General features: G+C 38.9%; 3 protein-coding genes and 1 pseudogene across 3 annotated transcripts; all 4 read left to right on the top strand.

Moving 5' to 3' along the window:
* Positions 1-429: 429 nt before the first annotated feature.
* On the top strand, positions 430-1,359 carry OR4B1 (olfactory receptor family 4 subfamily B member 1). The gene has a single exon (XM_521909.5). It carries the CDS (start codon positions 430-432, stop codon positions 1,357-1,359), a length of 930 nt encoding a protein of 309 aa, XP_521909.4.
* A 9,657-nt stretch (positions 1,360-11,016) lies between these two features.
* Positions 11,017-11,922, top strand: LOC466511 (olfactory receptor 4B1-like; annotated as a pseudogene).
* Positions 11,923-28,641: 16,719 nt separating this feature from the next.
* Positions 28,642-29,553, top strand: OR4X2 (olfactory receptor family 4 subfamily X member 2). Its single transcript, XM_521911.6, has one exon. It carries the CDS (start codon positions 28,642-28,644, stop codon positions 29,551-29,553), a length of 912 nt encoding a protein of 303 aa, XP_521911.3.
* Positions 29,554-47,496: 17,943 nt separating this feature from the next.
* Positions 47,497-48,414, top strand: LOC466513 (olfactory receptor 4X1). The gene is given in 1 exon segment (XM_009460377.1): positions 47,497-48,414. A coding segment is annotated over 1 exon segment (918 nt).
* The last annotated feature ends 23,675 nt before the right edge of the window (positions 48,415-72,089 follow it).

The raw sequence follows: 72,089 nt of genomic DNA on the forward strand, positions 1-72,089 counted from the left end.
CAATCTCTAACACAAAGACATGACCAGAGAAAATGGAGAATAGGAGAAATGTTAGTAATTAATATAAATGGTTTTCATGCTGAAAGCGGTAATTTTTTTTACTTAAAGTAATGTATGAGTTGGAATAATATGACCTGGGAGGCTTGGCTAATTCACAAATTCTCTGAGCCTCAGTTTTCTTACTTGTTATATGGGGATCATAGAGTTTTTGTGGGGCTGCTTGACCAGTGTCTTGCATAGGGTAGGCTATTGAGCACTAAATGAATAAACATTGACTATATAAATAAATAAACAAATGAGTCAGAAAATATGCATAAAAGGGTTTTATTAACAAGCAAGTGCTAAATAAACATGAAGGATTAGTGTTATGATTGCATGTGCTTTGTCACAGGGCTCTTCTCTGAGATCTGTCTTCTCTGAGTGGAATCCATGGCCAGTACAAGTAATGTGACTGAGTTGATTTTCACTGGCCTTTTCCAGGATCCAGTGGTGCAGAGTGTATGCTTTGTGGTGTTTCTCTCCGTGTACCTTGCCACGGTGGTGGGCAATGGCCTCATCGTTCTGATGGTCAGTATCAGCAAGAGTCTGGATTCCCCCATGTACTTCTTCCTTAGCTACCTGTCCTTGGTGGAGATCAGTTATTCCTCCACTGTCGCCCCTAAATTCATCATAGACTTACTTGCCAAGATTAAAACCATCTCTCTGGAAGGCTGTCTGACTCAGATATTCTTCTTCCACTTCTTTGGGGTTGCTGAGATCCTTTTGATTGTGGTTATGGCCTATGATTGCTACGTGGCCATTTGCAAGCCTCTTCATTATATGAACATTATCAGTCGTCAACTGTGTCACCTTCTGGTGGCTGGTTCCTGGCTGGGGGGCTTTTGTCACTCCATAATTCAGATTCTCGTTATCATCCAATTGCCCTTCTGTGGTCCCAATGTAATTGACCACTATTTCTGTGACCTCCAGCCTTTATTCAAGCTTGCCTGCACTGACACCTTCATGGAGGGGGTTATTGTGTTGGCCAACAGTGGATTATTCTCTGTCTTCTCCTTCCTCATCTTGGTGTCCTCTTATATTGTCATTCTGGTCAACTTGAGGAACCATTCTGCAGAGGGGAGGCACAAAGCCCTCTCCACCTGTGCTTCTCACATCACAGTGGTCATCTTGTTTTTTGGACCTGCTATCTTCCTCTACATGCGACCTTCTTCCACTTTCACTGAAGATAAACTTGTGGCTGTATTCTACACGGTCATCACCCCCATGCTGAACCCCGTCATTTACACACTCAGGAATGCAGAGGTGAAAATCACCATAAGAAGATTGTGGAGCAAAAAGGAGAATCCAGGGAGGGAGTGAAAAAAGAGCTTAGGGATGAAAAAGTGATACAAAATGTATGTCTGATTACTCTCTGTTCTTGAAATGGATTTTGATTTTAGTGGGATATTCAAGAATGACAGAAACAAATACAAAGGCTTAATGATACTGCTGCTGTGATTCTGCTTAGTAGCCAAAGACACTTGGTATGCTGGTGTAATGTTTGAAGGACAGAGGTCAGATAGTCTCGCTGAATCTTAGAGAACTTGATTGGCTTCATGATATCCAACAATATCATGGGCTTGGGTAATATGAAGCCTCAAACCAAGTGCAAATGCAAAGGAGAACATGTTGATAAATGTTTTTTAGATTAAGTCACTTCTTCCTGTTACCTCCTCCCTTCCTCACTTCTTTTCTTTCTCCCTTTTGCTCTTCCTCCTTCCTCCCTCCCTTCCTTCTTTTCTTCCTTCATTCTTTCTCCCCTCTTTGTTCAAACTCCCTCATGATAACAAACTCTATTTCATTAAAAAAGGAAACCAACCAGAGGAATTATCAGGGAATATTTAGGAAGGAGGGCACCAATCTGATCTACAATGTTGACAAGTATGTCTTTGAAAATTACATCCAGGGACTTTTCTATTCTTCTGGTTGGCTCCTGGTATCTTGTACCATGGACCATCTGACCATAAGCCCCAGAAAAGTCCCTGAAGCATTTTTAGTTCTTGTGATATGTTTTCACAAGAGATGGTCCTTAAATCTGTCTGGTCTTTCTCACAATGTCCAACATTTGTAAAAAAATAATATCAAAATGACATAGATTCTACTTATCACTATGGAAAGATCAAGTCAAATATTTTCACAAATACAGTGTTTCACAAAAACATTGTTAGTCTTATCCAGATGTGAAAAATACAAAATGTTAGAAAATGCTTGTTAGGCCTAACTTAAAGAATGAAGGGGAGAGTGATACTGTCCAAGCATACTTCTACTCCAGACCCTGTCTCTTGTTCTAAGTGACCATGCAAGGCCATTTCTTTTAATGCCTATTAGTATTTCTTGGTGAAGGGAGATGAGATCGTCTGTGTCTGCACTTTTGGTTAACTTCTCAGCATCTCTGCCTTACCCCATTGTTTCATATAATTGTACATAATTTATAGAATATCATAAAGTTGTTCCCTGTTGGCTTTAAAGTTGCACATATTGGCATTGAATTTGCACAACATCCTCTGCTTTTTCTTGAGAATCAGGTGAAATAATTCATGCAGCTTCCCTAGCAGAGGGATGGAGTATCATGGGTGTGCTATAGATCTTAGGGCTTTTTCCTTTCTATTATAGGTGCTGGTTGAACACGTAGGTAAATAGTGGTTTTAAAGGCACCAGCAAACTTCTCACTTCCCTTAGTGTTCCCATTAACCCTGTCCATAGACGACCATCATTAATCCCTGAGAAAATGTTGCTGCTTCTGCTTGGAATGACTTTACTTCCCTTTTCTGTATGGCAAAATCCTATACATTCTTCAAGACCTAGGTTCAAGTCATCTTCCTTATAAGACCTTCTCTGACTTCCCTCCTCTTTGGGTTGAATTTATGTCTCCTTTCTGCAGTCATTTTTACATATTATTGCCCTATCACTTCAATTCTGATTATTTGATGTGTTTGTCTCTCAATAGACTGTAAGCTCTCAAGGGCAGGACTGTCCACTGTCCCTTCTTCTTTGCAGCTCTAAATATCATGCACATAGTTGACACTTCTTAAGTGCATGTGGAATAACCAACCCTTTAGGCTCATGCACAATCCTTGCTATATTAATTCTTATAGGTTCCTTTTGAACACTTTCATGGTGAGGAGCACATCTTCCTGTTGAAATTTTAAGAGCTCAGGCTCTGACATTTGTTAGGCTGTTCCAATTGCCTGTGAGCCACAACCCAGGATCCAAAGTACTTAACTTCCCTGAACAACTGTTTATGCATGAGTATAATGACTAACAATACTATGAAGTTTATAAGATTATTCTGGCTGGGTGTGGTGGCTCACGCCTGTAATCACAGTGCTTTGGGAGGCTGAGGCAGGTGGATCACTTGAGGTCAGGAGTTTGAGACCAGCCTGGACAACATGGAGAAACGCTGTCTGTACTAAAAATTAGCCAGGTATGGTGGCACGTACCTGTAATCCCAGCTACTCGGGAGGCTACGGCAAGAGAATCACTTGAACCTGGGAAGCGGAGGTTGCAGTGAGCCAACATAGCACCACTGCACTCCAGCTTGGGTGACAGAGTGAGACTCAGTCTCAAAAAAAAAAAAAAAAAAAGAAAGAAAAAAAAGGGATTATTCTGAATATTAAATCAGATAATATACCTGCAAAGCTTTTAGAACAGAACATGGTCATCAATAAATATTAGCCATCATCATCTTCATCATTAGAACTGATTATTAATTTTATTTTGTGTGATGACTGCATCTCACAATGATCATTCTGTCCTGTAGAGCTACTCAGAATAGGCCTTGATTCCACCCCAAAAGTGTTCAAGCATTCTAAGGCAGTTCAATAGACCTTCTCTGTCGCATGCCACGTTGCTTCTCTGAACGTAAACATTCTCTGTTAGGCCATCTACCTGGTGCATCATAGGTACTCACTTAGTATTTGTTAAATAGATGTTGACTGTAAAATAGCTTCCCTATAATCTTTTATGCTAAATGCTTTTATATCTTGTTAATGTATATTTTAAAGCATTTGCTCCAGAATGAAACACAGTGAAGGCACCCTTCCTTTCTCTTGATATCTTGCTTGTATTAAAGCAGGCTAGGACTTTAGGTTGCAGGTTGTGGTAGGAGTCCCTTACTCATGGGCAGGTTTGGTTTCCTCTCTGAGAACTATGGATAGAACACCATCAGTGAACTCTGAGTGGTTGGATACTGCACAGGCAGATAATATCTACTCTAAGTGAATGGTCAAAATTCTTAAGGATCATGTCACCTACTCTCAACCCTCAAGAGAGTTGAGACTTAGGTCTGTTGAGAGCTGATTACTCACTTTGTTCTGGCCTTGCTGCAAGAAGCACATAAGTTAAAGGAAAACATTTTTTCATTGTTTTAAGAGACAGAGAATGTCATAAAATTTTAAAAATATCTTCTCAATGAACAGAAGTAGTAATAATCTAATTATACCACTTAGCACTAGAGAGCATGTAGTTAGCTCTTGGTTGTTGATTTTATCACAACATTAAAAATGTATTTTTAAGAGAATCAATATAACATGCTTTCTTTAAAGAAAAACTAGTAGAGTGCTGTAAACTACTCAGATATATAATTTTGTATCCTTTGTCCATTAATTATTTGTATTCATTTAGGTATAGGTTTGACTGCATATAACAGGAAAAAAAGCAACTTTTAATGAGATAGAATTAAAAAAGTTCAGAGGTTGAAAGTCCAGCTCTGATGGAGATATTCTATATCTGTGCAGTTCAATATGGCAATGCTTCTGAGCATTATGGTATAGGGAAAAAATATGGTAGTGTCTGTTGAGCACTTGAAATATGGCTAGTGAGACCCAGGAAGTGAATTTTAAATGTATTTACTTTAAATAAGTTAAGCCTCAATAGCCACATGTGGATGACATATTGGACAACACAACTCTAGCTTTGCATTTCTATTCCAGGGGACAGAAGCAGAGAAAGGAGGCAGAAAAACTGATCACTTTCCCTTTAGATTTTCCAAAAGTGCCATATAGCACTTTTGCTTTCATCTTGATAACGATTAGTAGCGTGGTGAAACCTAATTTCAAAGGGGGCAGGGAACTATAATTTTTGTTTTGTTTGTTTTTTTTTTGAGACAAAGTTTCACTCTGTCACCCAGGTGGAGTACAGTGGTGCCATCTTGGCTCACTGCAACCTCTCCCTCCTGGGTTCAAGCGATTCTCGTGCCTTAGCCTCCTGAGTAGCTAGGACGACAAATGTGTGCCACCACGTCTGGCTAATTTTTGTATTTTTAGTAGAGACAGGGTTTCACTATGTTGGCCAGGCTCGTCTCAAACTCCTGGCCTCAAGTGATCCATCCCCGTCAGCCTCCCAAAATGTTAGAATTACAGGCTTGAGCCACCACACCTTGCCAACTATAATCTCTTATAGTGTGTGGAGTTGTGTGCAGTGAAAACTCAGGGTTCTGTTCTGTTCCTAAAGAGGAAGAGAATAGGTGTAAGGATTGGCGTATAGTCTCAGGCACTTTACACAATTTCCATGTAATTAAAAATTTTTCATAAATGTGGTTTGCAATATCACAGAGTCTCATTGTTGCCTAATTCACTTAATTATTCACTCATTTCAGGGCTTTAAAGGTCATTTAATAATTTACTCAACAAGACTCACTGAGCATATATTACATGCCAGGTGTTGTTCTAGGGATGTGGTGGTACGTAAGACAGAGACCGTTCCTGCCTTCATGGAGATTGCATTCTAGATAGACATTCTGTTTTCTGAAGCTGCTGTGGTCTGGATCAGCATTGCCAATAGAACTTTCCATGATAATGGAAGTGTTCTTATCGTGTGAATACACGCTAGTCCCTAGCCATGTGGCTACTGAGCCCTTGAAATATTTCTAATACGACTAAAAAATGAAATTTTAAATTTTAGTTAATTTAATTTTAATTAACTAAAATGTAGATTTAAATAGTCACACATGACCAGTGGCTACCAAACTGGGCAGCAAAAGTCTAGAGCCTTCAGTGTTTACTTCTGCTTCAAACTTGTACCTCTTAATCAGGGTCAGCAGCAAGACTGCCCTCGTCCCTGGCACAGTGATGGCTCTGTGGCTTTAATTTCAGGCTTTCACTAGCCAGCTCTTCTAACTCATCCTCACATGGTCATCGGCTCACTACCCTTCACCCCATTGAGGTGCCAAGGTGGCTGGAGAGAAGGGGCACAGTGCCAGCCTGTGCCATTCCCAGTCCACCTTGCCCCGTTGTCTCTCCACCTGCACTTCAGGAATGAACTTCAGGCCTGTGTGACTTCGTGCCTCATGATTAGTAACTTCTTACAAGGACCTTTTGCAGCATTTGACACAGCTGACTAGTCTCTCCTGGAAACTATACATCTTTGTTTCCATGATCCCATTCCCTCTTGGTTCCTCTCCCAGCACACTGGCCACTCTTCTCAATTCCCTTTGCTGATGCCTTCTTATTTTTCCAATTTCTAAGCATCTGCCTGACCCAGGGCTTCATTTTCAAACCCCTGCCCTACCTACTCGAGGAGTTCCCACTGAGTCTCCCAGCTTTAAATAACATTCATGAGTTTATGACTCTCAAATTTATAGCTTCAGCCTGAACGTCCTCCCTGAACTGTGATGTATATACTTAACTGTCTACTGAACACCTCTGCTGGGGATTTTGAAAGGTAACTTCACTTAATGTGTCTAAAAACGGAACCATCTTCCCCACTTCCCTGCTTTTCCCACAGTCATTCCCAGCTCAGTAAATGCAACTCTGGTCCAATTGCTGAAACCTTGGAGGTGTCCTTGATTTCTCTCTTTTTCTCACTCCTTGCAATAAAAGACCAGCAAATCTTGTTAGTTCTACCTTCAAAATATGTCCAGAATCTGACTACCTCCTAAAATCTTCATTGCTACCATGATGGCTCAAGTCATAGTCATCTCTTGACTGGCTTATTGTAATGGTCTCATGACTGGTTTCATTGTATTTCCCACTTGACTTCATTATTCTCAAGACAGCAGCCAGAGATCCTAGTAAGAGATGACCTTTCCTTACGACCTTATGTAAATAATATCCACCAGCATTCCCCATCATCCTCAATCTGTTTTATTTTTCTCTATAGGACTTAATATTATCTGATTTGTCTATCAAGTTTTATTTATTTTCTATCTCCATTTCCATTATGTGCTGGTGGGGATATGAAGGGTGCAACCTCCACAAGTCTAGGCACTTTGTTTCTTCACTGCCAAATCTCCAACACCTAGAACAGTGCTTGGCACATAATAGGACTCAATATTATTTGTTGAATGAATGAATGAACGGGCAAATCACATCTCTTTCAGAAGACATTCTCATCATATTACATGATTATGACCCACTTTCATCATTGATGGGGAGACTGAGGCACAGGGAGACTAAGCGATTTCTGTTTTTATTTTTTTAAAGACAAGGTCTCATTCTGTGGCCCAGGCTGGAGTGCAGTGGTGTATTCATAGCTCACCGCATCCTTGAACTCTGGGGCTCAAGGGATCCTCCCACCTCAACCTCCTGAGTAGCTAGGATTGCAGGCACATGCCATCATGCCCAGCTAATTTTTTAAACTTTTTAAAAATTTTTTTTGTAGAGATGGGGTCTCACTATGTTTCCCAGTCTGGTCTTGAACTCCTGGGCTCAAGTGATCCTCCTGCCTCAGCCTCCCAAAGTGTTGAGATTACAGTTGTGAGCCACTGCACCTGGCCCCAGACTAAGTGACTTTATATGTGAATACATGAATGTTAGAATTGGAAGGCACAATGAAGATAATCTAGACGAATGCTGTCATCTTATATAGAAGTGGAAATAGGGGAGGATGAAAAGGAGAAATGGCATGGTCATAGTTAACCACTGGACCCAAGCTAGCACCCAGGTAGCCTGACTTCCTGTCCAGTCCTCTTTTTCTTCTCTATTTACTCTTGTATATATTCTCAGTAGTCAAATCTGGGCAAAAAGTCCTCTTCATGTCTTACTTACAACTTTCTTCTCCTACTACCTTGTTATTGGTTGCAGAAACTTTATGGAAATCTCATTAAACTAATTGAAACCGATTTTGTACTTTTCCTCAAGTTATTTGACAAAGTTTTACTCTAGAGAAGAGAAATTCCATGGGGAAGTCAGTCTCTTGATGATAGTATGTGGCTTACTTTGTTTTAAATAGTTCAAGGATCTTGACATCTAATCATAGCCCTTGGACTTTGAGTGGGGGGATAGGTTTTCTACATCAAAACAGGATTGGAGAATCTCTGGGTTAGCTGCTTCCTATGGTGTTTGCTTATTTCTTAGATGTTCTAAATTCAAATATTAACCATGATGCTGATCCCCTGAATTTTCCTTATTTGTGTGACTTATCTTAGACAGCATCTACTTTGTTTTCTAAAAGCTCCCAGGACCGTTGGTGATTTTTCCTTGGGGACAAGTTCTGATCATTGAATTGCAGTAGCAACCACCATCCAGTACCATTAGAAGACAGCCTAATGTTGAAAGAGCACAGGTTCTGAGTTAGTAATCTGGCAAATAACTAGTGTGTGGCTTTGAGAAGCAGGTTAATTCTGCCCTGCCTCTGTTGCCTCATTTATAAACAGAGGAAGTTGGAGTAAAATCTCTCTACCTATTGTAGATTGTAATATTTTTCAATTGTGCTTTCTAACTGGTAATTCCATTTGAATTTTCTTATTGTAATAGTGGCTTTCGTTTGACTTATGTCTTTCTCCCCTAGGTTTACATATAGAAATTTTGCTTGCAAGAAACAGAGGCCTGTTCAAAGTAGCTTAGACAAAAAGAAGAATTTATTTGAGGAATAAGGGGCTGTTCCTGGTATCCAAGTACACATGGGCTGAATTAGGGATTAAAAAGTCAAGGATCGGGGATACTCTCTGCATCTCTGAGATGCCATGGTCTCTTTCTGTACTACTTTTCTTGCTCTAGAATACTCATTTCTCAATGTTTAAAGGTTCAAGGACTTTAGTTAAACTTCAGCATGTGCCCTTACATGAGGAATTCTGACACACACTGATTTGTTTCCTTCTGTCCACATCACTGACTTTTTTTTTTTTTTTGAGATGGAGTCTCGCTCTGTCGCCCAGGCTGGAGTGCAGTGGCGCTGTCTCGGCTTACTGCAGGCTCCACCCCCCGGGTTCAGGCCCTTCTCCTGCCTCAGCCTCCCGAGTAGCTGGGACTACAGGCTCCCGCCATCACGCCCGGCTACTATTTTCTATTTTTAGTACAGACGGAGTTTCACGGTGTTAGCCAGGATGGTCTCGATCTCCCGTGATCCGCCCACCTCGGCCTCCCAAAGTGCTGGGATTACAGGCGTGAGCCACCGCGTCCGGCCGACTTTTGTTTTGTTGATTCTGTTCTTTACTATTCAAGGTATATTTTTAGTTCTTTAAAATTATATTTTAAAAACATTTCACATATGAAATTGGAGATAATGGGAAAAAATGGGGATACATTTTATAGCAGAGAATCAAAGTGTATCAAATCATATATATATGAACTATATATGAACTTACACACACATACACACACACACACACACACACACACACACATATATATATATATATATATATATATATATTTTGAGATGGAGTCTCGCTCTGTTGCCCAGGCTGGAGTGCAGTGAATCTCAGCTCACTGCAACCTCCGCCTCCTGGGTTCAAGCGATTTTTGTGCCTCATCCTCTTGCCTAGCTGGGACTACAGGCATGCACCACCATGCTTGGCTAATTTTTGTATTTTTAGTAGAGACGGGGTTTCACCCTATTGGCCAGTCTGGTCTCAAACTCCTGACCTCAGGTGATCTGCCCGCCTTGGCCTCCCAAAGAGCTGCTATTAGAGACATGAGCCACTGGACCTGGCCCATGTATATATATTAATCTTACTTCTGAGGGATCAGATGTGGTGAAAAATTCCCAGTGGGCACCTTCATCTAGAGAATATTGTTTTGAATCACATGATATTGTTAGCTTAAGGTATGTATTGTGATCTATATTCTTCTGTGTAATCTGATGAGTGTTTAAATGTATAAGAGGTTCTCTCAGTAGGTGTTTGTTCCAGCGAAGTAGCTTAGAGAGAAACCTCCCCTTTTTTAAAAAAAAATGTTAAATTTAATTTGTTTTTATTTCTTCTAAAAAAACCTGGGATACATGTGCAGAATGTGCAGGTTTGTCACATAGGTATATGTGTGACATGGTGGTTTGCTGCACCTATTGACCTGTCCTCTAAGTTCCCTCCCCTCACCCCCAGCCTGCAACAGGCCCTGGTGTGTGTTATTCCCCTCTCTGTGTCCATGTGTGAGAGAAACTCTTACTCTTGCTGCCATATGCTTTGCTGCTGACTGCCAATCCAGGACCCTGGATCGAGAGTCAGAAAGATTGGTCCTGGGTCCCAGAATTCACTACTTTCTGTGTGACCTTGGGCAAATAACCATTTCTCTTCAACTTCACTTTCTAATAATAAAATTAAATACGTTAAAATTGGCTGGGTGCAGTGGTTCATGCCTGTAATCCCAGCACTTTGGGGAGCTGAGGTGGGAGGATGGCCCAGGAGTTTGAGACCAGCCTGGACAATGGGGTGAAACCACATTTCTACAAACAGTATAAAAAATTATCCAGGCATGGTGGTGCACACCTATAGTCTCAGCTATCTGGGAGGCTGAAGTGGATCATCTGAGCCACGGAGGTTGAGGCTGCAGTGAGCTGTGATCACACCACTACACTCCAGCCTGGGTGACACTGTGTCTCTCTGTAGACACACACACACACACACACACACACACACGTGTTAGATTGCTAATATTTAATGCTGAATGAATACACAGTGGCTTAAAAATGAGTGAGTAATAAGTGTATTATAGAGTGGCTTACACTCTCTAAAGTGCTAGAAATGAGGTGAATTAGTGTTGTGATCATTGTTTTATTGCAGGGCACTCACTGCCTGGCATCCAGCACACCTGCATTGAATCCATGGCCAGTACAAATAATGTGACTGAGTCAATGATCACCAGCCTTTTCCAGGATCCAGCAGTGCAGAGAGTGTGCTTTGTGGTGTTTCTCCCCGTGTACTGGCCATGGAGGTGGGCAATGGCCTCATCGTTCTGACGGTCAGTGTCAGCAAGAGTCTGCATTCCCCTGTGTACTTCTTCCTGAGCTACCTGTCATTGGTGGAGATCAGTTACTTCACTGTTGTCCCTAAATTCATCACAGACTTACTTGCCAAGATTAAAGCCATCTCTCTGGAGGGCTATCTGGCTCAGATATTCTTGCACTTCTTTGGCGTCCCCTGGATCTTTCTGCTCCCACTGATGACCAATGACCAATATATGGCCAACTGCAAACTTTATTACTACACAACCATCATGAGCTGCCTGTCTGTCACCTTCTGGTGGCTGGTTTCTGGCTGAGGGGCATAATTCACTCAATGGTTCAGATCCTTGTCTCTGTCCAATTGTCCTTCTGTGGTCCCAACATGACTGACCACTCATTCTGTGACCTCCAGGTCTTATTCAAGCTTGCCTGCACTGACACCTTTGTGGAGGGGGTTATTGTGTTGGCCAACAGTGAATTAGTATCTGTCTTCTTCCTTATCTTGGTGTCCTCTTAATATCATCATCCTAGTCAACTTGAGGAACCATTCTGCAGAGGGGAGGTTTAAAGCCCTCTCCACCTGTGCCTCTTATCTTGTATTTTGAACTTGCCATTTTCCTCTATGTGTGACTCTCCTCCACCTTTACTAAAGATAAACTCGTGGCTGTATTTTACGTGGTCATCACCCCCATGCTGAACCCCTTCATCTACACGCTTGGGAATGCAGAAATGAAAATCACCGTGAGGAGATTGTTGGGCAGGACAGTGAACTCAGGAATGGAATAAAATGACAACATGAAAAAAAAATAGCACAAAGAGAGAGACCATATATGCAATCTGATTTTAGTCAACTATGAGGGAATAGAGCAAAAGTTAGCTTATTTATATTTTTTGTTGTATTTCAGATGAGCTGCTTATACTCCATGGTATCAATCAGAGACAGCTAATAGTTGTTAGTATTTTGGAGAATGTTGAAAACTTTCTTCTCTTCTTCAGTAGTCCATAGTGCAAAGTGCATAGACTTTTAAGGAGGAATTATCTAGATTGGAAACCCCTACCCTGTCATCTGTTAGCTGTGTGACCTTAGATTTATTTCAGTTCACCTCTTGGTGATAGCCCACTGTGGGATGTGGAAAGATTATGGCCCTTGGAGACAAAAGTTCATGTTTTGCTTCATCCCTTCTTACTGAGAGGTGACAGCATGCTGGCAGCCTTCGATTGCTCTCAGTGCCTCCTGGGCCTCGGTTCCCACTCTGGCCACGCTTGAGGAGCTCTTCAGCCCACCGCTGCACTGTGGGAGCCCCTCTCTGTGCTGGCCGAGGCCGGAGCCGGCTCCCTCTGCTTGCGCGGAGGTGTGGAGGGAGAGGAGTGGGTGGGAACGGGGGACTGCGCGTGGTGCTCACGGGCCAGCACGAGTTCTGGGTGGGAGTGGGCTTGGCGGCCCCGCACTCGGAGCAGGCTGCCGGTGCTGCAGGCCCAGGGCAGTGAGGGGCTTAGCACCCAGGCCAGCAGCTGCAGAGGGGCAGCCAGGTCCCCCAGCACTGCCTGCCGGCCCACACTCGCTCGAATTCTTGAGGGGCCTCAGCCGCCTCCCAGCGGGGCAGGTCTCAGGACTGCAGCCAGTCATGCCCGAGCCTCCTCCCACTGGCTGTGGGCTCCTGCGTGGCCAGAGCCTCCCCTACGAGCACTACTCCCTGCTCCTTTGCACCATGGTCCCATCGACCGCCCAAGGGCTGAGGAGTGCATGTGCACTGCACCGGGCTGGCAGGAAGCTCTGCCTGTGGACCTGGTGCGGGATCCACTAGGGGAAGCCAGCTATGCTCCTGAGTCTGGTGGGGACTTGGAGAACTTTTATGTCTAGCCAGAGGATTGTATATGCACCAATCAGCACTCTGTGTCTAGCTAATCTGGTGGGGACTTCGAGAACTTTTAACTCTAGCTAAAGGATTGTAAATGCACCAATCAGAACTCTGTGTCTAGCTCAAGGTTTGTAAACACACCAATCAGCTCCCTGTGTCTAGCTCAAGGTTTGTAAATGCACCAATCAGTGCTCTGTGTCTAGTTAATCTAGTGGGGACTTGGAGAATTTTATGTCTAGCTAAAGGATTGTGGATACACCAATCAGCACTCTGTGTCTAGCTCAAGGTTTGTAAACACACCAGTCAGCACTCTGTGTATAGCTCAAGGTTTGTAAATGCACCAATCAGTGCTTTGTGTCTAGTTAATCTAGTGGGGACCTGAAAACTTTTACGTCTAGCTAGAGGATTGTAAATACACCAATCAGCACTCTGTGTCTAGCTCAGGGATTGTAAATACACCAATCAGCACCCTGTCAAAACGGACCAATCAGCTCTCTGTAAGCTGGACCAATCAGCTCTCTGTAAAATGGGCCAATCAGCAGGATGTGGGTGGGGTCAGATAAGGGAATAAAAGCAGGCTGCGGGAGCCAGCAGGGGCAACCCACTGGGTCCCCTTCCACACTGTGGAAGCTTTGTTCTTTTGCTTTTTGCAATAAATCTTGCTGCTGCTCACTCTATGGGTCTGCACTGCCTTTATGAGCTGTAACACTCACTGCAAAGGTCTGCAGCTTCACTCCTGAGGCCAGCGAGAGCATGAACCCACCAGGAGGAATGAACAACTCCAGACGGGAGGAACGAACAACTCCAGATGCGCTGCCTTAAGAGCTGTAACTCTCAACACGAAGGTCGGCAGCTTCACTCCTGAAACCAGCGAGACCACAAACCCACCAGAAGGAACAAACTCTGAACACATCTGAACATCAGAAGGAACAAACTCCGGACATGCCACTTTTAAGAACTGTAACACTCACCGCGAGGGGCTGCGGCGTCATTCTTGAAGTCAGTGAGACCAAGAACCCACTAATTCTGGACACATTACCAGTGTGATCTTGGGGGAGCTCCAGGAAAACTTCTGTACTTTATTTGGTGTCCCTCACCCCGTTAACCTGATTCTAATGCCTGAAATGCCATGGTAGGAGTTTTAGTTCATGAGAAAGAGTGGCACTTTTAGAGTGCACATGTCTCTGGGAGGTGAAATATAAGCTATGATTAACCCTTAATATCTTAATCTGAATGACTTTATAAGACACTTCTCTTTTTATTATTTATTTATTTATTATACTTTAAGTTCTAGGGTACATGTGCACAACGTGCAGGTTTGTTACATATGTACACATGTGCCATGTTGGTGTGCTGCACCCATTAACTCGTCATTTACATTACGTATATCTCCGAATACTGTCCCTCCTCCCTACCCCTACCCCACTACAGGCCCCTGTGTGTGATGTTCCCCTTCCTGTGTCCATGTGTTCTCATTGTTCAATTCCCACCTATGAGTGAGAATATGCGGTGTTTGGTTTTTTGTCCTTGTGATAGTTTGCTGAGAATGATGGTTTCCAGCTTCATCCATGTCCCTACAAAGGACATGAACTCATCCCTTTTTATGGCTGCATAGTATTCCTTGGTGTATATGTGCCACATTATCTTAATCCAGTCTATCATCGATGGACATTTGGGTTGGTTCCAAGTCTTTGCTATTGTGAATAGTGCCACAATAAATATACGTGTGCATGTGTCTTTATAGCAGCATGATTTATAATCCTTTGGGTACATACCCAGTAATGGGATGGCTGGGTCAAATGGTATTTCTAGTTCTAGATCCATGAGGAATGGCCACACTGTCTTCCACAATGGTTGAACTAGTTTACAGTCCCACCAACAGTGTAAAAGTGTTCCTCTTTTTCCACATCCTCTCCAGCACCTATTGTTTCCTGACTTTTTAATGATCGCCATTCTAAATGGTGTGAGATGGTATCTCATTGTGGTTTTGATTTGCATTTCTCTGATGGCCAGTGATGATGAGCATTTTTTCATGTGTCTTTTGGCTGCAAAAACGTCTTCTTTTGAGAAGTGTCTGTTCATATCCTTCGCCCACTTTTTGATGGGGTTGTTTGTTTTTTTCTTGTAAATTTGTTTGAGTTCTTTGTAGATTCTTGATATTAGTCCTTTGTCAGATGAGTAGGTTGCAAAAATTTTTCTCCCATTCTGTAGGTTGCCTGTTCACTCTGATGCTAGTTTCTTTTGCTGTGCAGAAGCTCTCTAGTTTAATTAGATCCCATTTGTCAATGTTGACTTTTGTTGCCATTGCTTTTGGTGTTTTCAACATGAAGTCCTTGCCCATGCCTATGTCCTGAATGGTATTGCCTAGGATTTCTTCTAGGGTTTTTATGGTTTTAAGTCTAACATGTAAGTCTTTAATCCATCTTGAATTAATTTTTGTATAAGATGTGAGGAAGGAGTACAGTTTCAGCTTTCTCCACGTGGCTAGCCAATTTTCCCAGCACCATTGATGAAATAGGGAATCCTTTCCCCATTGCTTGTTTTTCTCAGGTTTGTCAATGATCAGATGGTTGTAGATGTGTGGTATTATTTCTGAGGGCTCTTGCTGTTCCATTGGTCTGTATCTCTGTTTTGGTACCAGTACCATGCTGTTTTGGTTACTGTAACCTTATAGTATAGATTGAAGTCAGATAGCGTGATGCCTACAGCTTTGTTCTTTTTGTTTAGGATTGTCTTTGCAATGAGGGCTGTTTTTTGGTTCCATATGAACTTTAAAGTTGTTTTTTCCAATTCTGCGAAGAAAGTCACTGGTAGCTTGATGGGGATGGCATTGAATCTATAAATTACCTTGGGCAGTATCGCCATTTTCACGATATTGATTCTTTCTATCCATAAGCATGGAATGTTCTTCCATTTGTTTGTGTCCTCTTTTATGTCATTGAGCAGTGGTTTGTAGTTCTCCTTGAAGAAGTCCTTCTCATCCCTTGTAAGTTGTATTCCTAGGTATTTTATTCTCTTTGAAGCAATTGTGAATGGGAGTTCACTCATGATTTGGCTCTCTGTTTGTCTGTTTTTAGTCTATAACAATGCTTGTGATTTTTGCACATTGATTTTATATCCTGAGACTTTGCTGAAGTTGCCTATCAGCTTAAGGAGATTTTGGGCTGAGACGGTGGGGTTTTCTAGATATACAATCACGTCATCTGCAAACAGGGACAATTTGACTTCCTCTTTTCCTAATTGAATACCCTTTATTTCCTTCTCCTGCCTGATTGCCCTGGCCAGAATTTCCAACCCTATGTTGAATAGGAGTGGTGAGAGAGGGCATCCCTGTCTTGTATCAGTTTTCAAAGGGAATGCTTCCAGTTTTTGCCCATTCAATATGATATTGGCTGTGGGTTTGTCGTAGATAGTTCTTATTATTTTGAGATACGTCCCATCAATACCTAATTTATTGAGAGTTTTTAGCATGAAGCGTTGTTGAATTTTGTCAAAGGCCTTTTCTGCATCTATTGAGATAATCATGTGGTTTTTGTCTTTGGTTCTGTTTATATGCTGGATTATGTTTATTGATTTTCATATGTTGAACCGGCCTTGCATCCCAGGGATGAAGCCCACTTGATCATGATGGATAAGCTTTTTGATGTGCTGCTGGATTCGGTTGGCCAGTATTTTATTGAGGATTTTCGCATCGATGTTCATCAGGGATATTGGTCTAAAATTCACTTTTTTGGTTGTGTCTCTGCCCGCCTTTGGTATCAGGATGATGCTGGCCTCATAAAATGAGTTAGGGAGGATTCCCTCTTTTTCTATTGATTGGAATAGTTTCAGAAGGAATGGAACCAGCTCCTCCTTGTACCTCTGGTAGAATTCGGCTGTGAATCCATCTGGTCCTGGACTTTCTTTTGTTGGTAAGCTGTTAATTATTGCCTGAATTTCAGATCCTGTTATTGATCTATTCAAAGGTTCAGCTTCTTCCTGGTTTAGTCTTGGGAGGGTGTATGTGTTGAGGAATTTATCCATTTCTTCTAGATTTTCTAGTTTGTTTGTGTAGAGGTGTTTATAGTATTCTCTGATGGTAGTTCGTATTTCTGTGGGATCGGTGGTGATATCCCCTTTGTCATTTTTTATTACATCTATTTGATTCTTCTCTCTTTTCTTCTTTATTAGTCTGGCTAGTGGTCTATCAATTTTGTTGATCTTTTCAAAAAACCAGGTCCTGGATTCGTTGATTTTTTGAAGGGTTTTTTGTGTCTCTATTTCATTCAGTTCTGCTCTGATCTTAGTTATTTGTTGCCTTCTACTAGCTTTTGAATGTGTTTGCTCTTGCTTTTCTAGTTCTTTTAATTGTGATGTTAGGGTGTCAATTTTAGATCTTTCCTGCTTTCTCTTGTGGGCATTTAATGCTATACATTTCCCTCTACACACTGCTTTGAATGTGTCCCAGAGATTCTGGTATGTTGTGTTTTTGTTCTCATTGGTTTCAAAGAATGTGTTTATTTCTGCCTTCATTTTGTTATGTACCCAGTAGTCATTCAGGAGCAGGTTGTTCAGTTTCCATGTAGTTGAGCAGTTTTGAGTGAGTTTCTTAATCCTGAGTTCTAGTTTGATTGCGCTGTGGTCTGAGAGACAGTTTGTTATAATTTCTGTTCTTTTACATTTGCTGAGGAGTGCTTTACTTCCACCTATGTGGTCAGTTTTGTAATAGGTGTGGTGTGGTGCTGAAAAGAATGTATATTCTGTTGATTTGGGGTGGAGAGTTCTGTAGATTTTTATTAGGTCTGCTTGGTGCAGAGCTGAGTTCAATTCCTGGGTATCCTTGTTAACTTTCTGTCTCATTGATCTGTCTAATGTTGACAGTGGGGTGTTAAAATCTCCCATTATTACTGTGTGGGAATCTTAATCTCTTTGTAGATCTGTAAGGACTTGCTTTATGAATCAGGGTGCTCCTGTATTGGGTGTATATATATTTAGGATAGTTAGCACTTCTTGTTGAATTGATCCCTTTACCATCATGTAATGGCCTTCTTTGTCTCTTTTGATCTTTGTTGGTTTAAAGTCTGTTTTATCAGAGACTAGGATTGCCACCCCTGCCTTTTTTTGTTTTCCATTTGCTTGGTAGATCTTCCTCCATCCCTTTTTTTTGAGCCTATGTGTGTCTCTGCACATGAGATGGGTTTCCTGAATACAACACACTGATGGGTCTTGACTCTTTATCCAATTTGCCAGTCTGTGTCTTTTAATTGGAGCATTTAGCCCATTTACATTTAAGGTTAATATTTTTATGTGTGAATTTGATCCTGTCAATATGATGTTAGCTGTTTATTTTGCTCGTTAGTTGATGCAGTTTCTTCCTAGCCTCGATGGTCTTTACAATTTGGCATGTTTTTTCACTGGCTGGTACCAGTTGTTCCTTTCCATGTTTAGTGCTTCCTTCAGGAGCTGTTTTAGGGCAGGCCTGGTGGTGACAAAATCTCTCAGCATTTGCTTGTCTTTAAAGTATTTTATTTCTCCTTCACTTATGAAGCTTAGTTTGGCTGGATATGAAATTCTGGGTTGAAAATTCTTTTCTTTAAGAATGTTGGATATCGTCCCCCACTCTCTTCTGGCTTGTAGAGTTTCTGCCGAGAGATCAACTGTTAGTCTGATGGGCTTCCCTTTGAGGGTAACCCGACCTTTCTCTCTGGCTGCCCTTAACATTTTTTCCTTCATTTCAAGTTTGTTGAATCTGACAATTATGTGTCTTGGAGTTGCTTTTCTTGAGGAGTATCTTTGTGGGGTTCTCTGTATTTCCTGAATTTGAATGTTGGCCTGCCTTGCTAAACTGGGGAAGTTCTCCTGGATAGTACCCTGCAGAGTGTTTTCCAACTTGGTTCCATTCTCCCCATCACTTTCAGGTACACCAATCAGATGTAGATTTGGTCTTTTCACATAGTCCCATATTTTTTTTGAGGCTTTGTTTGTTTCTTTTTATTCTTTTTTCTCTAAACTTCTCTTCTCACTTCATTTCATTCATTTGATCTTCCATCACTGATACCCTTTCTTCCAGTTGATCAAATCGGCTACTGAGGCTTGTACATTTGTCACATAGTTCTCGTGCCATGGTTTTCAGCTCTGTCAGGTCCTTTAAGGACTTCCCTGCATTGGTTATTCTAGTTAGCCATTCATCTAATTTTTTTTCAAGGTTTTTAACTTCTTTGCCATGGGTTCGAACTTCCTCCTTTAGCTTGGAGTAGTTTGATCATCTGAAGCCTTTGTCTCTCAACTCATCAAAGTCATTCTCCATCCAGCTTTATTCTGTTGCTGGTGAGGAGCTGCATTCCTTTGGAGGAGGAGAGGCACTCTGATTTTTAGAGTTTCCAGTTTTTCTGCTCTGTTTTTCCCCCATCCTTGTGGTTTTATCTACCTTTTGTCTTTGATGATGGTGATGTACAGATGGGGTTTTGGTGTGGATGTCCTTTCTGTTTTTTAGTTTTCCTTCTAACAGTCAGGAACCTCAGCTGCAGGTCTGTTGAAGTTTGCTGGAGGTCCACTCCAGACCCTGTTTGCCTGGGTATCAGTAGCAGAGGCTGCAGAACAGCAGATATTAGTGAACAGCAAATGTTGCTGCCTGATCATTCCTCCAGAAGTTTTGTCTCAGAGGAGCACCTGGACAGGTGAGATGGCAGTCTGCCCCTACTGGGTGGTGCCTCCCAGTTAGGCTACTTGGGGGTCAGGCACCCACTTGAGGAGGCAGTCTGTTCTGAGGTCTCAAACTGTGTGCTGGGAGAACCACTACTCTCTTCAAAGCTGTCAGACAGGGACATTTAAGTCTGCATAGGTTTCTGCTGCCTTTTGTTTGGCTATGCCCTGCCCTGAGAGGTGGAGTCTAAAGAGGCAGGCAGGCCTCCTTGAGCTGTGGTGGGCTCCACCCAGTTTGAGCTTCCCAGCTTGTTTACCTACTCAAGCCTCGGCAATGGTGGGTGCCCCTCCCCCAGCCTTCCTGTCACCTTGCAGTTCGATCTGAGACTGCTGTACTAGCAATGAGTGAGGCTCTGTGGGCATAGGACCCTCCAATCCAGGCATTGGATATGATCTCCTGGTGTGCCATTTGCTAAGACCATTGGAAAAGTGCAGTATTAGGGTGAAAGTGACCCGATTTTCCAGGTGCCATCTGTCATCCCTTTCTTTGACTAGGAAAGGGAATTCCCTGACCTCTTGCACCTCCCGGGTGAGCAATGTCACTCCCTGCTTCGGCTCATGCTCAGTGCACTTCACCCACTGTCCTGCACCCTATGTCCGACACTCCCCAGTGAGATGAACCCAGTATCTCAGTTGGAAATGCAGAAATCTCCCATCTTCTGCATCGCTCATGCTGGGAACTGCATCCTGGAGCTGTTCCTATTCGGCCATCTTTGCTCCCAGAGCTTGGGTCTTGTTTGCATATGTATCCTTGGGTTCTGGTTCTGGCCAATTCATTACAGATAAATTTGCCAAATAACAATTTGTTAATTTAACTGAATTACCACATAACTAATTTACTGAACTTTTGATTCCTCAAAACCTATTTCTGTTAATCCTTTGTAAAATCTATAGCACTTATGTTTTGCAGATGCCTGCAATAAGCGATGTATTTGGGGGAGGAGGATTTTTGTGTATTCTCAATTTCAGTTTTCTGGTAATTAATGAATATCAAGGATTTTATATAAGTTTTTTCACTCTTCCAGTGAATTTTCAATCCAGTCAACTGTCTTTCTTATTTTTCTTCATTCTTGAATTGACTTTTCTCAAGAAAGGGACCCATGTATACGTAACAGATGAGGAATTTTACCTGGATATGTTTTCACGGGTGCTAACCAAACTTACCTGAATCAGATTGAATGATCCGCCCCAGTTCTTTACTTCTTCTTTTGCCTGTGCCCTGCTCCTTGTAATTTTGCAGTTCTTCCCATCAGAAGCAGTGTATGTTTCCATCCCCTGACTTTAGGCTTAGCCATGTGACTAGCTTTGGCTAATGGCATGGGTGGGTGGAAATGACAATGCCTCAGTGAGAGCCTAGGCCTTACTAGGCCTTGTGTATTTTTGTTTGCCCCCCTGTGTCTCTGCCACGATCATGAGATGATAGGCAGCAGCTGCACTACAGCTGAACTGCCAAATGAACACATACGGAACAGAACTTCTCTAGCTGACCCACCAAACTGCAGCCTGAGGAAGAGCTTCCCCAGCTCACCTGCAGACCCATGAACATGAGAATAAATGCTTCCAGTTGCATGCTGCTGAGGTTCTGTGGTTGTTAATGTTACACAAACTCTTTAGACTTGACCTGACAAATATGCATATCAAAGGAGAATAGAAAAGTCAACGTACTGGACTAAAAGTGGTTAATATTTATTAGACCTGGTACACTTACCTCATAGTTCTTTACAATGATTTTGCTGAGCATGGGCATTGAACATGTCCTTTCTGCTACCTTGAGGGCTTTGCCCTTGATTTAACTGTCTGGAAATTGTGTTTGCAAATTTCTGCCAAGTTGGCATAACTCAATTGCTTTTCTTTAAGTTCAATGGATTTGTTGATCCAGACGTGTTGAATGCTGACTTTGTGAATGTTTTACAATCCAGATTCCTTAGAGCTTCTTAATTAAGAGGAAAAGGATTAGCTGAGATTGGAAGTAGAAGCACATCTTTCGTGAACTGATAATTCAGTGGACTCGCCATTTGCCTGATAGCAAAATTGCTGAATTGGTTAATCTTGTGAATTGACTGTTGGTAATTTGACCATCTGGCAAACTATAGTTGGTGAATTGATTTTAGGTGAATTGCTGCTTTTGCACCTCGTGTGATGAGTGACAGGTGGTGGATGCTCAAGAGCTGTGGAATGAATAAAATATATCAAAATGATGTCGGCATTATTAGTTTTTATCATTTGGGAAGGGCTTGAGCCAGAAGTGAGATTGCTTGAAGCAGCCAGAAAAGAACTTATTTGAGAGCTCGAAATAGTGTTCATATATTGTCTTGCAACAAAAAATACCAAATGTCCAAACTAATACATGAAATCCATATTTGAACTTATTAATTGATATACCCTGTATTTGCATAATATCCTATGCATATTTCAAAGCCCTTTCACATTCATTACTTCATTGGCATCTCATTGTAATCCTGTGATGTCAATGAAATATGAATTAATCATTCTCAATGTACAGTTTTAGATGAAACATCATTTAGATTAGGTTTTAGCTGCAAGGATCAGAATCTAAACCAAGATAGAAGTCAAGAAGTTCACAGTCTGGCATAGAAATGTTCTCTATCTTGTTTCTCCATCCTTTATAGTATTAATTCCCAAGGTCACTGCATGGCCCCAAATGGCTGATGGAGCTCCAGTCATAATGGCAGCATCCTGTTATCCAAAAGCAGGAAGAGATGAAATAAGACATGTCCCCTTCCTTGAAGTTTCAAGGGAGGCTGGGTAATGTAATTTTCATTCCAGGTAGGCATGTGCCCTCATAAAAATTCAGGGATTCTAATACTATAGAAGGAAGAAGGAGAAAATAATTATTAGGAACACTAGTGATTTCTGCTCCAGGGTAAATCAAGCACAAAGCGTGGGCACAAACTCAGATATTCTGATTCCCAGACCAGAAGTTTCCTTCATTGTGGTTTCCCATCTCAGTTAGGTTTTACTTTATGAAAATAATTTTGTTTAGTTTTTACTTTAAAAAAAGTCGACAGATAAAATTGTATTTATCATGTATGACACATTTTGATACACACACACACACACTCATTGTGGAATAACAAAATCTAGCCAATTCACTTACATTACTTCACAAAGTTATTGTTTTTGTCGTGATAACATTTAAAATATATTCTCAGTAATTGAAGTAAAATTTACATTCAGCAAAATGTACAGACCTTAAGTGTACAATCTAATGAGTTTTGACAAATTTATACTTCTGTGAACCAACTTCCCAACAAGATGCAGAATATTTCTATCACTCTGGAAACTTCTCTTGTGACTTCTTCCAGGCAATCTCCACCCCTTCTCAGGCAGCTAGTGATCTAATTTCTATCATCATGAATTAGTTTATCCTGTCCTAAGCTTGTTTAAATGAAAGCATGTACTCTTTTTGTATCTGGCTTATTTCACTTAACATAATATTTTTGGGATTCATCCATATTGTGGGTTATGATTATTTTTATTTAGTGAGTAGCATTCCAAAATCATGTGTATATGTAAATATACATATACGTGTGTATGTGTGTGTGTATACACATTTTTTTTTCTTGTGGTGGTGGATATTGGGTTGATTTCTTTTTTCTTTTTTTTGCTGTTATGAATAAAAGCTGCTAGAAACTTTTACATTCCCATTTTTTTCTGCTTTTATTTTAGGTTCTGGGGGTACGTGTTGGGGCTTGTTACGTAGGTAAATTGCGTGTCACTGAGGCTTGGTATGCGAATGATCCCATAACCAAGGTGGTGAGCACAGTGCCCAATAGGTAGCCTTCCAACCAACACCCCCACCCACCCTCCCCCCTCAAGTAGTCCCTAGTATCTATTGTGCTCATCTTTGTGTCCAACTGTTTTCAATGTTTAGCTCCCACTTACAATTGAGAACATGTGGTATTTGGTTTTCTGTTCCTGTGTTATTTCACTTCTGATAACAGCCTGCAGCTGCATCCATGTGGCTGCAAAGGACAGGGTTTCACTACTTTTTTATGGCTGTATAGTATTCCATGGTGTATATGTGCCACAGTTTCTTTATCCAGTCTACCACTGATGGGCATTTTGATTGATTCCATGTCTTTGCTATTGTGAATAGCTCTGTGATGAACATACAAGTACATGTGTCTTTTTGGTAAAAAGCTTTATTTTCCTTTGGGTATATACCCAATAGTGGGATTGCTGGGTTGACTGATAGTTTTAAGTTCTTTGAGAAATCTCCAAACTGCTTTCCACAGTGGCTGAACTAATTTACATCCCCACCAACAGTATATAATTGTTCTCTTTTTTTCTGTAACCTTGCCAGCATCTTTTTATTTGACTTTTTAGTAATAGCCATTTGACTAGTATGAGATAGTATCTCATTGTGGTTTTGATTTGCATTTCTGTAATGATGAGTGATGATGAGCATTTTTTCATGTATTTGTTGGAGACATCTGTGTCTTCTTTCAAGAAGTGTCTGTTCATGTCCTTTGCCTGTTTTTAAACACATTTCCACTTTTTTAAAAAAGCACATACTGATAGTCATTTTTCACTGCAAAATAAATTTTCACGTGGAGGAATGCGTATAGATATAATTTTAAAAGAAGGATCTGTGTTTTTTTTTTTTTTTGAAACAGAGTCTTGCTCTGTCAGCCAGGCTGGAGTGCAGTGGCATGATCTTGGCTCACTGCAACCTTCGCCCTGCCAGGCTCAAGCAATTCTCCTGCCTCAGCCTCCCAAGTAGCTGGGATTCCAGGTGTGTGCCACCATGCCTGGCTAATTTTTGTATTTTTAGTAGAGACGGGGTTTCACCATGTTGGCCGGGCCAGTCTTGAACTCCTGACCTCAGGTAATCCACCCGCCTCGGCCTCCCAAAGTGCTGGGATTACAGGGTTGAGCCACCGCGCCCGGCCAGATCTGTGCATTCTTTCTAATAACAGGATTTAATTATAACTTGAGAAATGAGAGCATAGTCAATGGGTTAATCTTTGCTAGATTAGGAAACAAAATCAACCTCTTATGGCACAATTTATAATCTTCTGTGAACAAATACAATTTCATACCAAAAATGTTTAAACAAATTTAGTTTCCTATAACAAACATTCATAGATTCATGCTTAACAATGATCTTCCTTAGATTTATGAAACCAAATTATTCAATGTAGAAAAGATTTTGACTGACAGACTTTCACAGAAACTCAACTTCATGATGACACGTTACAAAATAAATATAGTTTCTACTTAAGTACTTGGGGCTTTTTTGTAATTATTTGCTAATTTTCCTTGTGTTTCTTTATAAAGGATAATGCTGAATTCAGTGTTTGCATGCTCAAAAGCAATGTGCCAGATCTTTTCTGAAATCTAAAAATATCTCATTATAGTTTTCTTATCAATCATTAGTTGGAACTTGTGGAATCTTGTTTCAACTCTTTCAATCAAGGCTGAGTTACTGATATTTGTGAGTAGCCCTAGTACAGGGCACATTTCATTTTATGAAGTACTCTTATGACACTTTTAAACCTTTTATTACAGAAAATTTAAAATATAAACAGGTGTGATCAAAGCAGTGTAATGAACTCCCATGTACTCAACACCCAATTTCAATGATTATTAATTCAGGACAACTTTTGTTTCACCTAAACCAGAGTATATCAATAGCAGCACTATTTACACATTGAATGAGATAATTCTTTGCTTGGGGGGACTGTCCTGTGCATTGTAGGGGGTTTCACAGCATCCCTGGCTTCTACCCACTAGATGTAAGCAGCACTCCTTTCCCAGCCAGTTTGTGACAATGGAAAATGTTCCCAGACCTTGTCGAATATCCTCTGGGGGCAAAATTGCCCCTGGTAGAGAACCATAACTCTACTATGGTGAATGATCCATAACTCATTCATACCAAAGACACAGAGAAGTGCTAATACAGTTTCCTGACACTTGTGGTCTCTATCCCATGGGCCCACTATTCTGAATAGTGTCACTTTATGTAAGGTCACATGTCTGAGTTCTTGATAAGCAGGGGGGGAGGGGTCGTTCATGAACTTCTGAACAGCCCCATGCAGAGTAAGTGCAAACATGGGGTGAATTGAATTTGTTCACAATTCCTACTGATTTCTGAACTTGTTTTCTACAAGGAAGTTTGAGATTTTCCTACAAGTGTGAGTTGTTTTCTGCAAGTTATTTCCTACAAGGAATTTGAGGTCCTAATCAGGTGGTCTGCCTGATTAGGAAGGGGAAAGGGTGAGGCTCTCTGGGGAACGAACTTCTCTCACTTGATCACTTACCTCCTCCCACGGTGTCTTTTAAGCAGTATGAACTCAGGGCTGAGCTGCCAGGCTTTAAGTTTTTTGTGGAACACCTTGGGGGGCAAGTCTACTTTGCTCGTTTTAAATTAGGTATAATTGAAACCCCAGTGGCTTAGCATTTCTCAGCATTTCCAAGCCTGAGGGTGCAGGGGAGCAGATCCTCTCCGTTTTGGAACTCCAGTGAGGCAGCAGCTCTGGCTGATAGTGTGGCCATTTGTAATGCTTCTTGATTGGCTAACTGGGAAACCTGTGTGAGCCTAGGGCCATTCTCAGGGTGTTATTTACCTCTCCGGGGTTAGACAGAACAGGCAACTGGTGAGAACAGCAAAGCCACAGAAACACTGGGGTGAGTTTTGTTTGTGACCATGGGTTTCTTTTGTACTAATGATTGATTCCACCTTGAAAGTAAAGAGAATGGTTCCAGGAAGGGTATAGCACATTACAAAGGGCTTTCGCCTCCATCTGGTCTTTGAGACAAACACAAGTGCTAGGCTCTGGGATTCAGAGATGAAGAAGGCGTGGTGTTAGTCCTTGGGGAACTTTCTTCCTCAATATTTACTGAACACCAACTTACCAAATACTGTGCTAAGAAGGCTGGGAAGATACATATCCAGTATTATTCATCCTATCTACATTCATTGAAGGCTATTGCATGGCTGGCACTGCAGTAAGCATTGGAGGTGGAGTGGTGGGCAACGATCATCTCTGCCGTAAGGAAACCCACACTCCAGTGGGCAGGTGGCCACACAAAAACAATGATAATTCAGTGTGGTAAGTGCCGGGATCCCAAAATGTCCTGAGAGAAGAGGGGCCCCTGGCAGAGGGGGCCTGTAAACTGTGGAGCTGGCTTGGAGGGGAATCCGGGGCAGGACATAGGACTGGCCCTTAACTTATCCTGGGATGGGGCTGGGAGTGGGATTTATGGCACCTACCTGTGAGGCAGGCATTATCTGCATGTTACAGTTTAGACCTTGAGTCTCTGAGAGGTTAAAGAACTTTCTAGATCTTACACAGACACTCCCTGAAAAATATGACTATAAATCCAGGAGTCCAGACTGTTAGTGCTCTCTTCTGTGAGCAGCTTCTTGGTAAAGTTCCCCAGCTGATCTGAGATTTTGGGGCTGGCGTCTGTCCTTTCTTTGTTTCTGTAACTATTTGTTCTATCAGTGATTTCCTTCTGGTTCATGGTGGTCTTTAATCACCTGAGATTGTCCCAATCATGGAAGCAAGGAAGCCTTGTGGTGTGAGTGGAAGTGATCTGGCTCCCAGGCTTAGGTGGCCTGGAGTGTTACTGTAGGAGAGGCTATGTGGATATACAAAACCTTAGCCACCTTGGACAGAGTTCAGCATGGACTGGGACAGCCTGCCAATCAGTCCCGAGCAGTCTTGGTGATGCTCTGAGGTGTTGAAAGCCTGGGCTGTGGAGAAGGATGTGTCAGAGCATGAGGGGGCACTGGGATGTGTGTGTGTGTGTGTGTGTGTGTGTAGGGGGGTGTTGGACCTTTGTTGCCACTGGAGGATGGGACTGGAGAAAGCGAAAGCACCAGTAAAGAGGAGAATCATACATGGATTAAGTTGAGCTGGGCCCTTGGAAGGGGACAAGCTCACCAAGTGACCAAGTGTAGAATGTGAGAATTAGAGGGAGAAGCAGAAATAACAGGAGATGTTGATTGTCAAAGGAGGTCCACTAGGGAGATCTCTTCTAAAGACTCTGACTGGTATGTGGAGAGGTTGAGGACACTGTTCTGCAAACCAAGGATAGAAAAGAAGGCCAGGAGCAGTGGCTGTTGCCTATAATCACAGCACTTTGGGAGGCTGAAGTGGGTGGATTGCTTGAGCTCAGGAGCTTTAGACCAGCCTGGGCAACATGGTGAAACCCTATCTCTACAAAAAATATAAAAATTAGCAGAGCATGGTGGCACATGCCTGTAGTCCTAGTTACTCAGGAGGCTGAGGTGGGAGGATCATTTGAGCTGGGGGAAGTCAAGGCTGCAGTGAGCCAAGATCACACCACTGCACTCCAGCCTGGGTGACAAAGTGAGCCCGTCTCAAAAAAAAAAAAAAAAAGGAGAAGGAAGTGGCATGAAGGAAAGCTGTAGGCACAAGATAATTTAAAACACTCATCTAACATGGAGACAGTAACACTATCCTGGCTGTTCCACATCATCCAATGAGGGACTTATTAACTTCCTAATAGAGCTCCTCCTCTAATCTGTTTCCACTGGACAGCCCTTTCCATACTTTAGTTCTACATACTACAGACTTTGTCTGATCCTGCAGACAATGGGGAATCATCAAGCATGTTCATCAACTAAAAGGAAAAACACTTTGGGACTGTTAGGGTCCTCAAAGGCCCTAACAGTCCTTCACAAATTGGTACTAATGTCTATCTACAGCTTTATTTTTTTGCTATTCTCCCCTTTATTCCAGCCACACACAAAGCATTTGTACTTGCTCTCTGCCTTCTTGGAATGCTCTTCCCTTCTACACATAACTAACTCCTACTCACCTTTCAATTTCCAACTCACAAGCATCTCAGCTATGCAAGGGCTTTCATGTAATTCACCCACTGAGTGAAGAAGTCTTTTGTATCATTTCAGATCACACCACCCAAATTGCTGCCTCTTGATGATGACCTCTTGGCTAACATACACAACATGACTGAATTCATTTTTCTGGGACTTTCTCCCAACCAGGAGGTGCAGAGGGTTTGCTTTGTGATATTTCTGTTCTTGTACACAGCAATTGTGCTGGGGAATTTCCTCATTGTGCTCACTGTCATGACCAGCAGAAGCCTTGGTTCCCCCATATACTTCTTCCTCAGCTACCTCTCCTTCATGGAGATCTGCTACTCCTCCGCTACAGCCCCCAAACTCATCTCAGATCTGCTGGCTGAAAGGAAAGTCATATCTTGGTGGGGCTGCATGGCGCAGCTTTTCTTCTTGCACTTCTTTGGTGGCACTGAGATTTTCCTGCTCACTGTGATGGCCTATGACCACTATGTGGCCATCTGCAAGCCCCTCAGCTACACCACCATCATGAACTGGCAGGTGTGTACTGTCCTTGTAGGAATAGCATGGGTGGGAGGCTTCATGCATTCCTTTGCACAAATCCTTCTCATCTTCCACTTGCTCTTCTGTGGCCCCAATGTGATCAATCACTATTTCTGTGACCTAGTTCCCCTTCTCAAACTTGCCTGCTCTGACACCTTCCTCATTGGTCTGCTGATTGTTGCCAATGGAGGCACCCTGTCTGTGATCAGTTTTGGGGTCCTCTTAGCATCCTATATGGTCATCTTGCTCCATCTGAGAACCTGGAGCTCTGAAGGGTGGTGCAAAGCCCTCTCCACCTGTGGGTCCCATTTCGCTGTGGTTATCTTGTTCTTTGGGCCCTGCGTCTTCAACTCTCTGAGGCCTTCTACCACTCTGCCCATAGACAAGATGGTGGCTGTGTTCTACACAGTAATAACCCCGATCCTGAACCCTGTCGTCTACTCTCTGAGAAATGCTGAAATGAGGAAGGCCATGAAGAGGCTGTGGATTAGGACACTGAGACTAAATGAGAAATAGAGGCTGAGTCTTGGTATTGATGCTTGGGTTTAGAATGACTGTTGAGTCCAAACTGAAAGAGCAGAATAGGTTGAAGGAAAGTTCACAGGACCTGTTAGTTGCAGATTATTCTACCTGGCCTCTCTCTTTAAAAAGTTCATTTTCATAACTTGAATAATATTTCTTTTTGTGGAGGTACTAATTTTTTACCACCATAAATAACACTGTAGTTAATATTCTTGAATAGACATTTTTAACCATGCTTCTGACTTTCTTTTAGGCTTATTTCCTAGAGTGAATTTAGTGTTAGAGTGTAAAGACTTTTGGTGCACAGTGTTACACTGAGTCACCTATCTTATGAAAGTGCTCTTGACAGAATAGAATCCTGTCATTAAACACTTTTTTTTGGATAAGAAATGATTTTACATTGTTTCAAAGTATCTTTCCTTAGGACACCAAGGGGTATTAATTACAGAGAGAAAAATGTAACTTTATAGCCCTTCCCCTCTAAACCATTGCCCAAAGTGAGTATCACCAGAAATAAGATCCATTGATGCCATGTGCCTCTTGATATGGTGCACTGGAGAGGCACACAATATCATTATTGTGCTATTCTTACCAAAAATACATAACCTGAGTCTAATCATAAAAAAACACAAGGAGAGCCCAAAGAAAGAATATTCTGCAAAATTACTGTCCTTAACTCTTCAAATGTGTAAAGATGAAGAAAGAAGAATTACTCCGGATTAAAGATAGGTGACAAGTAAAGGCAACATGTGATCCTGGATTGGATCTTGGATATTAGATAGAGGACATTTGTGAGGCAAAACTCTGTAGATGAGATAATAAAATTACATGAATGTTAATTTCCTGATTTTGATCATTGTACTGTGCTTGTCTCAAAGAATGTTCTTGGATTAGGGAATTGCTTATTGAGATATCTAGAGATGAAGGGACATCATATTGGCAGCTTTCAAACATTTCAGAAAAATTATTATTTTTATTGTATATCTTTAAGGTGAGCAACATACTGTTTTGATATACCTATACTATACACAAAGAAATTATTAGTCAAGCAAATTAACATACTTATCACTTTGCAGAGTTTGCTTTTTTTTAATGGTAAGAGTACCTAAAATCTACTCTCAGCAAATTTCCAGTATACAATACCATATTATTTACTATAGTCCTTATGTTGCACGTTAGATCTCCAGACTTGTTTATTCTATGTAACTACAAGTTTGCATCCTTTGACCTACTTCTCCACACTTCCCCTGTATCAGAAAATTTCTACCCATCTGTTTGTCTACATATCTATTTATTGAGAGAATGAAGGATAAAGAAAATGTGGCAAAATACCAGTATTTGGGAAATCTGGATTAAGGGAAAACAAGAATTCTTTTTTGGAAGTTTTTGTAGGTCAAATCATTTTATAACAAAAAGTTAATAATAGGGGAGGGGTGAGGGATGAGAAATTATTTAATGGTTACTGTGTACACTATTTGGGTGATGGCTACACTAAAAATGCAGACTTCACCAGTGTATAATATATCCATCTAACAAAACAACATTTGTACCCCCAAATCTATAACAATAAAAATAAAGTTTTGTAAATTAGAAAGACATCTTACCGTTGTTTAATTTGCATTTGTAATTTTTTGCAAGGGTGAACGTTTTTATATTTAATTGGTTTTGAGCCTTATTTACAAAGTTTTCAATGTTTAAAAGCTGACATTTCTTTACAGTAAAATCTATCAGTTTTAAGTTTTATATTTTATTTTTCCTCTTTTATTTTTAGTTGACACTTAATAATTGTACATATTTATGGGATACAGAGTGATATTTTGACACATGCACACAATGTAAAATGATCCAGGATAATTAGTTTTTAAAATGATTTATTCCATTGTTTTTGTGTTTAGATTATCCTACACCATTAATTAGAGACATATTTTCTTTGAAAAATTACTTAATTTTTTATTTTACTTTTGTGCAAGGGTAATCTTCATTGAGTTTTAAATAAAATAAAATGAAAAGATACACAAGTGAAAAGTGTCATTTCATTCCTTTCCCCATTTCTACTTTCCCCCTTTCTCTTTTGGTTTCCTTAGTTTCCTGTATTTTTTTCAGAGTTTCTTTTTTTGAGACAGAGTCTTGCTCTATTGTCCAGGCTGGAGTGCAGTGGCATGATCTCAGCTCACTGCACCCTCTGCCTCCGAGGTTCAAATGATTCTCCTGCCTCAGCATCTGAGTAGTTGGGACTACTTGCACGAGCCACCATGCCCGGCTACTTTTTGTACTTTTAGTAGAGATGGGGTTTCGCCATGTTGGCCAGGCTCATCTTGAACTTCTGGCCTCATGTGATTAGCCCAATCCAGGTCTCCCAAAGTGCTGGGATTACAGGCCTGAACCACCTTGCCCTGCCTCTTTCAGAGTTTCTTTAAGCAAATACAAGTATAATATGTATGTTCTCATTTATTTCTACCTTTTACATGAGTGATCGCATACTATATAAATGCATCTGAAACTTATTAACAGTGTATCTGGGAGTTTTAAAATATTTGAACAAGGAAATAGTCTTCATTCTTTTCTTATGGTTTTGTGGTATTCATAAAATGAACATACCATTATTTTCTTTTTTAAATTTATTCCTTCTAAAAAAAACCCGGGATACATGTGCAGAATGTGCAGGTTGTTTACATAGGTATATGTGTGCTATGGTGGTTTGTTGCACCTATTGACCTGCCCTCTAAGTTCCCTCCCCTCACCCCCCACCCCCCACCAGGCCCTGGTGTGTGTGGTTTCCCTCTCTGTGTCCATGTGTTCTCATTGTTCAACTTCCACATATAAGTGAGAACATGTGGTGTTTGCATACCATTATTTTCTTAGGTAGTCTTCTACTGATGGGTATTTGGATTGTTTTCCAATAGTGTGGCAGCAAATAACCTTAATTTAAATATGTAAAACTAATCTGTAAGTTATATTTCCAAAAATATAACTGCTGGATCAAATGTAAGTTTTTCAAAGCTGGAGATTTCACATGTCCTGATTTTAAAATATATTACAAAGCTATAGTAATTAAAACAGTGTGGTACTGGCATAAAGACAGACATAGATCAATGGAATAGAATAGAGAGCCCAGAAACAAATCCACATGTATATGATCCACTGTTTTTTGACAAGGGTGCCAAGAATACACAATGAGGAAAGAACAGTCTCTTCAGTAAATGGCATTAGGAGAACTGAATATCCACATGCAGAAGAATGAAGTTAGACCCTTATATCACCCCATACACAAAAATCAACTCAAAATGGTTTAAAGATTTAAATGTAGAACCTGATACTGTAAAACTCCTAAAAGAAAACATAGGAAACGTAGGGGAAAAGCTTTATGATGTTGAGTTTTGTAATGATTTTATGGGTTTGACAACAAAAGCATAGGTAACAAAAGCAAAAATAAAAATGCAAGACTATATCAAACAAAAAAGGTGCACAGCAAAAGAAACAATCAACAGAGTGGAAAGGCAACCTAAGGAATGGAGGAAAATATTTGCAAGCCATATATCTGCAAAGGGCTAATCTCTAAGATATATAAGGAACTCATAAAACTCAATAGCAAAATAACTAATAGCCTGATTTAAAAATGGGCTAAGAACTTAAATAGACATTTCTCTAGAGAAGATATACAATGACCAACAGTTATATGAAAAGGTGCTCAACATCATGAATCATCCAGAAAGTATGTATTTCTTTGTAATTGGATAGAGATGACCACATTGCCCTTCACGGTAGTCATACCAACTTGTACTCTCACCAACAAATTTGTCTTTCCTGCAAAATGTATTGTTAAATTCTGAGATTTTGCTAAACTGATAGATGAAAAATGGGAGCACAGTATAATTTAAATTTATATTTCTCTTATGTTGAATAACGTTGAAATAATTTTATTTATTTATTTTTTCTCAAACAGGTTCTGACAGATCTTTTCATATATTTAAAGGCCATTTGTAGTTTTTGTAAACTGTTTCTATTATTTATTCATTTTTGGGTTGTGGTTCTTATTATATTCTAATAATTATTTATATATAAAAATTAGTCCTTTCCAAAGTGAACTGTAGATTTTTGTCCTGGTCATTGGTCTTTTGACTTTGTTTATGATATTTTTTAACATACAGAAGTCTTTTCTTTTTATGTAAATTATCATTATTTTCCTTTATGGCTTCTGGAGTATCCAGAGCCACGTTGTTTCTTATTCTGGAAGTTGTACAGAATGTTTTAATATCTGGTGGGCTAGGTCCTTTTTGTTGCTCTACTTTTTCAAACTTCTGGATATTTTTAAAAATATGTTTGAAGTCAAATGTATATTTTATAAATACTTATAAATGTATTTAGAAAGAATAGACACTATAATGCTATGAGTCTTCCTATCCAAAACCATGATACATCTTTCCATTTGTTCATGTCTTCTTTTGTGTTCTCCAGCAGAGTTTTAACATTTTTTTGCCCCCACAGGTCATGCACATTTCAAGTGTTGCCTATTATAGGGAATTGTTTGACATAGGTATAAAAGCCACTGATTCCACATATTATTTTTTTGCTACCTATAACACATGTCAATGCAAATAGGCATACAACTGTCATACAGCAAACTCAGTTAAGTCTCCACTCTATCCTTTGGCATTCTGATGAACACCTTGCATAAAAGAGTCATTCCAAAATAGTCTGCAGAGTTAGCCAACCATCTAGTTGGATCAGGCAACAGAATCACCAACTGAACTCACAGGACCAAATAGAGCTCTTCTTGAAAAGCATCTGGCTGTGATGCTTGCTAGAATCATTTTGTAACCTTCTTATTATCGAACATGTAAACATATATCAAAATAGACAGTATAGTATAAAGAATCTCTTTTACCCATAACATAATTTCCACAGATAACTCATGGCTGAGCTTGTTTTATTTATATCCGCATCTACCTCTTACCTCATCCCCCATAACATTTTGAAAAAAACTTAGGCATTATGTAATTTATTTTGTAAATGTTTCAGAATATATCTTTAAAAGATAATGACTCCTTAAAAATTTATCCAGAATAGTATTATAACTCTAATGGTGAATGGAATCATATCATTATGAAATGTTCCAGTTATAGTAGTTTTCTGCTTTTAAATATATTTTGTATGATATTATTATAGCTTCACCAGAGGTCTTTGAGTTTGGATGGGTAAGTCTTTTTCCATTCTTTAACCTTCAACTTTTCAGTGTCCTTGTGTTTTAGGTGTGTTTCTTGTTAACAGTATAGGTTTGAATTTCATCTAGTATATCCATTTTGGTTTAAAATTAGATGATTTATTCCATTCTCATCAAATATAATAACTGATAAATTTGCATCTAGACCTACAATCTTACAAACACATTCCAATTGTTTCATCTGTTCTTATATATTTTGATTTAATCAAACATATTCTGTTTTCCTTTATTTTTAATTTTTAAAATTTTCAACTTTTATTTTAGGTTCAGGGGTACTTGCACAAGTTTGTTACATTGGTATATTGTGTGATGCTAAAGTTTGGGGTATGATTGATAATATCACCAAGGTACTGAGCATAGTATCTAATAGGTAGTTTTTCAGCCCTTCCCCCCTCTTCGCTCCCCACTCTAATAGTCCCCAGTGTCTACTGTTCCCATCTTTGTGACCATGAGTACCCAATGTTTAGCTCCCACTTATAAGTGAGAACATGTGATATTTGGTTTTCTATTCAGGCATTAATTTGCTTAGGATAAAGACCTCCAGCTGTATCCATGTTGCTGCAAAGGACATGATTTTGTTATTCTTTATGGCTGCATAGTATTCTATGGTGTATATGTACCACATTTTCTTTATCATTCCATCATGGATAGGCACCTAGGTTGATTCTATGTCTTTGGTATTGTGAATAGTGCTGAAATGAACATACAAGTGCATGTGTCTTTTTGGTGGAACAATTTATTACCCTTTGAGTATATACCCAACAGTGAGATTGCTGGATTGAATGGTAGTTCTGTTTTAAGTTCTTTGAGAAATCTCTAAACAGCTTTCCACAGTGGTTGAACTAATTCACATTCCCACCAGTAGTGTATAAATGTTCCCTTTTCTCTGCAGTCTCCCCAGCATCTATTTTTTTTTTAATAATAGCCATTCTGACTTCTGTAAGATGATATCTTATTGCATTTCTCTAATTATTAGTGATGTTGAGCATTTTTGCATATGTTTGTTGGCTGCTTTTATGTCTTCTTTTGATAAGTGTTTGTTCATGTCCTTTGCCCACTTTTTAGTGGGACTGTTTGTTTTTTACTTGCTGATTTGTCAAAGTCCCTTATAGATTCTGGGTATCAGACCTCTGTTGGATGCATAGGCTGAAAATACTTTCTCCCATTTTGTAGGGTATCTGTTTACTGTGTTGATAGTTTCTTTTGCAGTGAGAAGCACTTTAATTAGGTCCCACTTGTCAATTTTTTGGTTGTTGTTGTTGAGATTGTTTTTGAGGTGTTAGCCATAAATTCTTCACCAAGGTTGATGTGCAGAATGATATTTCCTAGGTTGTCTTCTAGGATTTTTATATTTTGAGGTCTTACATTTAAATCTTTGAGCCATCTTGAGTTAATTTTGCATATGGTAAAAGGTAGGGATCCTATTTCATTTTTCTGTATATAGCTGGCCAGCTTTCCCAGCACCATTTATTAAACAGGGGATACTTTCCCCATAGCTTATTTTTGTCAACTTTGTCAAAGATCAGATGGCTGTAAGTGTGAGGTTTTATTTCTGGGCTCTCCATTCTATTCCATTGGTCTATGTGTCTGTTTTGTATTAGTACCATGCTGTTTAGGTTACTGTAGCCTTATAGTATAGTTTTAAATCAGGCAATATGATGCCTCCTGCTTTGTTCTTTTTGCTTAGGATTCCTTTGGCTATTCAGGATTTCTTTGGGTTACATTATAAATTTTAGAATTTTTTTCCTAAATCTGTGAAAAATGACATTGGTAGTTTGATAGGAGTAGTGTTGAGGCTGTAGACTACTTTGGGCATATAGCCATATTAAGGATGCCAGTCCTTCCAATTCATGAGCATGGACTGTTTCCCTTTTTATTTGTGTGATCTCTGATTTTCTTCAGCAGTGTTTCATAATTCTCCTTGTAGAGATCTTTCACTCCCTTGGTTAGAGGTCCTCCTAGATATTTTATTTTTTGGTGGCAATTGTGAACGGAATTGTGTTCTTGATTTGGCTCTCAACTTGTATGTTGTTGGTATGTAGAAATGTTATTGATTTTTGTACACTGATTTTGTATCCTGAAACTACAGAAGTAGTTTATCAGTTCTAGCAGCCTTTTGGTGGAGTCTTTAGGGTTTTCTAGGCATAAAATCATATCATCAGCAAACAGAGATAGTTTGGCTTTTTCTTTTCCTATTTGGATGCCGGTTATTTCTTTCTTTTTCCTGATTGCTCTGGCTAGAACTTCTAGTACTATGTTAAATAGGAGAGGTGAGAGTGAGCATTCTTGTCTTGTTCCAGTTCTGAAAGGGAATGCTTCCAACTTTTTGCATTCAGAATGATGTGGGCTGTGGGTTTGTCATACCTGGCTCTTATTATTTTGAGGTATGTTCTTTTGATGCCCAGTTTGTTGATGGTTTTATTGTGAAAAGCTTTGGCTTTTATAGAAAGCTTTTCCCATGTATCTATTGAGATGATCATATGGCTTTTGTTTTTAATTCTCTTTATGTGGTGAATCACATTTATTGATTTGCGTATATTGAACCAACCTTGCATCCCAGGAAGAAAACCTACTACATTGTGATGAATTAACTTTTTGATATGCTGCTGGATTCAATTTGCTAGTATTCTGTTGAGGATTTTTACATCTATGTTCATCAGGGATATTGGCCTGTGATTTTCTTTTTTCAGTGTCTTTGCTAGATTTTTGTTATCAGGGTGATGTTGGCTTCTTAAATAATCTGTTTCCCTTTTCTGCTTTTCTTAGTTGGGAAATTACTTATTATTTTAGTTTTTCTTTAGGTCTATTCTAGAGATTAAAAATTTATCCTCAACTTGTAGAAGTTTAGGGTTGATTAGTACTTCAGTTCCTCTGGGATTATCTTACAGTTCACTAATTCTCTTTAGTTATGTCTAATGTGCTATTAAAATCATTCACTGAGATCTCAATTTTAAATATTATATCTTTCATTTCTGGAATTTATAGTTAGTCCTGTTATACAGCTTTCAGTTCTGTCTTGAAATTTTCAAACTTATCATTTAAGTATTTTTTTTTCCAAGAAAGTAAGTATATTTTCTGAACTCTTGTCTGAGTGGTATTCTTTTGCTTTTATTCAAGAATCTCATGCTCAATGAAATTTTTCATATGTAAAGCCAAAGTAAGTTAATCTGATTTCCTTCTTTGTGTATTCTACTAGGATCTTGATTAAAAACATATTCTAGAAAATGAAACAAGACTGAAAATATACAATTTGAATATGGTATAGGATATTATGTGGATGTTTCTGAAATTGATGTTGGGAGTATAATTTGATAAAAAGCTTGTTGAAAGCAACTTGACATTATCTAAATGAAAAATGTTTACATCCTTTGAACTAGTATCCCACTTGTGAAAATATATCCTAGAAATCTATTTGTACTTGTGAATAAGGATTTTCAATGTGGTAATTCTTATAATAGTAAATACCTAGAAACACCCTAAATGTCTATATATTTAAGAGCTGTTAAATAAATAAGTTTACATGCATCCATCTGGAATACCACACATAACTAAAAAACTATTAGGCAAATTCATACATGTTGCTTTGGAAGATCACCAAGATATATCCTTAAATGAAAACAATGAAAATGAAAATATACCAGGGAGCTGATAACTTTGGATAGCATGTTCGTGTGTGTGTGTGTGTGTGTGAGAGAGAGAGAGAGAGAGAGAAAGAAAGAGGGAAAGAGAGAAAGACAATAAATACATGCTTTTTAAGCTATTTGTGCATACTAATTCACAAGGATTTATAGGCACATAGAATATTTCATTTTCAGTAAGACAAAAAAATTCTTATACTGCAGGCTGTGACATTCTAAAACAAAGAGATATGAATAAAATGAACATCTACAATATTCACTAATACTGGAGCAAATTTCATTTATTTCCAACATTTGTTCCTGCCTAAAGAGATTTACCTGTGGCACTATCCCTACCAGGGATAATGTGGTGCCACGAATCTCCCAGAGCACTCTCGATCATCTCCTGTTTTCATCCAAGTTATTTTCTAGATTTTGAATAATCTTCCAAATAGATGTAGAGAGAAAGGTGCTGATAGCAGGTAGGGGCAGGTAAAATGTTGGCTGTTTTAAAATCAGTATAGACTGATTATCTATTGTTTGAGGTTTGCAGCACAGGCTCTGGAGTCAGACTGTTTACTTTTAAATTATAACTCTGTCACTTGGCAAGTGTGATAATCAGACAGTTTCTTACTAATTTGTGCCTCAGTTTTCTTATTACATAATGGGGTAATGTAAGTACTCATTTCATAGTGTTCAATAATTACATAAAATTTCACCTAAAATGTTTAGCAGAGTATTTTAGTAGGAAGATGAGAAAGGCTGTGGCTATGACAGCAGCCAATGCTATTTCATTTGAAACTGATAACTTAGGAAGTTATTAATGTAATATATAGAAATACTTAACATAGATTTCTTTAAATAGGAGAATACCCAGGGATTTAAAAATGAAGCTTGACGGGGGTGGGGGGCTAGGGGAGGAATAGCATTAGGAGAAATACCTAATGTAGATGATGGGTTGATGGGTGCAGCAAACCACCATGGCACGTGTATACCTATGTAACAAACCTACACATTCTGCACCTGTATCCCAGAACTTAAAGTATAATAATAAAAAAAAAGATGAGAAAAATGGGAAAAAAAGAGCTTGAGTTTTTATAGTGTTTCAGGAGGGACATGGAGAAAAGGAGTAGGCCACACTTATACCCTTGTTTTATGATTTATTTAGCCAAGGACACAGAACTTTGAAGAAGTAGCATGGCTGCACAGAACAGAAGCAGGTGGGAGTGGGGAAACTTCATTCAACTTTCCACTGGCTTGTTTGCTTCCTAAAAAGACATCAGCTGCCGGTCACAGATTCCGAGTGGGGAGGTACTGGAACACCTTGTCATTCGACCCGACTGGGCAATTTATTAGTTTCATAGGTTTGAACCATTCTCTTAATTCTTCTGAGCCTCAGTTACCTAATCCATCAAACAGGAATACTAGTTACTCTAATAGAGTGTTACTTTGACTGTATGTGAGATATTGGAAAAGTTGAAAGATATGATAATGCCCAACACAAATGTAATGTGCTGTTGCTTAGGAAACTATGTCTAGCAGTGGACATAGTCAACTTGAGCCTTTCTGAAGCCCCTACATGTGAAAACCACATGTTAAGAATTTGTGGTTAAATGCTTAGAACTTTAAGAACAAGCAGTTGGACGGCTCTTACAGTGGGTGTTAAGAGAGAATTGGTTTAGCAAGATACGAGTACAACTAATTTTTCCTCTTTGGCTGTTTTCTCATCTTTAAACTGAATGAACTGGACAGGATGAATTTGAGGGGGCTAATCATGAGGGAGGAAGTAAAAGTTCATGTGTGTGTGTGTGTGTGTGAGAGAGAGAGAGAGAGAGAGAATGAATACATGCTTTTAAAGCTATTTGTGCATGATAATTCACTAGGTTTTATAGACACACACAACATTTCATTTTCAGTAAGGACAAAAAAATTATTATTCTGCAGGCAGTGACATTCTAAACAAGGAGATATGAATAAAATGAACATCTACAATATTCACTAATACAGGGGTAAATTACATGTCTAGCATGCTGTGATTCAGGTGACATGTCCAAAGTTCATCTGTGAAGTGGTCCAGGTCCACTTAGTTAGAGTCTTCCTGGAATTCACCAACATCATTGGTCCAATGAGGCATGAGGGCAGAAGAAGTCCCCAAGGGCCCCTTGAGTATGTCTGTGGTGGGGACAGGGGGTGATGGGATGTTAGATTCTCCTCTGTCACTTACTTGAGAATGGAGAGGGAAACCCAAGGAGGCCAGAATGTGAGGGGGTTAATCATGAGTGAGGAAGTAGAAGTCCCTGTTTTATAATTGGATTAATGAGAGATAGGTTCCCTAACCTCTGAATGAAGCAGTTGGGAAATTGACTTTTGCTTTTCTCAGAAATTCCCTAGAGAGAGGGTGCTAGAAAAGTTCAGGGAATTCAATTCTCTGACCTCAACTTTCCATTTCATACATCTTAAATGCTTTGGGCCTCTCAGTCCAGCAAACATTTCCCTCAACTCTCCTTTTAGTGAGTTTTAGGGCAGACTGACCCTGTTCTATTCCCCTGCAACTTTCTTAGCAAGAAAGTCATTAAGGGCTGGACTTGGCAAATGGAGGGGTGGCATCAATGGCACGTGGTGAATCCTTAGGGGGAGGATCAGAATTTAGCAGTGCCTTTTGGGGGTGGAACGATTCCAAGTCAGTTACATTTATTGAGCCCTTACCATGGATGGGTAGACTTTCAGGTGGTGTCTTTCAGACACATCGGTGCCTTCTGTTATTCCTCTTGCTTCCACATGTTTTCACACATGGTGAACCTTCTTAGATTTGCTCACTCTTTCAGCTGATGGGGCAGACCTTAGACATCACCCCTTAAAGCCTCAGCTGTCTAGTTAAAGGACAGGGTGACAAAGTTACTTTATAGTTTAGCTTAGAGCAGATGTTACAGTCATTCTCACCAGAGCCACTGGTAACATGGCCAACATGGAATAGTTTGCAAAACTAAGTTTTCTGAATCAACAGCTGAATAATGTATTTTTCAGCAATATTCTTTTGATAAATTTGAAGGACTTGGCTAAGATGTTCTCACATCTGTCCTCCTATGGGAGAAAAAAAAGTATTAACCTATCTGAGCCTGAATGGAGATTAGCCTACATAGAAATCTAAAATTTGCTGGGAAGCAATCCTGAACCAAGATCTCCAAGTTTTAGACTAGTGAACACTAACACACTATTTAGATTTCTTTGATCTCTTTGTCTTTAGACTTTGTTAGTGAAATAAAACTTTCTTGGAATGACGTGGTGCAAGTGAATTAGTGTTCTGACTGCAAAAAAGAAAATATAGAAGATAAATTAAGAATCAAAACAACAAACAATGTTCAAGGTAAGTTCATTCACCTAATCTTTAGTGGGGCATACTTGGAATTAGTTTCAAAAAGAGGAGCTAATTTTTTTAGATTAGATATCCTCCCTGCATGTACTTTAACCTCTGTGCTGTTTATAGGACACCTCTAGTGTCTTAAAAATAGATGTAATAGCAGATGAAGGATTCAGGGATCACTCCAAAACCACCTCTTAACGTCTACCATGTTCTCAGCTGTGTGCAACGTGTTATAGAGGATGTAACAGACACTTACCCAGCCTTCAAAACTTATGTCTTCACTGAGAGACCTGACAGATGTACATGAACTAGATAGAGAATAATTGGTGACAAAGTCTTAGAGCTTAGATCTCAAGTCCCAAAGGCAAATCTTGCAAAGACAAGATTCCCTGGCAGCGCAGTTTGGCTGGCTCCTGAAACATTGTCTCCTCTCCGGGGCCTCTAAGCTCTGCACAGGCTGCCTGGGAAGAAATTACACCTTGGGCAAGTAGATGACTGAAGTCAGATCATATTTTTCGTTTCTCCTAAAAGTTTTATTTTTATTTTTAAAAATTTAATTTAATTTAATTTTAAGTTTTGGGATACATGTACAGGATGTGCAGGTTTATTACAAAGGTAAATATGTACCATTGTGGTTTGTTGCACCTATTAACACCTCAAAGAACTAGAACCAGAAATACCTTTTGACCCAGCAATTGCATTACTGGGTATATACCCAAATGAATAGAAATCATTCTATTATAAAGATACATGCACACATATGTTCATTGCAGCACTATTCACAATAGCAAAGACATGGAATCAACCCAAATGCCCAATGCCCATCAATAATAGACTGGATAAAGAAAATGTGGTACATACACACCATGGAATACTATGCAGCCATAAAAAGGAATGAGATCATGTTCTTTGCAGGGATGTGGATGGAGCTGGAAGCCATTATCCTCAGCAAACTAACACAGGAACAGAAAAGCAAACACTACATGTTCTCACTTATAAGCAGGAGCTGAACAATGAGGACCACATTTTTGTAAATTTACTTTCTTCCTGCCTTTTGTTTTTTAAAAGATTTTACTCATAAATTAGGTATTGATGGGACGTATCTCAAAATAATAGGAGCTATCTATGACAAACCCACAGCCAATATCATACTGAATGGGCAAAAACTAGAAGCATTCCCTTTGAAAACTGGCACAAGACAGGGATGCCGTCTTTCACCACTCCTATTCAACATAGTGTTGGAAGTTCTGGCCAGGGCAATCAGGCAGGAGAAGGAAATAAAGGGTATTCAATTAGGAAAAGAGGGAGTCAAATTGTCCCTGTTTGCAGATGACATGATTGTATATCTAGAAAACCCCATTGTCTCAGCTAAAAATCTCCTTAAGCTGATAAGCAACTTCAGCAAAGTCTCAGGATACAAAATCAACGTGTAAAAATCACAAGCATTCTTATACACCAATAACAGACAAACAGAGACCCAAATCATGAGTGAACTCCCATTCACAATTGCTTCAAAGAGAATAAAATACCTAGGAATCCAACTTACAAGGGATGTGAAGGACCTCTTCAAGGAGAACTACAAACCACTGCTCAAGAAAATAAAAGAGGATACAAACAAATGGAAGAACATTCCATGCTCATGGGTAGAAAGAATCAATATCGTGAAAATGGCCATACTGCCCAAGGTAATTTATAGATTCAGTGCCATCCCCATCAAGCTACCAATGACTTTCTTCACAGAATTGGAAAAAACTGCTTTAAAGCTCATATGGAACCAAAAGAGAGCCCACATTGCGGAGTCAATCCTAAGCCAAAAGAACAAAGCTGGAGGCATCATGCTACCTGACTTCAAACTATACTACAAGGCTACAGTAACCAAAACAGCATGGTACTTGTACCAAAACAGAGATATAGATCAATGGAACAGAACAGAGCCCTCAGAAATAATGCTGCTTATCTACAACTATCTGATCTTTGACAAACCTGAGAAAAACCAGCAATGGGGAAAGGATCCCGTAGTTAATAAATGGTGTTGGGAAAACTGGCTAGCCATATGTAGAAAGCTGAAACTGGATCCCTTCCTTACACCTTATACTAAAATTAATTCAAGATGGATTAAAGACTTACATGTTAGACCTAAAGCCATCAAAACCCTAGAAGAAAACCTAGGCAATACCATTCAGAACATAGGCATGGGCAAGGACTTCATGTCTAAAACACCAAAAGCAATGGCAACAAAAGCCAAAAGTGACAAATGGGATCTAATTAAACTAAAGAGCTTCTGCACAGCAAAAGAAACTAGCATCAGAGTGAACAGGCAACCTACAAAACGGGAGAAAATTTTTGCAACCTACTCATCTGATAAAGGGCTAATATCCAGAATCTACAATGAACTCAAACAAATTTACGAGAAAAAATCAAACAACCCCATCAAAAAGTGGGTGAAGGATATGAACAGACACTTCTCAAAAGAAGACATTTATGTAGCCAAAAGACACATGAAAAAATGCTCATCATCACTGGCCATCAGAGAAATGCAAATGAAAACCACAATGAGATACCATGTCACACCAGTTAGAACAGCAATCATTAAAAAGTCAGGAAAAAACAGGTGCTGGAGAGGATGTGGAGAAATAGGAACACTTTTACACAGTTGGTGGGACTGTAAACTAGTTCAACCCTTGTGTAAGTCAGTGTGGCAATTCCTCAGGGATCTAGAACTAGAAATGCCATTTGACCCAGCCATCCGATTACTGGGTATGTACCCAAAGGATTATAAATCATGCTGCTATAAAGACACATGCACACGTATGTTTATTGAGGCACTATTCACAATAGCAAAGACTTGGAACCAACCCAAATGTCCAATAATGATAGACTGGATTAAGAAAATGTGGCACATATAGACCATGGAATACTATGCAGCCATAAAAATGATGACTTCATGTCCTTTGTAGGAACATGGATGAAGCTGGAAACCATCATTCTCAGTAAACTATCACAAGGACAAAAAACCAAACACCGCATATTCTCACTCATAGGTGGGAATTGAGCAATGAGAACACATGGACACAGGAAGGGGAACATCACACACTGGGACCTGTTGTGGGGTGGGAGGAGGGGGGAGGGATAGCATTATACCTAATGTTAAATGATGAGTTAATGGGTGCAGCACACCAACATGGCACAGGTATACATATGTAACAAACCTGCAAGTTGTGCACATGTACCCTAAAACTTAAAGTATAATAATGAAAAGAAAAGATTTTACTCTTCCACTTGGCTTGGCCTTTGTTGTAAACACAATTCTCTTCCCTGTCCCTGTTATTGCTGCATTCTGGAAGCTGGATTTGGGTGAGCACCAGGTGGAAGACTCAATGGATTTGATGATCTATAAAGCAAGCATTGAATGGGAAGCTGAGACACCTAGTTCTAGTTCAGGCTCTGCACCAACCAGCTGTGCGTGACTTTGGGCCCCAGATTCCTCTTCTGTGACATGAAGAATCCATGAGCCCCCTTACAAATTTGACAGCTTATGATTACTCTGTATAGGAAACTAGGAAGGAGAGAGGCCTCTGCATCTGACTTCTCTGTGATAGGATATCTTTGGAGAGAAGAATGTTCGAAAAGACCAGTCTGACCAATCTTATTTTTCAAAACCTCATAGTACATGAGGTTCTATGACAGGAAAAGTGAAATAAGAAACCACAAAGTAGGGACTGGTTTCATTTTAAATATTTAGAAATTTTCACAGAAGTTGTTTACTGAGGTCAGGCCTTCTTTGAGATTCTGTGTGCATCCCCATTTTAGGTTTCCTTAACTGTGAACCCCGGAAATGTCCATTTAATGTGCTGTCTGATTAGAACACAGACTTATGTTTCAGGGTCTCTTCTTTTGGTCCTGCCAATTACAAAGTCAGTATTAAAGTATTTTAGACACCGCAGGCAAAATGTCACTAACACTGTCAGTGGTTTACACATCTATTGACCTCTTTATGAAATTATCTCTCAAAGGTATTTCTTTTCCGTGCAGAGGCTTAATACATGTTAATATCCTTTTAAAAATTCTACTCTAAATCCACTCAATTTTTAGCTTTTTGAGACAATTTGATGATTATATTGTAAATACATCTTGTTCTGTTAACCTTCAATACGCTTGGACTAAAAATACAACAATGAATCTTTTAAAATCAGAAGACTAAAGTGGTCCTTACAAATCCTTTGAGGGGACCTCTCATTGACACTCCAAACCAGAAGTAATTATAGAACATTTGCTTTCAAGCTAAATTTCACAGAAAATACTCACCTAGTGATAGAGTCATTGTTCCTGTGAGGATGAAACCACCCCATGTAAGATTTCTGCCTTCTGCATAAACATCCTGTGTGTGAAAGATTGGTATATGGCAGAAGGATCAGCTGGGTACACAGAGGAGCATGGTGGGGAGCTAAAGGGAGGGCACAACAATGAGGGGATGGCATTATGGCTGTTTTATAGATCAGGAAACTGAGGCTCAGAGAGGTTTCATCACTTGTCCCAGGCCACACAACTCTTCTTTGGACCAAGGTCTGTATTTTCGAGATGTAAATGCTTCTACCACATCACTCACTTCTGCAGAGTACCTTATAGTGGTTCATCATATCAATCTTGCCTTATACTATCACGTGGAATGAGTTTTCTACACCGAGTGCTAACATTTCTCAACCCCAACCTCAAATCTGTGAAGCTAACCAGGTTCCCTAATAGGCATAAGAAAGAAACTGAGAAGAGGAAAGGAAAATCACAAAGCCTCAACCACTGTTCTTGGAGGAAGGTATGGAGAAGGGGAAATTTATGAGGCAGTAACAAGTCAGAAGGCATTTCAATAATTAGTTAGTTAAATTGGGGTAAAATACACAACAGGATTTACCATCTTAACAATTTTTAAGTGTATAGCTAAGTAACATTAAAATACATTCACATAATTGTGCAGCCATCACCACCTTTCATCTCTAGAACACCTTTCATTGCCCCAAACTGAAACTACCATGAAACACTAACTCCATATTCTTCCTCCCCCTGCAGTCCCTGGTGGCCACCATTCTACTTTCTGTCTCTATGAATTTGACTACTCTAGGTACTCTAGGTGCTGTATAAGTGGACTTACACAGTATTTTTATTTCTGTGACTTAGCATGTCACTTAGCATATTCAGTCCCATTTTATAATGTAGCTGACTGTTCTAAGGGCTTGTTGATGTGCTTAACCCTGGGACCCTTTAATCAGAACCCTGGGACATGACAAGTCTGCACAAGCAGATGTAGACATCAGGCACTCTTTAGGCATAGGAGATGTAGTGGAAGCATGTACATTTTGAGAAACACAGATCTGGGCTCAAATAAGAGCTGTGTGGCTTTGGGCAAGTGGCTGGACTTCTCTGAGTCTCAGTTTTTTTCTTATCTATAAAATGTCCTCTGATTTTTCTTGTGAGCATTCAATCAGCATGTGCTAGATCAGCAAAAACACTTCAAGGCAGCAACACTACAAAATCGAGGCTTATGTTGGGAATAACATCAAGCAGCTGATATTTGCTGTTTTGTTCACTTGTCTCAGAACATGTTTTGGGGAAAACCAAGGGAGAGAACAAACTCGAGAGGGAGCAGGATGATGATAGTCCTCAGGCCTGGGAAGGATGTTTCTAGTGATTGAGGAGAGTTCTTTGATTTCTGTGATTCCAGGCTGTCAGCTCCTGTGCTTTAAAATATGGTTGCTACAAACAATGTGACTGAAATAATTTTCGTGGGATTTTCCCAGAATTGGAGTGAGCAGAGGGTCATTTCTGTGATGTTTCTCCTCATGTACACAGCTGTTGTGCTGGGCAATGGCCTCATTGTGGTGACCATCCTGGCCAGCAAAGCGCTCACCTCCCCGATGTATTTCTTTCTCAGCTACTTATCCTTTGTGGAGATCTGCTACTGTTCTGTCACGGCCCCCAAGCTTATCTTTGACTCCTTTATCAAGAGGAAAGTCATTTCTCTCAAGGGCTGCCTCACACAGATGTTTTCCCTCCATTTCTTTGGTGGCACTGAGGCCTTTCTCCTGATGGTGATGGCCTATGACCGCTATGTGGCCATCTGCAAGCCCTTGCACTACATGGCCATCATGAACCAGCGAATGTGTGGTCTCCTCGTGGGGTTAGCATAGGGCGGGGGCCTGCTGCATTCTGTTGGGCAAACCTTCCTGATTTTCCAGCTCCCATTCTGTGGCCCCAACATCATGGACCACTACTTCTGTGATGTCCACCCAGTGCTGGAGCTGGCCTGTGCAGACACCTTCTTCATTAGCCTGCTGATCATCACCAATGGCGGCTCCATCTCTGTAGTCAGTTTCTTCGTGCTGATGGCTTTCTACCTGATCATCCTGCACTTCCTGAGAAGCCACAACTTGGAGGGGCAGCACAAGGCCCTCTCCACCTGTGCCTGTCATGTCACAGTTGTCGACCTGTTCTTCATACCTTGCTCCTTGGTCTATATTAGGCCCTGTGTCACCCTCCCTGCAGACAAGATAGTTGCTGTATTTTATACAGTGGTCACACCTCTCTTAAACCCTGTGATTTACTCCTTCAGGAATGCTGAAGTGAAAAATGCCATGAGGAGATTTATTGGGGGAAAAGTAATTTGAGAAGAGAAGTAGATGATTTAGTTAGGGAAAATAGGAGGAGTAAGGGATGGGAAATTGGGGCATGTAAGATCTCACTCTGCATCTACCTTGCCCAATGGAGTGAGTGGCCTTGGGCCAGTCACCTTTTTTGAAGTTTCAGTTTCCTCATCTTATGGGATTGGACAAGATTAAAGGGAGCTCTAGGATGGAGTAAGAGGGGTCTTCTAGTGCTGTGCTTCCAAATCTGACAGTGGCTCTGAGACATATTGGTTGGTCTAAAGAGAATAAACTCTTCCAGAAAACCAGGTCAGTCTGGGAATGGTGAAGAGGGAGGTGAGGATTGAGAATGACTGTTTCAGGGACCACTGGTCATTATGTCCTATCAGTTTGAACATTCGCATGATTGGAAAGTCTCTTGGCTTGACATACTGAGGTTTTGCTGAGAGGGTTTTAAGCAGGCAAGCTGACTGAGAAGGGTTAGTCCTGAGAATGGAAGACGTTGACTCTTGTCAAGAGATTCACATGAGCTCATGCCAGCATTAGACTCAGGGTTCTCAAGAATCCAAAAGAACAACAGGGAAATTTTAAGCAAATTGAAGGCACTGCTGTCCCATATTTTAACCTTCTTCTTTTGAGTCTTATTCCAGTAGCCACCAGACTATAAGAATGTGCCCAGAACCCTAACTCTAATCCTGCCCCTCACTGTCATCAGATAAATTTTCTTCCACATGCTTTCAGACTCATCACCTTCAAGCAGTTCTCTGATTTCATCACTCTCCTCCTCAAAAATCTTCAATGACTCCCCATTGCCTTCTGAATCAACTATAAATTCCTACTTGATATGAAATACCCTCAAGTCATGACCTTCTCATAATGTTAGATTTTCATTTTTCAATTACACTATTAGAGCATACTGTTTTCTGAACATCTCCTTGTGCCCTCCACCTATAATATTTTCCTTATCTCTACCTATTAACATCCTACCTACCCTCCATGGCCCATCTGAAATTCTCCTATCTTTAGGAAGCCCCCATGTTTATCTTATCTGGGTATGTCATTTTCTTTCTTTGAATTCTCACAGCACTCAGTGGGAATCCTTTAGGGCTGTTACTACCTTTATTTCAAAGTTTATTTCTCCCCAGTAGACTGTGACTCCTTTGAGAATGTGGCTTGAATTTTATTCATCTGTGTATCTCTAAATAGCAAAACAATAAATATTTGGTCAATTAAATTTCTGGATGTCATTAGCACTTCAGATTGTAGGTGGACAATGGTTGTTATATCTCTCATTTCATGTAAATAATCTAAGTAATATATCAGTCACATCACTCAAGACAAACCAGTAATCCTTCCTGATATTGTTTCTGAGAATATCATTTATGTATAAATAAGGAGCATGTATGTATTTGTATTTTTTTACAATGAACTAAGAGATTTAATGCTTTAACTAACTTGATTCTAAAACACACTGGTGAAGTGGGTATGAGTACAGAAGAAGAGATTGGAGATTGGGGAGGCAGGTGTCTTGATCAAGGTCACCAGTTAGTAACCCATGAAGCCTGAATTCAAACCTAGCTGTGTCTGATTTCTCAGCCCATGCTCTTCTCTGCTTCTCTTTAAATGTCACCACACATAAGTATATGTAAGTCTCTGAATTTCAAATCTGAGGGCTGAGAATATCCTATTGTCAGGTAATTCCCTCTGGAATTACTTCAGATTAAATAAAAAGTGTTTTAAAAAATATAAACCTGAAATGCTTTTTGGGTGTTCACAGGTATTTCTGGGTCCACAGAGATCCAGTGGCCAGGATACTGGATCTGGAAGTAGAGGGAAGGAAAGCAGGGGCTATGATGCTTCTGCAGGTGAGGCTCCTTGGTTCTCAGGAGGAAAAAACCTGGGCATTGACTGGGTTAGGGTGGGTCATATGTTGCTCAGGTAATTTTATGTTTCTACAGATTTTCTGGGTGAAGAGTGGCCTAACGCCTGACATCAAAACTCAATGAACTGGCCAAGACAAGTTTTTTTTTTTTTTGAGACAGAGTTTCATTCGTATTGTTCAAACTGGAGTGCAATGGCACGATCTTGGCTCACTGCAACCTCTGCCTCTGGGGTTCAAGCGATTCTCCTGCCTCAGCCTCCTGAGTAGCTGGGATTACAGGTGCGCACCACCATGCCCAGCTAATTTTTTTGTATTTTTAGTAGAAATGGGGTTTCACTATGTTAGCCAGGCTGGTCTTGAAATCCTGATGCCAGGTGATCCACCCACCTTGGCCTTCCAAAGTGATGGGATTACAGGTGTGAGACACCACACACAGCCAAGATTGCTTTTTTTTCTAGTGACATAATGCTGGAAAGGCAGCATTCTTCAGAATATCATAGAAATCAGAAAATGGGAAATAAGAGGCAAAAGATTAATATGAATTATGCATCCACCAATTAAGTTTCCTAACATTTAATTATCAGGACTGCGCTGTCCCATTGGTGGTGCGATTCATTTTGCAGGTGGGGAAACTGCAGGTCAAGGACTGTTTCTAAACCCTCAATGTTTCTTCTACACCAGTTGTTTGTGAACTATGTAGGATTCAGTGTCCAGAATTCTGCAGGTATCTGAGGGACTGGGGTAAAAGCAGAGCAGGAAAGGACAGGAGACATATGAATGGGTAATCAGCAGCTGATTACCTTAAAAAAATCTATTTTATATAAGATTTACTTTGATAAAAAATACTCAAAACCTTAAAAAAGCTTAAAAATCACTATAACAAAGCATGCTTATACTTTTAATTTTGATTGGTCATAGCCAAGTCTTCTGTGGGTCGGTTATAGAGGGGCAGACGTTAGGAAATGACCTCTATTTCCAAAAAGGGAAGCAGAATCAAGCCTTCTTCCAAAGTTCCAGTGCCAGAGAGTCAGGCAAGAACCTCCTCAATGACAGTTAAGGCATGCCTCAGAAAATGCAGCATATCCAGTGCAGGTGAATGCCCTTGAACATGATATGCTGACCCAGCCAGCTCTGAAATGGCCTCACTTCTTGGGGTGATGCCGCACCCAAATTGCATTTTTCCATTATGTTTGCAGACTGAATCTCTTTGCCATGAGACTCATAGCATTTAGAGTTTTCATATATATATTTTTGAAAAATTTGTGATTTGCAAAGAACTAAAAGTTCTGCACTTTATTTATCTATATGGATAATGTCAAGAAAACTTGAGTGGAAATTATATTATTATTATTTATTATTTATTTTATTTTATTTTTCGAGACAGAGTTTTTGCTCTTGTCCCCAGGCTGGAATGCAGTGGTAGGATCTCGGCTTACTGCAACCTCCACCTCCCAGGTTCAAGTGATTCTCCTGCCTCAGCCTACTGAGTAGGTGGGATTACAGGGGTGCGCCACCATGCCTGGCTAATTTTGTATTTTTAGTAGAGATGGGGTTTCACCATGTTGGCCAGGCTGGTCTCGAACTCCTGACCTCATGTGATCCACTCACCTTGGCCTCCCAAATTGCTGGGATTACAGGCGTGAGCCACCACAACTTATTTTATTTTATTTTATTTTTGAGACAGAGTCTTGCCCTGTCGCCCAGGCTGGAGTGCAGTGGCGTGATCTTGGCTCACTGTAACCTTTGCCTCCCAGATTCAAGCGATTGTTGTGCTGCAGCCTCCCAAGTAGCTGGGACTACGGAGGTACACCACCACGCCTGGCTAATTTTTGTATGTTTGGTAGAGACAGGGTTTCACCATGTTGGCCAAGCTGGTCTAGAACTCCTGAGCTCAAGTGATCCACCCAGATTCCCAAAGTGCTGGGATTACAGGCGTGAGCCACTGTGCCTGGCCTGGAAGTTATATTATTCCTACATTATTCTGAGAATTCTAGCTGCCCAGGCTTTTTACCAGTATGGAAAGTGATCTCCAGAGACACTTTCCTGTTTCTCTCATTTCTAGTCTTTGCTCACATCCATATCAATTGATATTCCTGGGAAGCAGGAGTATCTTAGATAGATGGAGATATGGCTTCTCTCAGAAAAGTCTAAAAAGATAGGTGTTGAGATGAAATGAATATTATAAGTAGTTATCACTGGGTATATCTTCTGGAAACAGTGGCTTTCTCATGGGTGAAAACCTACTTTGGTAATCATATACACGGTTAGAGCTGACATAGTCGCAGCTATCGTATGTAGGGCATCATGACAGGTAGGTATTGGAGGGGGTGTTATTGCCCCTATTTTACTTGGAGAATTTACTAAAAAAATGTTGTCTAAAATCACAGAGTAGGTAGAGTGAGGATTTGAATTCACATTGTCTGATTCTGGAATTCATGCTCTTTTTTTAATCATCCCACATTTGCACCATCAGGGAGTCTAGCCCACACCTTCCTTTTAAATGGTAGGAAATTCTTTTAGAATCTTTAGTGCACCTGAAAGTCATCTGCATTTTAAATCTTTTATTCTATAAAAAATCCTATAAATCCTTTTCAAGATATGAATTTGGTGACTTTAGGTCATCAAATGACATTCATATTATAAACTTAAGTTGTTTGTAATATTCTCTCTTTATCCTTTATTTTCTGCAGAAATGTAGTGATATCCTTTTGCCTTCCCAGTATTAAAATTTTTTTCTTTTTCATTTGTTTTGTTAATATTTTCAATAGACCATTGTTTCACTTCATCTAAAATTTTTCTGTTTTTGTTTTCTCTGATTAATATCTGTTAACTTTCCTATATCCTTCCTTCTAGATTGTATGAGGAGTCAGGTAAAACTTAGCTCATTGATTTTAGACCTTACTTCCTTTCAAATATAAGAATTTAAAACTAGGATGGAACTGGAGATCATTATGTTAAGTGAAATAATCCAGACATGGAAAGACAGACATCACATGTTATGATTATTTGTGGGATCTAAAAATCAAAACAATTGAACTCATGGACATAGAGAGTAGAAGGATGGTTACCAGAGGCTGGAAAGGGTAGTGGGAGATTGAGGGGGAGGTGGGGATGGTCAATGGGGAAAAAAAGTAGAATAAATGAGACCTACTATTTGATAGCACAATGGGGTTACTATAGTCAATAATAACTTAATTGTATATTTTAAAATAAAGAGTGTAATTGGATTGTTTGTAACTCAAAGGACAAATGCTTGAGGGGACGGGTATCCCATTCTCCATGATGTGCTTATTTCACTGTGCATGCCTGAATCAAAACATCTCATGTACCCCATAAATATATCTATCTACTGTGTACCCACAAAAATAAAAAATAATAATTAAAAGAGAATTTAAAACTATAAACTTTAAAAAGCAATACTTTAGCTGCATCCCACAAAATTTCACAAGTATTTTTATCATTCAATTTAAAATATAATCTCATTTTTAATGATTTCTCCTTTAACCAATGGATTATTTAGAACTATGTTGTTTAATTTTCAATTATTTGGGATTTTTCCTTGATATCTTATTGTTATTTAATCCTAGTTTAATTCCACTGCAGTTAGAGAGCATTCTGAATAATGCCATTCCTTTTACATTTGTTAAAACCTGTTTCATAGCCCAACCTAAGGTCTATCTTAGTGAATGTACAACATGTGCTGGAAAAGAATGTGTATTTTTCAGTTGTAGGGTATAGTGTTCTATACATATCAATTAGGTTAGGGTGGGTCATATATTGCTCAGATCTTTTGTTTCTACAGATTTTCTTCATCTCATCATACTACCACTTCCTGAGGCAGTGGAGTTGTTACTGCAAAGGGATCCCATTCTGGACCCCAAGAGAGGGTTCTTGGATCTTGTGCAAGAAAGAATTTGGGGCCATTCCATAAAGCAAAGTGAAATCAAGCTTATTAAGAAAGTAAAGGAATAACGAATGGCTACTCCATAGGCAGAACAGCAGCTTGGGCTGCTGGACTAAGGACACTTATAGTTATTTCTTGATTATATGCTAAACAAGGTGTGGATTGTTCATGAGTTTTCTGGGAAAGGGGTGGGCATTTCCTGGAACTGAGGGCTCCTCCCCTTTTAGACCATACAGGGTAACTTACTTATTGCCATGGCATTTGTAAATGGTCATGGCACTTGTGGGAGTGTCTTTTAGCATGCTAATACATTATAATTAGCATATAATGAGCAGTGAGGATGATCAGAGGTCACTTTCATTGCCATCTTGGTTTTGGTGGAATTTGGAGGGCTTCTTTATCACCACCCATTTTGTTAATAAGGTCTTTATGACCTGTATCTTGTGCTGATCTGCTATGTCATCCTGTGCCTTAGAGTGCCTAACCTCCTGGGAGTGCAACCCAGTAGGTGTCAGCCTCATTTTACTCAGCCCCTATTCAAGATGGAGTCACTCTGGTTCAAATGCTTCTGACAGAATTAATTTCTCCAATTATGACTGTAGAATTGTTTATTGATTTCTTTAAACCTGAGAAAGAAAAAATTGCAGATGAAGAAATGACATCAAGGGAAGTTAAGTCACTGTTGCAGGTTATATATCTAGCAAATAGGAGAGTCAGCCATTAAACAAGGCAGGTTGACTCCCTGGTCCATGCTTTTAAGCACCATGTTATATCACTCCTTGTATGTCTTATCTAACTCACAGGGTGAAAACACTTCAAAATGCTAGGTAAACATAAGGTGGTAGTCAAGGGGCTAGTTTAGTTCAAACTTGTCCCTGCTACTCACAAGAAAACCCAGATGACTTCATGTTTAGTACCAGCTTATTTCCCCAAATAGGTGGCACAAAACCATGCCCTATGTATTGTAGTTGCTTAATAACTACATGTAGAATAAATGAGTTTGTGATGACTGAGTACAGGAGTCTAACACAAAAATAAAAACAGTGGCTTTCATAGCTTCCAAAGTTAGTCTGAACCACTAAGTAAATGTGATAAGGGGGTATGGTGTCTCCATGGCCCACTCCTCTAATTGGAATGCAATGCCCCTGGGGTCTCATTAGCAAGCCTCAAGGTACTTTTACTAAAAATGAATGTGCTATAACTCTTAAAGCAGTGGCACTCAAGTTTAGTGATGGCTTTGGCTGGGGTGATACCACATGAGCTTCCTTGAACCCCTTGTGCTTAACAATTCACTGCAACTCTCTAGTTATCTTGTCAGGCTTCTTGACTTTGGTTGTTCACTGGAGGAGGGTGGAGCTCACTAAGGTCAGTTCTCATGTAGGCTTGGTCTTTTGGGGACTCTATCTAGAATAAACCTGAACTGACCAGGGAACCTTGTAGAAAACAGATGTCTTCACTTGCTTTGCTCTGTCCCTGTTCTGTTCTCAGTGCCCACATGGAAGTCCTGCTGCACAGTATTTGAGTATTCCTCAAGATCCTGCTTGGGGGTTTGACATCTGATTTGATTTTTTTTTCTTCAGATTGCCAAGGTATCACTAGAATTCTTCTCCTTAACCATTTTCTTAACCATTACTCATTAGTTGCTGAGAACATGGCCTCTTGGTGATCAGGTGGTCCTGCTTCCTTGGTCAGGAGTATTGTATGGCGACTAAGAGGATAGCATTAACGCCCTGGACACTGGGTTACATTTCCTGCTCTAACCCTTACCACTGTGTGAACTTGACCCAGTCACTCAGTCATTTGAATCCTCACGTCCCTCATCTGAAAAATAGAAACAATCATAGTAGCTTCCTCGAAGTGATGTTGAGTGGATTAAGTGAGATGAGGCATTTGAAGTGGTCTGCACAAGTCCAGGCACACAGCAAGTGTTCAATAAGTACAAGCAAATATTACGCTGCTGTGGTTACTGGTCTTTCTACTCATGGTCAGGTTAAAGCTCAGAAAGTAGTTTCACATGTATTTATTCTTTAGAGGCTTGCTAGATGGATGCCCAGACCATGACTGGGAGCTGCTGAAGGCATAGGACGGCAGCGAAGGATGTGTACTTAGAGTAGAGGGGTCAGAGTTTACAGACCAGGGAATGGGCTGCCCTGGCATGTGGTCCCTGATGGCACATTAACTTTTTGCAAATTAGAGCAATTGAGGGTATATTTTCTTTGAGGTGTAGTCTTAGAACATTTTCTCCAAAGCCCAGACCCACCCAGCAAGGAGCTTTTTCATGTAAATGAGTTCTTTGAATACTTGAAGCTTAAAAGGCATTTAGAAGACTTTTTACATTTTAATCTTTTAAGGTAGAAATGTTTCTAAATTTCATTACAAATTTCTTTTGTATTTCAAAACAATGTATTTGAAAACTGGGGAGAGGACAAATTCAGTGTAATGTGAATCTCAATCCCCTACCAGTTCCCAGGAAAAGTAGTGAAGGGAATTAGTAAAGATGTAAAGCAACTTACTTGCTTCCTAGCTATTCTTAAATTCATCAAATACTAATTCATCATTAAAGTCATCAATATCAGTGAAATTGATTTTGGGGGGGATATTTCTATTTTTCCAGCTTAGAATCACAGCACTTAGTCTAACCTTCATCTTTTTGTTGATGCTGACTTGTTTGTGTAAAGTCAAGTCCAATGTTCATGTCTCTAAAGTTTTTCAGTGGTGTGAGACTGGAGAGAGTAGAAGGGTCTCACACCAGAAGGTTGTAGCAAATAAGCATTGGTTTTGGAATCAGGCAGATTTGCTTTCAATTCCTATTATATGGTACTTGCTATGTCTCACCTAGAGCAAGTCATTTGAAGCTAAACTTCTGGAGTTTCCTTCTCTTCATTTGTATAGTGAGGATGTTGTTAGTTATCTTTAAGAATTGTGATAAGTGTGAACTAGGATAGTGGGTTAAGCTCATGAACAGTGCCTGACCCACACCATCTCCACAATGATGGTGGCAGCCTGAGGTATAAGAAGTGGGAAATCTTTTTTTGTGCTGTACTCAGTCTTGTTCAGGTATTCACAGACTACAAGGTTCAACGGGAAGTTTATGGTTTAAGGATAACGTGAGGATTTTGGAGAGTATGAGAAAAGGAAATGGATAGAAATGAGTCCCTGAAGGAGCAGTTGAAGGTGCTGGAAGACCTTTAGGCCCAAGAAGGGTAGTCTGGGTTGGGAGCTAATGATCATTGTTTTATTAGTGTCTTCTTTAATTCCCAGAATAGCAAATGACATTGTTTTTACATTGTATTGAGATTCTATCTGGATCCTAATAAAGTTCATGCCCTCCACCTCAACCTTCCCAATTTAAGGAATCAATCTTAGGAAAAACTACCAGAGAGCTACAGAGTGAGGGCATTTACTATAGTCTAAAATTGAGAGTCACTCAAAAGCTCATATACAGATAAATAGTTAAATAAATTATGGGACTTTTTAATAATGCACCATTAAAAACATCTTTTGAAGAATATCATCTGTGGAAATGCTTAAAGTGTTAAGGGAAAAAGTCTGAATATAAAACTATGTATATACTTGATTCAAAATTTGTAACTCAGATTCTGCTAACCAACATTGTACTCTGTTTCCATAAGTTCAATTTTTTAAGATTCCACATATAAGTGGGATCATGCTGTATTTGTCTTTCTGTGCTTGGCTTAACACAGTACTCTCCAGATTCATCCATGTTGTTGTAAATGACAGGATTTCCTTTTTTATAAAGGTGGAATGGTATTTTATTGTGTATATATACCACATTTCCTTTATCCATTCATTCATTGATGGGCATTTAGGTTGCATCTGTATCCTGGCTATTGTGAAAAATGCTGCAATGAATATAGAAGTGCAGATACCTCTTTGACGTACTGATTTCTTATCTTTTGTATATACATCCAGTAGTGGAATTACTGGATCATATGGTAGTTCTATTAATTCATTTTTTATTTTTAATTTTAGTGGGTACATATTTAGTGTATCTATTTATGGGTTACATGAGATATTTTGATGCAGACATGCAATGTGTAATAATCACATCAGGGTAAATGGGGTATCCATCACCTTAAGCATTTATCCTTTGTGTTACAAACAATCCACTTACACTCTTTTAGTTATTTTAATATGTACAATAAATTATTTTTGACTATAGTCATCCTGTTGTGCTAGAAAATACTAGGTCTTGTTTATTCGATTTTTTTTGGCACTCATTCACCATGAATCAGTATTTGATGAATTTAAGAATAACTAGAAAGCAAGTAAGTAGCTTTACATGGTTGGCAGCTTCCTTGCCAATCTCCACTACTCTTCTTAGCCTCTGGTAACCATCATTCTACGCTCTACTTTCATTGAATCTCAATCAGTTCAATTGTTTTAATTTTTAGCTCCCACATATAAGTGAAAATATACGAAGTTTGTCTTTCTGTGCCTGGCCTATTTCACTTAATATAATGTTCTCCAGTTCCATCCATGTTGTTGCAAATGACAGGATCTAATTCTTTTTATGGCTGGATAGTACTTCATTGGGTGTATATATCACATTGTCTTTATCCATTTATCTGTTGGTGGACACTTAATTTGTTTCCAAATGGTGGCTATTGTGAATAGTGTGCAATAAACATGGGAGCACAGCTAACTATTTGATATGCTGAGTTCCTTTCTTCTGATTGTATACCTAGGAGTGAAATTGATGGATCACATGGTAGCTCTATTTTTAGTTTTTGGAGGAGGCTCAAAACTGTTTTTCATAGTAGTTATACTAATTTACATTCCCACCAAGAGTCTACAAGAGTTTCCTTTTCTCCATATCCTTGCCAGCATTTGTTACTGCCTGTCTTTTGGATATAAGCCATTTAAACTGGGGTAACATAATATATCATTGTAGTTTTTATATGCATTTCTCTGGTGATCAATAATGTTGAGCACCTTTTCATATATCTGTTTGCCATTTGCATGTCTTTTTTTAGACATGTCTTTTGCCCATTTTAAAATCAGGTTATTAAATTTTTTCCTACAGAGTTGTTTGAGCTACTTATATATTCTGGTTATTAATCCTTTGTCAGATAGAGAGTTTGCAAATATTTTCTCCCATTCTGTGGGTTGTCTCTTAACTTTGTTGATTGTTTCCTTCACAGTGCAGAAGCTTTTTAACTTGATGTAATTTTATTTGTCCATTTTTGCTTTGGTTGCCTGTGCTTATGGGGTGTTACTGAAGAAATCTTTACCCAGTCCAATATCCTGGAGTTTTCCCAGTGCTTCTTGTAGTAGTTTTTATAGTTTGAGGTCTTAGGTTTAGGCCTTTGATCTTCTTTGATTTGATTTTTGTATATGGTGAGAGATAGGAGTCTAGATTTATTCTTTCTGCACATGAATATCCAGTTTTCCAAGCACCATTTATTGAAGAAACTGTCCTTTCCCCAATGTATGTTCTTGGCACCATTGTAAAAAATCAGTTCACTCTAGATGTATGGGTTTATTTCCTGGTTCTCTATTCTGATCCACTGGTCTGTGCATTGGTTTTTATGCCAGCAGCATGCCATTTTGGTTACTATAGCTCTGTAGTATAATTTGAAGTGAGGTAATGCAATTCCTCCAGTTTTGTTCTTTTTCCCAAGATAGCTTTGGCTATTCTGGGTCTTTTGTGATTCCATATAAATTTTAGATTTGTTTTTCTATTTATGTGAAACATGTCATTGGTATTTTGATAGAGATTGTATTGAATTTGTAGATTGTTATGGGTAGTATAAACATTTTAACAATATTGATTCTTCTAATCCACAAAAATGGAATATATTCCTATGTTTTCTGTATCCTCTTCAATGTCTTGCATCTATGTTTTATAGTTTTAATTGTAGAGACCTTTCACTTCTTTGGTGATGTTAATTCCTAAGTATTTAATTTTATTTGTAGTTATTGTAAATGGGATTATTTTCTTGATTTCTTTTTCAGACTGTTTGCTGTTGGCATACTGACTTTTGTATGTTGATATTGTATCCTGCAACTTTATTGAATTTGTTTATCATTTCTAATAGTTTTTTGCTGGAGTCTTTAGTTTTTTCCAAATACAAGATTATATCTGCAAAGAAGTGTAATTTGACCCCTTCCTTTCCAATATGGATGCCCTTTATTTATTTGGTCTGATTGCTCTAGCTCAAACTTCCAGTACTATGTTGAATGACTGTGGTGAAAGTGGGCATCGTTATTGTATCGCAGATCTTAGACGAAAGGCTTTCAGTTTTTCCTCATTCAGTACAATATTACATATGGGTCTGTCGTATATGGCTTTTGTTATATTGAAGTATGTCCCTTCCATACCCAGTTTTTTGAAGGTTTTTATGATGAAGAGATGTTGAGCTTTATCAAATGCTTTTTCAGCTTCAATTGAAATGATCAACTAATATCCTTCATTCTGTTCATATGATGTATCACATTAATTGATTTTTGTGTGTTAACCCAAACTTGCATCCCTGGGATAAATCCCACTTGATCATGATAAATGATCTTCTAAACGTATTGTTGAATTCAGTTTGCCAGTATTTTGTTGAGGATATTTGCATCAATATTCATCAGTGATATTAGCTGGTAGTTTTCTTTTAATGATGTGTCTTTGTCTGGTTTTGGTATCAGGGTAATACTAGCCTTGTAGAATGAATTTAGAAGTACTCTCCCCTCCTCTATTTTCCAGAGTAGTTTGAATAGAATTGGTATTAGTTCTTCTTTAACCTATTTCCTGTTTGCCTTGAGAATAGTGTGCTGGCAACGAGCTGCACTTTTATTTTCTAAATGGGAAATGGGTTAAATGTTTGGTAGAATTCAGCAGTGAAGCCATGGGGTCCCAGGCTTTTCTTCGCTGGGAGATTTTTAAATGATGGCTTCAATCTTGTTATTTGTTATCAGTCTGTTTAGGTTTTTGATTTCTCCATGGATCAATCTTGGTAGATTATATGTGTCTAGGAATTTATCCATTTTTGCTAAAATGTCTAATTTATTTGCATGTAGTTGCTCATGGTAGCCACTAATGATCCTTTGAATTTCTGCGGTATCAGTTGTAATATCTCCTTTTTAATCTCTGATTTTATTTATTCAGTTCTTTACTCTTTTTTTCTTAGTTATTCTGACTAAATGTTTGTCAGTTTTATCTTTTCAAAAAATTAGCTTTTTGTTTCATTGATCTTTTGTATTTTTTTCATTTCAGTTTCATTTATCTTTGCTCTGATTATTGTTTCTCTTCTACTAATTTTGAGTTTGTTTGCTCTTGATTTTCTAGTTCTTTAAGATGCATTGTTAGGTTGTTTGTTTGAAAATTTTCTTCTTTTTTGATGTAGGTACTTATAGCTATAAACTTCCCTGTTAGTACTGCTTTTGCTATATCCCATAGGTTTTGGTATGTCATGTTTACATTATCATTTGTTTCAAGGAATTTTTCAATTTTACTCTTATTTTCTTTATTGACCCACTGGTCATTCAGGAACATATGTTTAATTCTCATGTGTTTGTATAGTTTCCAACATTCCTCTTACTATTTATTTCTAGTTTTAGTCTAAATGCTGAATATTATTTCAATTGTTTTGATATTTTCAGATTTGTTTTGTGACCTAACATATCCTTGAGAATGATCCACGTGCTAAGGAAAAGTATGTTTATTCTACAGCCACTGGATTAAATGTTCTGTAAATATCTGTTAGGTCTATTTCTATTAGTTCTATGGTGCAGATTTAGTCTGATGTTTCTTTGTTGATTTTTCTGTCTGGAAAACCTGTCCAATGCTCAAAGTAGGGTTATTAAAGTCTCCAGCTATTACAGTATTGGGTCGCTTGCTCTTTTCAGCTCTAATAATATTTGCTTTATATATATGGCTGCTCCAGTGTTGGGTGCATATATATTTACAATTGTTACATTCCTTTGCTAAACTGACTTTTTTGTCATTATAAAATGAACTTCATTGTCTCTTCTTATAGTTTTGTCTTGAAATCTATTTTATCTGATACAAGTATAGCTACTCCTGCTGTTTTTTGTTTTTTATTGTCATGGAATATCTTTTTCCATTCATTCATTTTCAGTCCATGTGTGTCTTTATAGGTGAAGTGTGTTTCTTGTAGGTAGTAGATCATTGGGTCTTGTTATTTATCCATTCAGCCACTCTATGTCTTTTGATTGGAGATTTTAGTATATTTACATTCAATGTCATTATTGATAGGTGATATTTTCTGGTGGTATGATTTAATTTCTTGCTATTGGTTTTGTGTGTATATGTTGTATGTTTTTAGTTTTTAGGTTATTATAAGGCTATCTTATAACCATTTTTTAAGCAAAAACAACTTACCACTGCTTGTCTGAACAAACAAACAAACAAGCAAAAAGAGTACTAATAAAAACACTAAACATTAACTTTGTCCCTTACTTTTTAACTTTTTGTCATTTTTATTTATATCTTTTTGTACTGACTGTGCCTTGAAAGTTGTAGTTCTTATTTTTGATTGGTTCACATTTTAGCCTTCCTACTTAATTAAGATAATTTACAGCTGGGCACAGTGGCTCACACCTGTAATCCCAGCACTTTGGGAGGCTGAGGTGGGTGGATCATGAGGTCAGAAGATCGAGACCATCCTGGCCAACATGGTGAAACCCTGTCTGTACTAAAAATACAAAAATTAGCTGGGTGTGGTGGCACATGCCTATAATCCCAGTTACTCAGGAGGCTGGGGCAGGAGAATTGCTTGAACCAGGGAGTTGGAGGTTGCAGTGAGCTGAGACTCTGCCACTGCACTCCAGCCTGGTGACAGAGCGAGACTCCATCTCAAAAAAAAAAAAAAAAAAAAAAAAAAGAAGATAGTTTACACAACACCACAGTCACAGTGTTATTTAATACAATATTCTGTGTACTTACTATTATCAGTGAGTTTTTAACATTCAGATGATTTCTTTTTAAAAATTAATTAATTTATTTCAATAGTTTTTGAGGAACATGTGGTTTTTTGTTACATGGATAAGTTATTTTAGTGGTAATTTCTGAGATTTTAGTGCATCCATCATCCAAGCAGTGTACACTGTACCCAATGTGTAGTTTTTTATCACTCACCCCACCATCTTTTCCCTGCATTCCCAAAGTCCATTACATCATTCTTATGCCTTTGTGTCCTCATAACTGAGCTCCCACTTACAAGTGAGAACCTATGATATTTGATTTTTCACTTCTGAGTTACTTCACTTAGAATAATGGTCTCCAACTCCATCCAGTCTGTTTCAAATGCCATTATTTAATCCTCTTTATGGGTGGGTAGTATTCCATGATGTATATATGACATATTTTCTTTATCCACTCATTGATTGATGGGCATTTGGGCTTGATCCATATTTTTGCAATTGTGAATTGTGATGCTATAAATATGCATGTGCAAGTGTCTTTCATTTAATAACTTTCTCTAGGTAAATACCCAGTAGTGGGATTGCTGGGTCAATAGTAGTTCTACTTTTAGTTCTTTAGGGAGTCTCCATACTGTTTTATGTAGCAGTTGTACTAGTTTACATTATCACCAGCAGTGTAAAATTGTTCCCTTTTCACCACATCCACACCAACATCTATTATTTTAAATATTTTGATTAAGGGCATTCTTGCGGGAGTAAAGTGGTATTGCATTGTCATTTTGATTTGCATTTCCCTGATAATTAATGATATTGAGCATATTTTCATGTTTATTGGCCATTTGCGTATCTTCATTTGAGAATTATTCATTCATGTCCTTAGCCCACTTATTGATTGGATTATTTGCTTTTTCTTGCTGATTTGAGTGTCTCGCAGATTCTGGATATTAGCCCTTTGTCAGATGCAAAGTTTACAAATATTTTTTCCCATTCTATGGGTTGTCTGTTTACTCTGTGGATTATTTCTTCTGCTGTGCAGAAGCTTTTTAGTTGAGTTAAGTCCCATCTACTTATTTTTGTTTTTGTTGCATTTGCTTTTGGGTTCTTGGTCATGAATTCTTTGCCTAAGCCTACATCTAGAAGAGTTTTACTGATGTTATCTTCTAGAATTTTTTATGGTTTTAGGCCTTAGATTTAAGTCTTTGATCCATCTTGAGTTGATTTTTGTGTAAGGTCACAGATGAGGATCCAGTTATATTCTTCTACATGTGGCTTGCCAGTTATCTCAGCACCATTTGTTGAATAGGGTGTCCTTTCCCCACTTTATGTTTTTGTTTGCTTTGGTGAAGATCAGTTGGTGGCAAGTATTTGGCTTTATTTCTTGGTTCTCTATTCTGTTCCATTGGTCTACATGACTATTTTTATACCAGCACCATGCTGCTTTGGTAACTATAGCCTTGTAGTATAGTTTGAAATTAGGTAATGTGATGCCTCCAGATTTGTCCCTTTTGCTTTGTCTTGCTTTGACTATGTGGGGTCTTTTCAGTTCCATATGAATTTTAGATTTTTTTTGTAGTTCTGTGAAAAATGATAATAAATACTTTGGTAGGAATTGCATTGAATCTGTAGATTGGTTTTGGCCGTATGGTCATTTTCACTATATTCATTCTACCCATCCGTAAGGAAGGGATGTGTTCCCATTTGTATCATTGATTTCTTTCAGCCGTGTCTTGTAGTTTTCCTTGTAGAGGTCTTTCATGTCCTTGGTAAGGTATATTCCTAAGTATTTTATATTATTTTATTTTTTGCAGCTGTTGTTAAAAAAGATTGAGTTCTTCATTTGTTTCTCAGCTTGGTCATTGTAGGTGTATAGCAGTGCTACTGATTTATGTACATTGATTTTGTATGCTGAAACTTTACTGAACTCATTTGTCAAATCTAGGAGTGTTTGGATGAATCTTCAGGGTTTTTTAAGTATACAATCATATCATTGGTGAACAGCAACAGTTTGACAACCTCTTTACCGATTTGGATGCCTTTCATTTCTTTCTCTACTCTGATTGCTGTGGCTAGGAGTTCCAGTACTATGTTGAATAAAAGTGGTGTAAGTGGGCATCCTTGCTTTGTTCCAGTTCTCAGGGGAATACTTTCAACTTTTCCCCATTCAGTATAATGTGGGCTGTGGGTTAGTCATAGATGGCTTTTATTACCCTGAGGTATGTCCCTTCTATGCTGATTTTGCTGAGGGTTTTAATCATAAAGGGATGCTGGATTTTGTCAAATGCTTTTTTCTCCATCTATTGAGATGATCATATGGTTTCTGTGTTTAATTTTGTTTATGTGATGTATCACATTTACTGACTTGTGCATGTTAAATCATTCGTGCATACCAGTTATGAAACTCACTTGATCATGGTGTATTATCTTTTTGATATGTTGTTGGATTTGGTTAGCTAGTATTTTGTTGAGGATTTTTGCATTTATATTAATCAGGGATATTGGTCTTTATTTTTTTTTCATTATGTCCTTTCCTAATTTTGGAATTAGGTTGATATTGGCTTCATAGAATGATTTAGGGAGATTTCCCTCTCTCTGTCTTTTGGAATAGTATTAAAGTTGGTACCAATTGTTCTTTAAATGTCTGATAGAATTCATCTGTGAATTCATCTGGTCTTGGACTTTTTTTTGTTGGCTTTTGTTTTACTACTGTTAATATTGCTGCTTGTTATTGATGTGTTCAGAGTTTTCTATTTCCTTCTGATTTAATTTGGGAGGGTTATATATTTCCTTGAATTTATCCATCTCCTCTAGGTTTTCTAGTTTGTGTGTGTAAAGGTGTTCATAGTAGCCTTGAATGATCTTTAGTATTTCTGTGGTATCAGTTGTAATATCTCCTGTTTTATTTCTAATTGAGCTTATTTGGATTTTTTCCTCTTCTTTTCTTGGTTATTCCCACTAATGGTCTATCAGTTTTGTTTATCTTTTCAAAAATAAGCTTATTTCATTTATCTTTTGAATTATTATTTTTTGGTTTCAATTTCATTTAGTTGTGCTCTGATCTTTGTTATATCTTTTCTTCTGCTGGGTTTTGGTTTGGTTTGTTCTTTTTTCTCTAGTTTCTTGAGGTGTGACTGTAGATCCTTGAGGTGTGTCTATTTGTGCTCTTTCAGACTTTTTGATATAGGCATTTAATGTTATGAACTTTCCTCTTAGCACTGCTTTTGCTGTATCCCAGAGGTTTTGGTAATTTGTGTCACTATTATCATTCAGCTCAAAGAATTTTAAAATTTTCATCTTGATTTCATTGTTGACCCAGTGATCATTCAAGAGCAGATATTTTAATTTCCATGTATTTGTATAGCTTTTGATGTTTCTTTTGGAGTAAATTTCCAGTTTTATTTCACTGTGGTCTTGGATACTTGATATAATTTTGATTTTCTTAAATTGATTGAGACTTGTTTTAGTGGCCTATCATATGGTCTATATTGGAGAATGTTCCATGTGCTGATGAAAAGAATGTATATTCTGCAGTTGTTAGGCAGAATGTGCTGTAAATATCTGTTAAGTCCATTTGTTTCAAGCCATAGTTTAAGTCCGTTGTTTCTTTGTTGACTTTATGTCTTGGTAACCTTTCTAGTGCTGTCAGTGGAGTATTGAAGTCCTTTGCTATTATTGTGTTGCCATCTATCTCACTTCTTAGGCCAAGTAGTAATTGTTTTATAAATTTGAGAGCTCCAGTGTTAGGTGCATATATATTTAGAATTTTCCTATTGGACTATACCTTTTATCATTATATAATAATGATTTTTTTGTGTTTTTAAACTGTTATTGCTTTAAACTCTATTTTGCCTGATTTAAGCATAGCTGCTCCACTTGCTTTTGGTTTCCACTTGTGTTGAACTTGTTTTTGGTTTCCACTTGGGTTGAACCCCCTCCTGTTCATCTTTAGTTTATGTGAATTCTTATAGGTTAGGCGAGTCTCTTGAAGACAGCAAATACTTGGTTGCTGGATTTTTATCCATTCTGTCATTCTGTATATTTTAAGTGGAGCATTTAGGCCATGTACATTCAATGTTACTATTGAGATGTGAGGTACTGTTCTGTTCATCATTTTAGTTGTTGTTGCCTTAATACTTTTTTTCTTTCCATTGTGCTATTGTTTTGTAGACTCTGTGAGAGTTGTAATTTAAGGAGTCTCTATTTTGGTGTATTTCAAGGTTTTGTTTCAAGATTTATAACTCCTTTTAGCATTTATTTTATTTTATTTTATTTTTATTTTACTTTAGGTTTCAAAATACATGTGTAGAACATGCAAGTTTGTTATATAGTTATACTTGTGCCATGGTGGTTTGCTGTACCTATCAACTTGTCATCTAGGTCTTAAGCCTCACATGCATTAGGTGTTTGTTCTAATGCTCTCCCTCCCCTTCCCCCAAACCCCTGATAGGCCACGGTGTGTGTCATTCCCCTCCCAGAGTCCATGTGTGAGAACATTGTTCAACTCCCACTTATGAATGAGAATCTGTGGTGTTTGGTTTTCTGTTCCTGTATTAGTTTGCTGAGGATGATGGCTTCCAGCTTCATCCATGTCCCTGCAAAGGACATAAACTTCTTTTTTATGGCTGCATAGTATTTGCTGGGGTATAGGTACCACATTTTCTTTATACAGTCTATAACTGATAGGCATTTGGGTTGGTTCCATGTCTTTGCTATTCTAAATAGTGCTGCAATAAATATGTGTGCATGTGTCTTTACAGTAGAATGATTTATATTCCTTTGGGTATATACCCAGAAATTGGATTGCTGGGTCAACTGGTATTTCTGGTTCTAGATCCTTGAGAAATCACCACACTGTCTTCCACAATGGTTGAACTAATTTACATTCTCACAAACAGTGTAAAAGTGTTCCTATTTCTCCACAGCCTCACCAGCATCTATTGGTTCTTGCCTTTTTAATAATTGCCATTCTGACTGGTGTGAAATGGTATCTCATTGTGGTTTTGATTTGCATTTCTCTAATGATCAGAGATGTTGAGCTATTTTTCATGTTTGTTGGCCACATAAATGTCTTCTTTTGAGAGGCATCTATTCATATCCTTTGCCCACTTTTTGAGGGACTTGTTTATTTTTTTCTTGTAAATTTGTTTAATTTCCTCATATATTCTGGATATTAGCCCTTTGTCAGATGGGTAAATTGCAAAATTTTTCTCCCATTCTGTAGGTTGTCTGTTCACTCTGATGCTAGTTTTTTTCCCCTTTGGAGGAGTTCTTTAGTTTAATTGATCCATTTTGTCAAGTTTTGCTTTTGTTGCAAATGCTTTTGGTGTTTTAGTCATGAAGTTTTTGCCCATGCGTATGTCCTGAATGGTACTGCCTAGGTTTTCTTCTAGGGTTTTTATGATTTGGGGTTTTACATTTAAGTCTTTAATCCATCTTTAGTTAATTTTTGTATAAGGTGTAAGGAAGGGGTCCAGTTTCAGTTTTCTTCATATGGCTAGCCAGTTTTCCCAGCACCATTTATTAAATAGAGAATCTTTTCCAAATTGCTTGTTTTTGCCATGTTTGTTGAGGATCGCATGTAGTGTTATTTCTGAGGTCTCTGTTCTGTTTCATTGCTCTATGTGTCTGTTTTGGTACCAGTATCATGCTGTTTTTGTTACTGTAGCCTTGTAGTATAGTTGGAAGTCAGGTAGTGTGATGCCTCCAGCTTTGTTCTTTTTTCTTAGGAACATCTTGGCTATATGGGCTCTTTTTTGGTTCCATATGAAATTTAGTTTTTTCTAATTCTGTGAAAAGTGTCAATGGTAGTTTGATGGAAATAGCATTGAATCTATAAATTACTTTGGGCAGTATGGCCATTTTCACAATATTGATTCTTTTTATCTGTGAGAATAAATGTTTTTCCATTTGTTGTGTCCTCTCTTATTTTCCTGGGCAGTGGTTTGTAGTTCTCCTTGAAGAGGTTCTTCATGCCCCTTGTTAGCTGTATTCCTAGGTTTTTAATTCTCTTTGCAGCAATTGTGAATGAGAGTTCACACATGATTTGGCTCTCTGCTTGTCCATTATTGGTTTATAGTAATGCTTGTGATTTTTGAACATTGATTTTGTATTCTGAGACTTTGCTGAAGTTACTTATCAGCTTAAAGAGTTTTTGGGCTGAGATGATGGGGTTTTCTAAATACAGAATCATGTCATCTGCAAGCAGAGGCAATTTGACTTCCTGTCTTCGTATTTGAATACACTTTATTTATTTCTCCTGCCTGATTGTGCTGGCCAGAACTTCCAACACTATGTCACACAGGAGTGGTGAGAGAGGGCATCCTTGTATTGTGCTGCTTTTCAAAGGGAATGCTTCCAGTTTTGGCCCATTCAGTATGATATTGGCTATGGGTTTGTCATAAATAGCTCTTATTATTTTGTGATATATTCCAACAATACCTAGTTTATTGAGAGTTTTTAACATAAAGGGATGTTGAATTTTATCAAAGGGCTTTCTCACATCTATTGATATAATTATGTGGTTTTTGTCATTAGTTCTGTTTATGTAATGGATTATGTTTATTGATTTGCATATGTTGAATGAGCCTTGCATCCCAGGAATGAAGCCAACTTGTTCATGGTGGATAAGTGTTCTGATGTGCTGCTGGATTTAGTTTGCCAGTATTTTATTGAGGAGTTTCAATCCATGTTCACCAGGGATATTGGCCTGAGGTTATTTTTATTTTTTATTTTATTATTCTTTCAGTTTTAGGGTACATGTGCACAACGTGCATGTTTGTTACATATGTATACATGTGCCATGTTGATGTGCTGCACCCATTAACTCGTCATTTAACATTAGGTATATCTCCTAATGCTATCCCGCCCCACTCCCCCCACCCCACAACAGGCCACAGTGTGTGATGTTCTCCTTCCCGTGTCCATGCATTCTCATTGTTCAATTCCCACCAATGAGCGAGAACATGCGGTGTTTGGTTTTTTGTCCTTGTGATAGTTTGCTGAGAATGATGGTTTCCAGCTTCATCCAAGTCCCTATAAAGGACATGAACTCATCATTTTTTATGGCTGCATAGTATTCCATGGTGTATATGGGCCACATTTTCTTAATCCAATCTATCATTGTTGGACATTTGGGTTGGTTGCAAGTCTTTGCTATTGTGAATAGTGCCACAAAAAACATACATGTGCCTGTGTCTTTATAGCAGCATGATTTATAATCCTTTGGGTATATACCCAGTAATGGGATTGCTGGGTCAAATGGTATTTCTAGTTCTAGATCCCTGAGGAATCGCCACGCTGACTTCCACAATGGTTAAACTAGTTTAGAATCCTACCAACAATGTAAAAGTATTTCTATATGTATACATCCTCTCCAGCATCTGTTGTTTCCTGACTTTTTAATGATCACCATTCTAACTGGTGTGAGATGGTATCTCATTGTGGTTTTGATTTGCATTTCTCTGATGGCCAGTGATGATGAGCATTTTTTCATGTGTCTTTTGGCTGCATAAATGTCCTCTTTTGAGAAGTGTGTGTTCACTTCCTTTGTCCACTTTTTGATGGGGTTGTTTGTTTTTTTCTTGTAAATTTGTTTGAGTTCATTGTAGATTCTGGATATTAGCCCTTTGTCAGATGAGTAGGTTGCAAAATTTTTCTCCCATTCTGTAGGTTGCCTGTTCACTCTGATGGTAGTTTCGTTTGCTGTGCAGAAGCTCTTTAGTTTAATTAGATCCCATTTGTCTATTTTGGCTTTTGTTGTCATTGCTTTTGGTGTTTTAGACATGAAGTCCTTGCCCATGCCTATGTCCTGAATGGTAATGCCTAGGTTTTCTTCTAGGGTTTTTATGGCTTTAGGTCTAACATGTAAATCTTTAATCAATCTTGAATTAATTTTTGTATAAGGTGTAAGGAAGGGATCCAGTTTCAGCTTTCTACTTATGGCTAGCCAGTTTTCCCAACACCATTTATTAAATAGGGAATCCTTTCCCCATCGCTTGTTTTTCTCAGGTTTGTCAAAGATCAGATAGCTGTAGATAAGCAGCATTATTTCTGAGGGCTCTGTTCTGTTCCATTGGTCTATATCTCTGTTTTGGTACCAGTACCATGCTCTTTTGGTTACTGTAGCCTTGTAGTATAGTTTGAAGTCAGGTAGCGTGATGCCTCCATCTTTGTTCTTTTCGCTTAGGATTGACTTGGAAATGCAGGCTCTTTTTTGGTTCCATATGAACTTTAAAGTAGTTTTTTCCAATTCTGTGAAGAAAGTCATTGGTAGCTTGATGGGGATGGCATTGAATCTGTAAATTACCTTGGGCAGTATGGCCATTTTCACGATATTGATTCTTCCTACCCATGAGCGTGGAATGTTCTTCCATTTGTTTCTATCCTCTTTTATTTCCTTGAGCAGTGGTTTGTAGTTCTCCTTGAAGAGGTCCTTCACATCCCTTGTAAGTTGGATTCCTAGGTATTTTATTCTCTTTGAAGCAATTGTGAGTGGGAGTTCAATCATGATTTGGTTCTCTGTTTGTCTCTTATTGGTGTATAAGAATGCTTGTGATTTTCGTACATTGATTTTGTATCCTGAGACTTTGCTGAAGTTGCTTATCAGCTTAAGAAGATTTTGCACTGAGACAATGGAGTTTTCTAGATATAAAATCATGTCATCTGCAAACAGGGACAATTTGACTTCCTCTTTTCCTAATTGAGTACACTTTATTTCCTTCTCCTGCCTGATTACCCTGGCCAGAACTTCCAACACTATGTTGAATAGGAGTGGTGAGAGACGGCATCCCTGTCTTGTGCCAGTTTTCAAAGGGAATGCTTCCAGTTTTTGCCCATTCAATATGATATTGGCTGTGGGTTTGTCATAGATAGCTCTTATTATTTTGAGATACTTCCCATCAATACCTAATTTATTGAGAGTTTTTAGCATGAATGTTGTTGAATTTTGTCAAAGGCCTTTTCTGCATCTATTGAGATAATCATGTGGTTTTTGTCTTTGGTTCTGTTTATATGCTGGAACAT

This window comes from Pan troglodytes, chromosome 9 (assembly GCF_028858775.2).
Source record: "Pan troglodytes isolate AG18354 chromosome 9, NHGRI_mPanTro3-v2.0_pri, whole genome shotgun sequence".
Classification (NCBI taxonomy): Eukaryota; Metazoa; Chordata; class Mammalia; order Primates; family Hominidae; genus Pan; species Pan troglodytes.

What these genes read in the sequence shown, in the direction of transcription:
- OR4B1 (XM_521909.5), top strand. Translation starts at nt 430, where the DNA reads ATGGCCAGTACAAGTAATGTGACTGAGTTGATTTTCACTGGCCTTTTC.
- OR4X2 (XM_521911.6), top strand. Translation starts at nt 28,642, where the DNA reads ATGACTGAATTCATTTTTCTGGGACTTTCTCCCAACCAGGAGGTGCAG.